The 58749-nt window shown below is 40.2% G+C and overlaps 2 protein-coding genes across 6 annotated transcripts; both read right to left on the bottom strand.

Annotated features, from left to right (window-relative positions):
* Positions 1-18870: 18870 nt before the first annotated feature.
* MEMO1 (mediator of cell motility 1) lies at positions 18871-56769 on the bottom strand. Of its 4 annotated transcripts, XM_062490277.1 has the most exons (11): positions 56690-56769; positions 51703-51800; positions 47792-47889; positions 34236-34317; positions 32073-32141; positions 30049-30161; positions 28630-28741; positions 27536-27678; positions 26341-26417; positions 20875-20979; positions 18871-19559 (listed from the first exon to the last, which is right to left on the bottom strand). In XM_062490277.1, the coding sequence occupies exons 3-11, from the start codon at positions 47850-47852 to the stop codon at positions 19428-19430; spliced, it is 894 nt and encodes a 297-aa protein (XP_062346261.1). In that variant the 5' UTR covers positions 47853-47889; positions 51703-51800; positions 56690-56769; the 3' UTR covers positions 18871-19427. The 4 variants fall into 4 exon arrangements, with proteins under 4 accessions (XP_062346261.1, XP_062346260.1, XP_062346262.1 ...); XM_062490276.1 differs by lacking the exons at positions 47792-47889; positions 51703-51800; positions 56690-56769 and adding an exon at positions 46366-46525; XM_062490278.1 differs by lacking the exons at positions 32073-32141; positions 47792-47889; positions 51703-51800; positions 56690-56769 and adding an exon at positions 46366-46525.
* DPY30 (dpy-30 histone methyltransferase complex regulatory subunit) lies at positions 53189-58544 on the bottom strand. Of its 2 annotated transcripts, none has more exons than XM_062490280.1 (5): positions 58360-58544; positions 58128-58201; positions 57996-58043; positions 56690-56832; positions 53189-53413 (listed from the first exon to the last, which is right to left on the bottom strand). In XM_062490280.1, the coding sequence occupies exons 1-5, from the start codon at positions 58511-58513 to the stop codon at positions 53341-53343; spliced, it is 492 nt and encodes a 163-aa protein (XP_062346264.1). In that variant the 5' UTR covers positions 58514-58544; the 3' UTR covers positions 53189-53340. The 2 variants fall into 2 exon arrangements, with proteins under 2 accessions (XP_062346264.1, XP_062346265.1); XM_062490281.1 differs by having other exon boundaries at positions 58468-58544.
* Between the last annotated feature and the right edge of the window lie 205 nt (positions 58545-58749).

Below are 58749 nucleotides of genomic sequence, written 5' to 3'. Positions count from 1 at the left end.
AAATACAACTTTGAAAGAAGATTGAAGGAACTCAGGTTCTCAGACTGAAGGAAAAAATATTTTAGAAGTCAGGAAGTTTTTATGCCCTGAAATATGCATAATGTTGCTTTTAAAAGGAAATAAATAACTTGTTTTCCATATTCACAATGAAAAATAGTAGATTTAATTTACTGGAAAGGACACTGAACATAAACATTAAGGAAAACATTACAATATTAAGGGATGCAAGGTGGAGCCTTTGGTTTCCCTAAGGCTGCAGATCTTCGAAACATGAGTCTGTCAGGAAAGGGTCACGTGCATGTCATTTAGGTTTAGGTCAATGGATTGACTGGTCTCAGAAGTCTCTTTACAGCCTTTATTTCTAAGAGCCTGTAATGCTGTTCAGCTTAAGCTAAGATAATATCTGATAGCAGATTTCAGCCAGCCCCTTTGGCCAGGTATCTCCAGTCAAAGAGACAGGATAATTTACAATAAGCAGGTTTTTATAACACCACTTTGTTGAAATATTTGACTTGAAAACTACATAGATGAGACTATAAATCCAGATTGTAGCTGCTATTGTATTTGCATTTGCGTTACATTCTGGTTATGTCTTAAACTTTTTGTAAATTTTTGTCCATTTTTACCATTACAGATCTGCTTGTAAATCATTACATGACTTGAAATCCTTGACTGAACTCAAATAAGCATAGTACAGATGAGCAGATGTTTTAGTGAACAAACTTTGTTGCCTCACTGTTCACACACATCTGATTGTTTATGTGCATGCTGAAGAGCACAGGCTCTACCACTGATTCCTTAGGGATTCCACTGAAGTCCTTTCTCCATTGAAAAAAATTTGTTTTCCATTATTCAACCAGTTATTGATACACAAATTATCTTCCTTCTAACCCCCTGTCAATTTAATTCTTTTTGAAAAGCTTCTAAGGAATCCAACAGGCATTGTGACTTTTCTCTACACGGTATGAGACCTTTCCCAACATACCACATTTATCTCTGTGACTACTAGCCTTAGTCTGTGCCGTGACCCTGAGTGGAAGTCAGGATTGCTGATCTGTTTCCTGGATTAAAAATTAGTGTCACATCTATCATCTGCCATTCCTGTGGCACCACAGCTGAGGTATTATGCCTAGATGGATTATATATCCAAGCAGTAGCTTCATGACTCAATATCTGAGTTACAGCTATATTCAGAAACCTGGTCTGGACAGCTTCTGGCCCTGCTAACCAGACATTATTCATATCAGCACTTCTGAAGTCTCATTTACTCATTCTTTAGTTAGAGGAAGTTGTTTTTTTGCCATAAAGGAAGGCTAAAGTCCAACAAAATGAACACCAAAACCTTCCTGCTAACCTTATTGCCAGGGCCCACTAACTGGCCTGCTTGCTCATTTTACACCCCATTATCATGTTACTCTCACAGACTTCTGGCTGGTTTGTTTGGGTAAAATATATCATGCTGGGTCTGACATCTCAAGAGAGGAGAGTCTGCCACAGCTCCATACTCCAGGTCAAGCCAGCAGTGAGACTGGAAATGCATTCCCAGTAGGTACAGGCACACAAGGCACTCCAAGTCACTGAAATCCCTGCTTTTACTCTCCTCCGGGTCCTCCTTTAAGCATATTGTCATAAGGCACGAGTAATTCCAAACTGTTTTTCCCATAAAGTGTCCTAGAGCCCAAGGCAGTGACCCCTGTGGATCAAAAGAAGCTCTGGAGAGCTTCTCCCAGTGACACTTCGTGATGGGTTTCAAGTCTGAGCACTAGGGCTGAAGTTCTCTGGGGGCAGCCCTGGGAGGAGCCTGGAGAAGTTCCTCCCTCATTCCCTGGGGATCCTTGATTTGGATTCCCACTTCCCTTGTGTTACCCCACCCCCCCAACCCCCCCCCCCCCCCCCCCCCCGTGCTCCTCTCTGGGTGTGCAAATAAGCTTTCATTACATAACCCAACCATTTCCCGCTTCTGATGTGTTTACAAACACATCCTGCTTTTGATGTGTTTAAAATCATTTAATATTAGCTTTTGCCTCTGGTGACTTGCTCTTGAAAATCTTTTATCTGGTCCAACCTTTTTGTGTTTGCACATTTACCTTGACAGACATCATCTTTATCCCTTGCTTGAAATAACTTTTTTTTTTTTGGTTGTTTGTAACCTTCTGTTAGCTTCCACTAATAAGACTTATTTTCCTTATCAGGGGTCTTTCAGAGTTTTTACTCATTTGAAAGATGCATACTAGCAATTTCTAAAATGGTGACCTTAAAGAAACTCTGGGATTCCATCAAGATATTATCCTCGTGTCCTTTTTAATTCCTTATCAAACAGCATCCAGCATCTTCATTTTGTCCATAAATGTCTTCTAAAAATACAAAGTAAGTCAATTTTGTGGGGTTTGTGTGTGTGTGTTTGTCTTTTTTGTTCTGCCAGAAGGCTGTATTTAATATACTGTGAGCCCTTGTGTGGAGCTCCATGTAAATAGTCACCCACTGAGCCACATGCCCTGCTGTGTCTTTGCTGCAGGTCCTCTAAGGTCGTGGATACAGCATGACTTTAATCACTTTAATTAGTCTGTGACACCACTGAAGAAGATGGTCTCTCCTTTTCTCCCTGCTGCTGTTCCTTCCCCTCTGGATCAGGAAAGAGAATTCAATAAAACTATGTGACACTTAAAAGTTAATTCGAAGCCTGCTGCCTTTCACTTTGGGAACAGCGTGTTAGGCAGGGAGCTGAGCTGCGTAAAGCTCCAGCTCAGCTTCCTTTCACATTTGGCTGGGGCTGAAAGCGCTGCCAAGAGCAGAACTTTAACAATTTGTCTTAGGCTCAGCTCCCATCCAGTTTCTTGTCCTAGCTTGCTGCAGACCCATTGGGCAGCACATCCTTTGATTCGTCACTAGCCATGCTTGAGCAAGAGGTCCTTTACTTGGCTCCTGAAAAAGCCAGTACAAAAGTAGAGGAGGTTTATCAGAAGTTCACCACCTGTTGGAGAAACAGCCTCTTGCACTCTTCCGCAGTTCCAGGGAAAAGGTTTTGGCCTCTGCAGCTGGTAAATTTTTTGCAAAGAGAAGGAGATTAAAAACATCACGCTTCTTACCACCTTTGCCAAAAGCACTTGAAAGCAACTTCAAAGAAGAACATCCCCCCTCCACGTTCAGAGTGCAAAACATCCCTTTGTAGGGAGTCAAACCAGACCAATGAAATGGGGGAGAGGCATCTTCTTTGATCATTTGTTGCTCAGACAAACTCCTGGGTTACAGTTTCTAGGTTAGCTAAATGTTACTTTGTACTGACAAGCTGAGCCCGGGCTAAAGCCTCCAGATTTGTTTGTGTGGCTGAAAGCTTCCACTCCCTCATTGTCACAGCATAAACCACAAACCCTCCAGCCTAGTAACACGCAAACATAATAGCAAACAGCAAGATACAAGACCCGACCTCTTGGCTTGAGTGCTGGCTTTGGGGAATGGGCTTCCTTGTCAAGAACTGGTTATCTTCTTGAAATCCATTTCTTTTCTTTCAGGAAAGGAGCATGCATTCAGTTTTTATAAATTTTCCCATTTTTGTTTTCTTTTTTCTTTTGTTTTCCAACTGCTCCCTGATCCGACTGGCTCAGTTAACTTGCTTTCTCTGCAAAAAGGAAGAAATGGGGAAGAAGAGGAAAACAAATCTTGCCTATTCCTTTTATGATTAGGGGTAAGAGGAACAGGCATGTTATAGATGGAAGGCTCTGGTTGTTCCGTGACTTTCCCACTGCTTTCCCATGCCTGTCTGCCAAGTCCTTCTTGCAAAGCTGACTGACAACACAAAAATCCCACTGTCATGGGAGAAGCATTATGTCCATATGGTGCTACTTATCTGCTACTTATCTTACCCTATCTGAAATAGCTCCTATCATAGCACAGCAATTAAAGCAGAAGTTCAGCAGTTTCTTGGGCAGCCCTTCTTTACCTGTACTTTCTTTTGGGCTGTTCTTCTAAAGATTTCAAAAGGCTTCAACTACAGGAAAGAACAGTGTTTGAAACAACCCTGTGGTGCTGTGGATGTCAGGTCCCTGGTGACAAGCTCAACTGTGAATGCTACCTCTGGAAAAGTGTTTTGTTTTTTTTTTTCTACAGGGACACCACAGACAGCACCAGATGCTGCAATGCAAATACTAACTAATGTTGGGCAGCATCTGCAGAACAGCTCCAAACAGCCAGGAATCTGGAGGTGCAGCTGGCACATGGACACCAGGGTCCTGATTTCTAACATGTGCATATGGCAGAGCACATGCAAAGTGACCTAGAAAATGCAGGGTAGTCCTACTCACAGAATTGCCAACTACACTGTATGAAAATCACACATCAGGCTCTTTCTTTATATAAAGGCATTTGTTTTAAAATACTTACATTTTAAAGATACCCATGACTTTTTGCTTGCTTGAACCCTTCAATAAAAAACAAGTAACAATTCCAAGTTTCTCTGTAGCTCATGACAGCTAGAATCTGAATTACTCATTTAAATCAATTCTGGGATTTTCCTGTGTTTGCTGGGCTGTGGGAGTCAGGGCTCTAAGAGACCCTCTGGTAGCATGATAATTACAATAAAATGCCTTGGTTCCACAGAGCACACCCTTGGCAGTGGAAGGGCAGATCTGTTTGTGAATTTCATTCTAAATAGCTTTTGGATTTAATTCTCTTCTGCTTCAGTTATTTACATTCAGGCAGTGTGTGCCTCTCCAGGGATGGGCTCAGGCCTCTCCCACCAGCACAGATAGTCTGGCTTCCAGCCTGACCAGCAAGGGCCATGGGAAACCCTGAGAGGGGTTTGGCCCCACTACAACACAAGATTTCTGTTGACTTTACACTTGGGAAGGTGCAAAAAGCTGACAGTGAGGCTTTCACACGGGACTTTTTCTGGCGGGGCCACTCTCTTTTGAAGCATCTGGGTGCTTTGGAACCCTTTTGAGCTGGCATTTCCAGAGACAAAAACTGCAAGTCAGCTTTTAATTCAGTGTGTGGGGAATGAAAGTCTGCCAATGCTGTGACCACCATGTGTGTTTTTGCATCGAGACACTTGATGAGCTCAGGACATGGGTTTCAGTGGAGATGAAGTGCTGGTAGTTTTTATCAAAAAGCTGATAAAGTTAAAATGTGGCCAACCTCAAAAACCAGCACTCAGTTACAAAGCATCTGTGCCCCGCCTCTGTGAGGTTTCTATCAGGTCAGTTTTATTCCAAGGTAATAATTTTAAAAATCTTTCACAGGTCCAGGACCCTTGGGCAGGGGCAGTAGAAATGCAGCTCTCTGGAGCACAGAAGAAGAGAGCAGGATAGGGGAAGTACAAGTCAGAAGGCCAGCAGAGTTCCAGTCTGTGTTCCCAGAATTATTCTTGCTTTCCATCCAAAGGCTAGACTGCAATGTGTAAGCAGACATGCCCTCTACCCTGAGAGCTCTCTCATCCCTCAGCTACAGGCTCTTTCTTGCTGGTTTTCTCTGATGTGGGTTTGAACATCCTCCAGCTGAGAAAAGCTTAAAAGGCATGTGTCACATTTCCTGAGCACGTGTTCAAACCACTAATATAAAAGTTAAGCATTACCACCAATGTCCTTTATTTTTTTTTTTTTTCTCCTTTTGAAGGATGCAAAGAACTAATTTCTTTCTGAAAGGCAACACGTTAGCACTAACCCTCAGACGAGGACCCAGGTTTGGGTGACCAGTCTGAAGGAAGGGATTAGGTCCTGACCTTTCTCAGTACGCCTCTTGAAGGCAAATTGTAGAGGCATCCCAACCCATGGTATGCCTGGTTTCCAATCCTCCTTAAAGGGTGCCAAACCTCATGTGTCTCCTGTATCAAAAGCAGGAGCTTCAGGTTCTCTTTTCCAGACTGCTGCAGCCTTGCAATCCCATAACACACTCAGGACCTTAGAGGCAGTTTGTGCAAGCAGAGTATGGTTGGACCAAGGATCCACTTACAGCTTCTCATGTTCACAGACCAGCACCCTGATGGCTTTCCCCCAGCATCCAATACAGACTAAAGCTTGGCTTTGAACTTTAGAAATATTACCTCTTGCTGCTAGGGAATCCTAACAAAGCATTTGAAAGGAAATAAAGAGTGATTTACAGCCTTCAAAATTATGCAATTGAAATTTAATAGAAATTATGCTTCTGGTGTCAGATATTTCATGATTATACCACCACCAGAAAAACACATGTTTAGTGAAATTACACATTTTAATGGATTGCTATTGCATAGCAAAATTCTGATTAGTTTCCTTTTTAATAAATAACCTAAGGATTTTCCACACAGATTGAAGAGGCTAACCTGACCTGGAAGTCATGAAAGACAAAGCAATGTTTTTAATGCAAAGCAGTCTTGTCTAAGGATTTACTTTCAGAACACTGTTTTTGTAGAGAAAAAAATTGCCATTGCTAAGAAAACCTTATGTATTGTCATTCTAAATATAAATCTGCTTTCTAGAGGAATGCTGAGTAATCTGTTCCAATCTTCAGGATGAAATATTTTGACTTCAGCACAAAACAATACTCAACCCTTTCATGGTCCAAGATAAGACAATCATCTTGCCTATTGCAGACAGAAAAAAACTTTTCTGAATCAACATTAGAAGCATTTTTTTTATTTCAGAAAAAATTTAAGAATTGTGTTTCTCTTCAAATTGAATATTCGATGATGTTAAAAGAAGTAAATATGACAAATGAATGTTTGTCTTGTCATAGTCAAAGTTTGCTTTGTTCTCTGAGTATGATGCCACATCCAAATAATCTTTCAGAATCCCTGAGTAGTGCAGCAAGCCAGTCAATGTCCAAAAAAATTCAAGTGTATTCACATAAACAGGTCACCATGGGAGTGGGATCATGATGTGAAGATGGTAAAATCTCTGTTTTATTATAAATTTCTGTGCAACCGTTAGCTGCAGGGCCTCTCCTGCCTTTTTAATTTTTCTGAAGGTGATGCCTGCCCAAGTAACACTGCTCCTTGATCAGCCAGACAGATAAAGCCTGGCTTCACGTGGAACCACCTCCCTGCTTGTGCCATGCTGCAGACTTTCTAAAGGGCCCCCATCTCCTCCTCCTCCTCCTCCTTCCTCTTCTCCCTTGCTGCAGACTTTGTGCTCAGCTTTCCCCCACTGCCTTCTCCTGGCAATGCCTTCAGCACCCCAAGCCACTGGGGCAGCCAGGAAGAGCTGCAGGCTTTTCAGCAAGCAGGGTGAGGAGAAAGTAGCTAGTCTGGTGGGAGAAGCAGAAATGCTATCCATCAACATCCCTTCAGGTGTTGTACTGAACCAGGCACACGCAAATCCAGAATCTCCAAGTCTGCCTTTCCACGAGGAATGCCCTCCCTCATACCAGAGAATGAGGGACAGGCTGATATCACACCTTCCTTCAGCATGAACCAGAACCTGTGTGAATTTGTCTGCGAGGGACACTGCACTTTGTTCACAAGATTTTTGTCCTTAGAAATATTTCACAACTAAGAAAGGAGAAAAAGTATTCATGCCATGAGTTCTGTCTGCAAGCTCTCTCCCACTTCTTGGCAGTAGAATTTATTAGTGGTGCTTTGGCACCATCATCCTCTCCCAGGATGAAAAGATCAGTTGTTTTAGTTGTTTCTAATTAATACACAATTTTAAATATATTTTCCACATAAATTAGATTTTTATGCTTTTCAGTAGTGCCAGATGGACAGAGCCATCTGTCAGAGATTAACACTCACTAAAGGACAACTAGCATTAAAAAAATAACAATAATGCAACATTCCAAAAAATTCTTGCTTTGTACATTGGTTGAACAAACAATTGCATGTAAAGTTGCTCTTATTTTTAAAGATAATAATTTATGTATGCTTGCATAATACTTTACTGAATTTGAAACAAGAGATTGTCAGATCATTAACCCATTTTTACAGCTTGGGGAGTTTTCTGAGGGTATCTGATCGGTGATGATGCTGCATAAATAATTGGAGAACTAGAAATTGTACAGCCATCGTCATGTCGTGGACTGCTGCAGGAAAGAGTGAGGCTCTGAATAAAGTGCCTTTTCCTTTGAACTCAGAAGAGGAACCTGTATAAAAGCTAGCAAAAGCATTGTTTGAATGATGGGCATTGCCATCACCCCAGGCTCCCTGCTGGAGTCCTTGTTTGTATTTTTTTCTCCTCTCTGTTGCACCACCAGCCAAAGCTTTGCACCAAGGGATCACAAGTCCAAGCCTTGCACTGGTCCCCCTCGGCACCAGGGAGAAGCCCTTTGGCTGCCACAGCCCACTCTGGGGCCACACTCCTTGGGCCACTGTAACCCTCTCCTGCCTTGGGAACTGTTCCCCCAGCCTCCCCTTCCAGCCTCAGCCCATTTTGCCAGCCCAGCAGTGGTGCTGCAGTCTTGCAGAAGCTCCCACCCACCCAGCAAGGCAGCAGCCACGGGCGCGCTGGTGCTGCAGCCAGGAGTAGGAACATCATCCTCTGTGAAGGGGAAAGGCAAAAGGCAAACTCCCAGCCTTCCAAAAGCCCAGCCTGCCTTTCCAGTGTTAGCAGCCCAGGGTAAGATCTTCCTGGGAGGAACGTGCTAAAGCAGGTTTGGCTTGTTAAATGCAGAGACTTGTGTAGTCTCTGCACGATGTCACATTTTATGGGCGCTGGAGATGGGACTTGCTGAACCAGGTTGTCCTTTCCTTCACACCTTTCTATCACTTAAATCTGTCAAATGCATCTAATTTTTTTTCTGTTTCCACTGGAAGGGTCAAGCTGTGATTGGACAGCTGACAGAACTTCCATCAAAAGTCTGAGATTTCAGGGTACTAAAAAACAGAAAGCTATCTAAACTGATTTTAAAATTTTGATAAAGTCAACATTTTCAAACTGGTTTTCTAGTGAAATTCCCCATAGGTATTTCCACCACTGGCAGAAAATACCTGAGAGCTGACTGGGGTTACCTGAGAATTTGGGGTGGGTGACCAAGGTCCCACAAAACTGATCAAGGGCAAATGGAGTGACTAGCTTAATAAAGGAGGGACAGAGAAGAAAGACAACTGCAGACCAGTTGGCTGAACTTTAGCACCCATAAAATCACTGTAAGAACAAACCAGGATATTTGCAAGTACATGAAAGGTGCCAAGCAGATGAGTGATGGCAAATACAGATTAATGAGGAACTAACATTTCAAACATTTGCAGGTTCCTTCAGTGAGAGAATAAAAATGGAAACTGTCATTCTTCATAAGCAATAGATGTGCTTTGACTACAGTAAAGCTTTAGCATTTTCCTACATAAATTAGAGGGGGAGGTGACTTGAGTCAACGTGACACCATTATAAGGACAGTTCAGAGTTGGTTAGAAAACTTTCTTCTAAGAGCCACTGTCAATACATTTCTTGTCAAACTAAAAGGGTGCATTAAATATGGACTTCACTGTAGCCAGTCTATGGTACTACACTCCATCTTCATTAACGGATACTGAGCTCCTGAAATACTATTGATAAATTTGAAGGTGATGCATAGGGTAGAAGGATTTCTAGTATACAAGAGACAGTCTAGAAATTCAAAATTATCTAGCCAAACTGGAGAAAGTATCTGAAAAACAGAAGGCAGTTTGATAAGGACAAGCAAAAGTGCAAACCTGACAGGGTTTCTAGAAGAGCAGACATTTAACAAGGCAACACTTGGCTATACAGTTGTTCTGTTGATTTTAGGTGTCAGTGTGTGCCACAGTGACTTGTTGCTAAGGAAGGGGGAGCATCATCCTGGGTCACACTGTGCAGTGGTGACATATGTGAAAACACGAAATTATACTCCCCCACAATTTGCACCAGTCTGGTCTCAGCATAAATGAGTCATTGTGAATGCTCCACTTTGAGACAGAGTTGACCAGCAGCCTGGAGGAAAGCAGCAAGAGCAACTAGTCACAGTGTATTGGAGAGATGGGGAGAACTGGGGCTGTTCCTGACAGGGAAGAGAAAAATGAGACGAGGTACAATAAGGTTTTCACAATCAAAACCAGCGGCTGCAAAGGAGGTAGAAGAGTTTAACAAGTCTTCTGGGAGAGGAAAGCAAATGGGATTGAATTACAGAGAGGAGAGCTCCACCCAAATGCCTCCCAGGAATGGCAGCAAAGCCCTGGCACCACCATGCTGGGGGGCTGGGGATGACCACACCAAAGGTTTTTCACAAACACAGTGGAGAAACATCTGCCACAGGCAATTTAAGATTGGGCATCCTGAATGAGAGAAGGGTGGTGGACCTCCCAAACGTCACATGATGTAACACTGCTATCTCTCCAAATGCCTGCAAGGGCAGCAAGGCTGGTGATGAGTCTGGAATACGAGTCCTGTGAAGAACAGCTGAGGGAGATGGAGGTGTTTAGCCTGGAAAAAAATGGAGGTTCAGGGGGGATTTTATCACTCTCCACAGCTGCCTGACAAGAGTTTGTAGTCAGGTGGGGGTCAGTCTGTTCTCCCAGGCAACCAGAGACAGAATGAGAGGACACAGTCTTAATCTGCACCAAGGGGAGTTTACTCTGGACATTAGGAAAAAATTCTTCACTGAAGAATAAAAGAGTGATTGTACACTGAAATGGGCTATCCAGAGAGGTGGTGGAGTCCCATCCCTGGAGATGTTTTAAAAAAGACTGGATGTGGCACTCAGTTCCATTGTTTAGTTGACAAGGTGGTGTTAGGTCATAGGTTGGACTTGATGATCTCAAAGATCTTTTCCAACTTAGTTAGTTCTGTGATTCTGTGTAAAGACCCAGACAGATATAGTAGAGGTCACTAACGTCTTTCTGCTATCAAAAGGAAGTCAAGTACCATGGTTTCTGTTACAAAGATGAGGAACCTCAGGCCTAGATCCTTGCTTGGATGAAAGCACAACATTTGGTCAAGCACAGAGCTGGGCAAGAAGGCCAGTGCACTCTCATACAGAACATCCAACCCCAGTATCAGTGATCTGGCAGAGCAATTGCCCAGCTAGCATAGACCTTTGGATAAAATTTTCAATATTAGAATCAGGACTTATTTTTGTGACAACATCATGTTGCTCAGGGAAATATTCGAGAAAAACATGGTGTTCCATTTATAGAACAGTTTAGAAAAAGTTCAATTCCTTTTATGAGGAGTAGACACAAGAGAAATTTGGAAGATTTCATCACCTTTCAGTTAAGTGCAAAATTGATGTACCCCTCTTACACTTTAAGGGGGTCTTTTTCCCCCAGTAAATTTAATCCTAGAGTTACACGTTGCAGAAGGTGAAATATTTGTCTGCCATGCCAAAAGGGAAGAGGGTGGCTAAAATAAGATTTAATTCTTATAATATGTTGATGAAGGCAGAAGATGCTTTGACATACTCTGGAAGATCTCAGGATGGCCAAAACTGAGAGCTACTCCCAAAACATCCTTACAAAGCATTTTGAAAGCTCGTGATTAAAAATACCTCATGGAAGTGACTGTACCAGTGCCTGACTCTGCTGTATCAGCAAGACTGAACCCAGCATTTCAAGGGTTCCTTCCTTATCCCATGTTACACCTGGACACTGTGCCCAGTATTACCCCCATGGTTCAAGAATAACATTAAAAAACCTGGGGTCAGCCCAGCAGGTTTAGGGGTGGGGAGGGGAGACAAGTGGCCCAGGATGGTTGTAGAACTGGAGACCTTGACACATGAAGAAAGCCTGGAGGGACTGGGTTCATTCAGCCTGGTGAAGTGATGGCTCAGGGGGATTCCATTCCTGCCTTCCAGAGTTAGACACTGAGAGACGATGAAAGCACTCTCTTCATAAGGATTCACTGTGATGGGCAGTTAGGATATTTCAGGGCAAATTTTGTCTCCAGACAAAAAAAAACCCTCCTCCTGTGAGACCTGCTAAAGGCTGGGACAGGCTGCCTGGAGGTGTGGTGGCATCTCCCTAGATGGACCACGCACGGCTTTTTTTGGCAATGCCCTACATCACCTAAGGCCCTGCTTCCAACTCATGCAGGTCCAACTGTGCTTTCTGGCCCTGGTCAAGCTGGATTTCCCCCCTCTGGTTTTGTTTTTCTCAGTACAGCAAGATGCTGGAGAGTCCAAGACACACTGTCTCTTACCTTTGTTTTACCTTTCCCCTCCTATGAGGATACAGCTCTGCACTAGCAACAGCCAGACTGAAAAGGGCATCTTTAGCATCCTGTCAGCTGTGCAAAAACAAAAAAATAAATATAAACACAGACACAGTAGCCACAGTGCCCATTTCAGCACACAGCTTCCTGCTCCTGGACAGAGAGCAACACCAGTCCTAGGGCTGCATTCCTTGGTAAGGACTAGTGATGGCACACTCCAGCACATCACTTGCCACGGCCCAGATATTCTCCAGTGATAAAAACGACACAGCATGGAAAAGGAAAAAAACTGAATTTCAAAATTTCTCCACTGGGCCAACTCTGTTCCACTTAGATACAGTTGGGGGGGAAAAGTGGATGTTCTCTTTTTTCTTTTCTATTTTTGTCTTTTCCAGTGTGACATTTTAGACCCTCACCTTTTGACTTCATTCTGGAATGCTGCTTAAGTATAAATTAAGCTGGATCTGGCCTGAGATTTCTTTCTCAGATAAAGACAAGATTAGCTAAAAGAAACTCTAGTCATGGAAAAACTCATATGTCAAGAAAATCTAAGCGTGTTTTAAAAAATTAAAAAACCCCAGCAGCTTGACTCCTATTCCTTTTTTAATGAACAGAATAATCTTGTAAAATTAACTGAAGATCAGATAAACAAAACTTCTGCTTAGGGCTAGACAGCATGGATATTTATCTCCAGATACAATTTGAGTACATCTTCTTCATCTCTGTTTTTGTTCCACTGCATAGGCTGCCAGCACCCTCCTCCCACAGTCCCTCCCCAGGTTACAATGGCTGAGACCTGGCTCCCTCACCACTTTCTTGAGCAGTTCCTAATCTTCTGAAGAATGTGAAGTTTGATATGTCTCCCATTGGCTTCAGTGAGAGCTCGGTCAGATGAAGAAGTATCTTTTTCAAGCTTTGAAAAAATAAATACCTGTGCGGAGGTAGGATGCTCAAAGATACGTGGCTCAATGGGTGTCCCCTACTTCCATGGAGAGAGCCCTCCACTTGCCAGGCTACACCAAACACGCAGGCCATGGCCTTGGGGGGCAGGGGTGGGGGATGCCACAGAGGATGCTCACACTCCTGTTGCCAAGACCTGCCGGACCTTCGCCGCCACCTTTTACAGCAGCAGGAGCACGTGTTGAACGCTTTCCAACTGCAGTGCCACTTGCAGCAGACCTTGAGAGAAACCCAAGAGCTAGTAAGCCAGGCTGCCACCTTGTCCTGAAGTGAAGAACACCCTTTCTGAAACACCACGAGACCAAGCGCAGCAGCTCGTGCGGGACTCACAAAACACGGACTGGTTACAGCAGAGCAGGAAGGCCTGGGCCCAGAGGAACAGCGGGAGCCGTGCCATTGCTTCTCTCGGAGCGTTTGGTTATGGGCTTTGTCAGCTGAAACATCTGTACATAACAGATGCTGTTTCCATTCTCCCTCTAGTTTGTGACAGAAGTAACTCAGCAGGTGGCGATCTCCAAACTAAGTAACAAATAAGGATTTGCGGTTACCACACGGAGGCTGTTGGAAAGGGGGCTATCGGAGGTGGGCAAGAAGCTCAGTAAGTACAGAGTAGGAAAGGCAGGGGTGTGTCGCTATTCCGGGGCCGTGGCGGTGCCGGGAGCCGCGCTCCCACACTGACACCTAGCGCCCGCCAGCCCGGCCCCGCTCCGCGCTCTCTCACCCGCGCGGCTTTCTCGTTCGGTCAAGCCTTGCTTGGGGAGTTCTTCGGGCTCCTGCGCTTTGGATTAATGTTTTTCTTTAAATGAACGTGAGACTACTCGCGTAGTCTCCATAAAGTAGGTTTACACCTGCCACAACATACCTGTTTTCCACTTAAATGGAATTATTTCCCCGCAGCAGCCCAATGCTTTGAAGTTGGCTTGGGAATACGCAGGGCACTTGGCAGTAGTGCATCTCGTTGCCCCGCTGCCCATCCGATGGATGCAACGCCGAGCCCGTTGCAGAGCTCTGTGCTTACATACAACAAACCAGTCAGTTTATTTCAGGACAGCTCGAAAGCAGCATTTGGTTACACCGCAGCTCTGCAAACAGAAGACCATTCCCTACAATGCAGAAATGTGCTTTCTCCCTGAAAGCAGTTGTGAGGCCAGGCTGCATTCCCAGAACTACCCATTTACAGCAGATATCTTAGTGACAGATTATTTGTAACACCAGCTCTTTGGACTTCGATCATAAAGAAAAATAAATTTTACTAGTAAAAAAATATGCATGTGTTCAACACTTATTAATCATAGCAGAGGTTAAAGGCTCACTCCTCGAAATCTTTATAACAATTTTGGAGACAAATTCCTAAAAAACCCAGGGGATGGTTTCCCCCACCTGCCCACAAAGATCAGGAGCACAACCTCTGCAGCCCAAGCACTAAGATGCCAACACTCCACTTCCTGCTGCAAGAGTTCAGCGAAAAATAAACACCTTTTACCAAAAAAGGGACTTCATCCAAGTTATCAGTCTTGTGAAGTTACAGTCACAGGCTCAGGAAAGTAATTTCTCACTTCTTAAAAACTCACTAGAGGAAAAAAGAAATCTGACAAGTTCGTGTTTGTAGAGTTCTTAAGTTTGATGTTTAACACAATGTTTTACTATTTCTGTCATTTAGGTCTTTGTCATATACAGAGGAAATATTAGAATATTCAAGCCTAAAGTTTCATTACTGACTTCAGTCACTGCAGAATTTGAGGCCCTGGCTAACTCTTTTAATGAGATTTAAATGCAACTACTACAATTAGAACATATTTTTGTTTGACATTAATAATAAAATAACCTGGGCTCCACAAGCTTTGAAAAAGTTATCTAGAAGTGTTTACAAGGACATTTTCATATCAATCAAGATGACAGGATTGAGAAAATTATTTAAATTCTCTTATCTCAAATCCACCAGGAACCTAACACATCACCTTAGAAACCTGGGGGGTATGGAGGCCCATCTGTCACCTTTGTGAAAAGGCAGAGACACCCGTATTTACCTTTATAACTTAAAGTTATTTCAGCATAGGATTCTCATCCCTGATTTTCAACAAACTGAGCTCCACTTGACAAGATAGCTCCAGCATGCCTTCTCTTTAAAGCAGCAGTAACAGGCTGCCCACCTGACTGACAGCTGCACTGGACAGTGCTTGGCAGCTTAGCTCCCAAATGGGATAGCAGAATAGTTGCTGACATCAAACTCAAAAAGCAACCATTTTCTTCCCCATCTTCTCCTCATTTCTCTACCCTTCCAAAGAGATCCAAGCCTTTACCAACACACCCTCCTACAACCTGCAAGAAAACAAACTGACATAATTGCTTTCTTAATTTGGATATATCAGTACCACAGCATTTTCATTCCTGGGGTATAAGCAATGGGAGACATGCCTCAGAACCCAGCAGTAGAGAATGCACACACTAAATAGGCACCAGAACAGACATGAAGAAACAAACATTGAGTTTTCAGCTAATCCTGGCACAAGACAACCCCCAAATGACATCAGGTATCTGGAAGTTGTCTGTAGAGACAAATTGTTTTCAGAATCAGGCAAAATCAACTAAGAAAAAAAATGAAATAAAACAAAATTTAGAGACAATAGATTGTGCATTACTGAGAGAATAAAATAATTTCAGCCCTACAGACTAATTCCAAGTCATGTTTTGCAACCACCTATTGAAAAGGCCATCTGGCTACACTGTGGGTCCCAACCCAAAACATCTCACAGCCTTGACATGCACTACACTGAACCCCTAAATTGGTACTTGGTCACACTAAAGATCTTTTCAAGGCTAACTTTCAGGAAGCTTTGCCACTGATGTAGGAAGGCAAAGGGATTTCAAACATTTCTCCAGAAACACAATAGCTCTGGCAATTTTTTGAGAGTGGATCAGATGTTAGTTAGCACAACTCAGCCTGAGGAAATAGCAACAGCAAATCATGGTAACTGATACCATTCCAGAACCAAGCATCCTTTGATGCAGAGAAGAGGTTTTTATTTTTTTTTTTCCCTGAGGGAATAAAGGGAAAATTAGAAACAGGAAATGGAAAAACCCTACAGCTACAGAAACAACATGCCTGAAGTACTGTGAGGCTGTGTAGAGGTGTCACACACCCTGTTCCCCCTCCCCCCATCTCACTACTTGACATGTCAATCCCATATCCCCAAGTAAAGCCCAAAGCAATATGCAAGGCTCCTCAGACACAGCACCAAGCCCCTGACTGGGAACCAGTGAGAACAAGAGCTGTCTAAAAAGGCGAGGGCAGACTCAATATTTCTGAAGGCATTGAGAAAGGAGTGCTGCACTGGAGTAGAGGTCCAGCTTCAATGAGAACACTGGATCAAAACCACCCAAGTGATCTTTAAAATAAGCAAACACAGCCAAACTGTTGTTATAACCTGACAAAGGCTGAGAGCTGGAGCAGCTACACCCAACTCACTCCATGTCACGAGGATTTCAAAGCAAGAGGTGGCTCTAAATGTCCACAGAGCCATTCACTGCCCCATAGAATGATGCTGTTTCTGCCTCTGTTTCCTCCTACTTCTGCTGATGCAAAGACAAAGCAGTGGAAGACCTATTGTGCCACTTCAGTGTCAAAAACATTGAACTGAAGAACTATGAACTCAGTAGATAGTGCTTGAGAGGAACTTTTTAAGGGAAGTATTTAAGGGAAATAAAATACATTAAGCTCCTTTGTGAACAACATGAGAACAGAAACACAGAGGAGTATTTCAATCAACATTTTCACAGAGTGAACATTTCTCTAAAATGCCAAAATTTTCAAATGGGAATCATGTCCCTGGCTGGATTTCATGCACCAAAAAGCTCAGGCATTCTGTGCATAGAAGGAAACTCCAGAAAAGTGAGGACTTAATATTCAGTATTGTCTAAACCAGACACTCTTTGTCCCAACATACTATATGCAAATGTATATTTAAATGAGAATAAAATGTGTGGTAAAGCTAAAATAATGAATTAATAATCTTGAGTGAACATTCTTCAGAAGATTCTGCTTTTCCTCCTGACACATCTGAAACACACCAGCAAATAGAGCACTGAAGTCAACTCCTTCCAAGCCCACGAAAGGGGAGAAAAACAAAATCTTGAGTTTTTGAAATCAGGTAGCTCCTGCTTAAAAAAACCCACAAAACCTTTTACAAGGGCTTTTTAAGTTAGAACAGATTTCACAAAGCTTTAAATTTCTCTCTGAGTGGATTTCTGAACTGTCATTGCTGGTTATTACTAGTAGGCACAGAAATTCCCATTTTAATTAGAAACTTTATTTTGAAATACATTGTACAGTTTACATGTGAAGTGCTTTCAATATAAGATATTTAATAACATTATGCTGGCAAAATGGCTGACCAATTTCCTCAAAGCTCTTCCAGTTATGGGCTTTTATCATTAAAACTATCTTACTGAACTAAGATGCAACTTAGTAATTAGCTTCTGAATAAAAATGCCTATGTTTACCTTAGGGAGAAAGTATATACTTAACTGTACGTTTCAATAGTGATAAGCATTTGGCATAAGACTGAAAGAATCCTAAGCCCTAATTAAACTTGTATTCACCAAATATTTTTAAAAACAACTTCATGATCAAACTACTTTGTTAATAAGGCACAGTCAGACAAGTATTTACAAAGACTGGCTACCAATTCAGTTTTACCTGCATAGCCTTCTTGCTGGTCTGTCAACAGTAATCTGAAAGTTGTTTTCCCTGTCTGCTGCTGAGACTTCCCAAGAACAAGGCAGAGCAGTAAGGCAACTAAAAGAACAGGCATGCACAGGAGTTTGGCATTTGGGATGGATTTTGAACATCTGCAAAGTAGTTCATTTTATAAATGGAGCATTCACCTGCTATTATTAAAATGGTGGCCAGCTGTGATAAGGTAAGTAGAAGTGATGCAAGCACAGGGTATTTTCAAAGGAATAAACCACATGTCTGGTATGCCTTCAGCTAAGACTTCGCATGAAGCAATTCCCACAGTTTTCAGAGATAATCTAAATTGAATTCTGAAATTCCTCTCTGCTGCTTAGAAAACCTGAATGTACCAGGAGGTTTCTTGATAGCAGGTGAAATATCAATGAATGAATCTCCATTTAGATAATGAGCCAATACTGCATCCTACTTTGCATTTCTTATTAGAATGAAAGGAAGTCTTTGGGAATGACAACGGAAATCATTACATCGTTATTTTGGCAGCAAGAAAGTTCAAGAACTTTTCACATGGGATGTTTAAGAAACATGAAACAGTTCCACCCACAGTCAAAAAGAATAAAAAATAAAAGTGGGAAAAAATGTGAAGCTTTACCTTCCCCTTCCAAATAATCTTTGAGGAATAATTGCTCAAGATTAGCACTGCATGGCTTCTGTGGCCTATGAATGCCAGATAGATACTCTAAGAATTATCATTTTCAAGCTACTGTTTGTTTTCAATTTTTAGTAACTTCAAACAAAAATACTTAGTCTATTTCACTTGAATAATCAAAATGATCATAAAAATCACTAAAAGTGTATTGCTGATACAAATTTGTATCACTTACTAAAAGATACTACTTCATAGATTAATTGTGCAACAAAAAAGATTAGACTATACAAAAGGTTTTCCAAATTCTTTTGCACAGCTGAACTCATAGTGCAGGTTTAAGATAAAAAAATCTGTAAATGATGTAGTCCAACAGATGTTGAATACAAAATACATTCTAAAGTATTTTAAAGAATGGCTGAATTATCAAGCATAAGAACTGAGAATAAAGAATGTTAATGACAAGCAGCCACATACAGAACACAAAGCAATAAGTTTAAATCAGACTATTTTGGTTTGTGTAGCCCTTTATTAGCAACTAAAATAGAAGATATCTGTTGTACATCACGGGTAGTAACTGACTATACTGGAGTTTTATTATATTCTAATACAGAATCATTTATAAATGCGTTGTTTTCCTTTTTTTTCTTTTATTAAAAAGCTTCCACCCCCTTTTCCCGCTTACAACTTGCAAAACTATTCTGAAAGCTGAATATATGTGCACAGGTCTGCAAAGAGTGCAAATTTAGGATATGGTAAATGCTTTACATGTTGTATTTTTAAGGACAGTCTACCACCATGCCTTTATAGCCATTATCTTTTCCAAAGAAAAAAAACCACTCTCACAAAAAGCTCTGATACCAGTCTTCCTTCCATTGTCCTAAACAAGAAAGCATTCTTAAATGAGTTGAAACTAAGGAAGGACTACACCTACTAGAAAAGAACAGAGTTCTATTAGTTTGAGGTTTCAGTATACCCAAAGACCAGGGACTGTATCTTTGTAAGGGCTAGGCTGGGACCCCGTATACAGAGTGTGTGCAGGTGCCATCCCTGAGCATTCAGCAGTTCAGTGGACCATAAGTGCTCCAGCTGCATAACTCACTGAGCTGTCTTGCCAGTTTCGACACTGACTTGACTGAGCATAATTCAAAAACGAAAAGCTCATATTCATTCCATTCTTCTGGAGCTCGTTGATAGCCTGAGGAGAGAAAAAGAGCTGTTTAAAAAAAGGTATCAGTGAAATTACATTCCCTAGATCTCAAAGGTCCTTGCACCATCTCTCATAAGCTCATTATATAAGCACCTCCCAGTAACTAGTGGACCTAGCCCATTTCTGTGCTGTTTCATTCGTTGATGCTTCCCCCACTGCACTGCGCACGTCCATGCAGTTCTCTAAAGCAACACTTAACCTTTCATGATACCTCCTTTAGAAACAGTGTTTTCAGTTCCATGGGGAATTTATACAGAAACACAGATGCAACAGAAAAAACCCAACACTAATAACACTTTCCAGATTCTCCTCATTAAGGAGAAAGAAGGCACAAGGACAACTTATTAAAGTGTGACAATTGGCAAAAGCGAATGAATAGAATTCAGCTGTGATTCACTGCAAAACTAATAATTATCTGAGGGCAAGTGTTGGGTACATTTGCAGAGTTATCATACTGAACTTTGCTATATGCATCCCCAACATTGATACTGTTCATACAAACTATTACAGACTCCACTTTACAAGGTTCCTCTCTATGTTCTCCATTCAGACTGTATTCCCAGTCAATTAAGTTTTCCCTTTTAACAAAGTTAACATGCTTCATGTTTCAGATTTGAATTACAGTAAAAATACAGTGAGAGCCACTCAAGTAGTATGACCAATCTTCAGCATTCCACCAGTGCTGTAAAGCAGCTGTGACCAAATTTAGATAACTAAGTTAAGCCAGGTTTACACCTGCCCTACATCACCAAAGCAGAATACAATAACCAGAAAGTAATCTGAATTCTAATTGCTCTTAATTTATGAGTTAATGGTGCTCTGCACTAATACTTACAGAGGCCATATTTGGCCTCTGTAATATCTCACCATATTTGCAAAATTCAAAAACACTGCCAGACATCACAAGGCACTCACAATAGCTAGCTAATAGCAATATACAGAAAATAAATACATGGTTCATAAGTACAGATTCAAAAGAGTAAGTACATGCTTCTTCAGGGAGATGGGTTTATTTGTTCATTTATTTAGGGCCAAGAGAAAGTGAATTATTGCATTTCATTGAAATTCAAAAGGATTGTGGTATCTCCTCTCCCTTAGGGAACTGAAAGCCCTCCGCTCTTTCAAGAGCTTACTTTTGTCTATATGCAAGACACAAAAATCAGAGACCAAATTGAGAACACTTTAAAAATTTAATTTAAGGTTTGATATTTCAGAACTAAGGAATATTGCAGCAATATTATGTCTTACAAATACAAGCATTTTTCCATAAGTTACATTCTTCAACAAATCAAAGGTTACTCACATTTAATAGCACTCCAATAGGATGTCTTCCACATATTGTATTATGGTATTTCTTCAAGTAATTGCTAAAAGATACAGGATCTAGCTGCTCTATAATGCTCATACCCTGAAAAAGAATTGATAGCAATAATTACATAACACATTTCACAAGCAGGTGTTTATACATCATCTATTTGTTACAACAGAGCAGGAGGAGAAGCCCTTTACTTTGCACAAAGGACATCAAGGGAATCTCAGCATGTGAGCTCTAGCTTGTAGTCATCTGGTTTCCATTCCTTGCCAAACTAGAAGTGCAGGAGCTCTTCCAAAGCTGTCAATAATCAACAGACCTGTGAAGTTATCTTTGCAAATACCAGTGAAGCTCATGTTAAAAAAGCTCCTCCTGCAGACTAGCTGACCCCCACCCTCCAAGACTGCCCTACTTCCGTACGATTTGGCTACAGCTATAACCAGACAAATTTACTAAAAGGGTAAAGCAGGAAGAAGTTGTGCCTCTATCTGCTCTCCCTGGTAACAAAGTTCAGGGCCAGGCACTTGTCTGGGACTTCTGGATGTCCAAAAACCCTAGATAAAACCAACACTATACACATGCAATTCACACGCATAACAAGTGCGATATAGCCTGGACAAATCAGGCATGCAAGGTAGTTGATCTGGGCATAGCCCGGCCACTTGCTCAGAGCATAAAAATCAGATCTAGAAAACCTCTAAAGAACTATCAAGTTGGTGCACAATGGAAATGTAAGAACCAGATGTTACTTCTACTTTACATTTGACAGTCACATGTATACATCCTTTCCTCCATTGAGAGCAAGACCCATGATCCCATGGAGTCATGCTAAGAATACCAGCACACGTATGGAAAACAAAACCTTTCACACATAAAAACATTTGCATTCTTAAAAGCAAAAAGAATCTTACAACTCCAGATAGAGCCTACTCTTACCCCATCCCATAAAGCAGACCAAACACCATGAAAGTAGTTTAAAAACAAGTCTGAATCAATTATTGTCTGTTTCATCATGAGTTTGCTCTTTTGCCTGTATTAGATTCCATCCCCTTCTTTTCCTTCTTCTGAAAATTATTAATTCCTTCATCAGGGAAATGAGCTCCAGACACTCACTAACTCAATAAAATACATAGTTATGCTGCTTCTGTTGGTGAAACAGTAAGTTCTTCTTTAGAGACTTAAAAAAAACCCATACTTTGCATGGGAATAACTGGAGGTTGATACCAGAAAGGGAGATAATTTCTTCTAAGATTTCTACATTTGTCCCAGCTCTTTCCCTACTTTTGGGTGATAGATGGATAAACCACAATGCAGGAAGCAGTCAGTGTGAAGTCTCCACCTCAAGAGTGAAATCTCCAGAACACTCTGCAAGGGTGTTGGCTGATCTGGCAGATATCTGCTAATTAATCAGGCTGGATCACAGCTTACAATGGAGGAGCAGAATATTCCCAGGAGAGCTGGGAGAATTATAAAACAGCAACGGTAACGACTACCCTTGTGTACTTTTAAAGAAACAGACATAAGATGAATTCATAAAGAAATATGTTTCATGGAAAAACAAAACCAAGCTAAGCTGGCCAATTGGTGGTAAGAGCTCAGTTCTTCTGGAGTCATGGAGAGGGTGTCTGGACCCCTCACCAGTAATCACAGCTATTAATCACTCCAGATCTACAGTGTAAATGAGTGCCAAAAAATAATGGTAGCTATCTTCTAACTAGCAGTGATTACACAGATACCCCTTTGCATTTCCAAAGCATATCTTCCAACCATCTATTTACTTGTAGATTGTACATGTCAATACACACCAAAAGAGAGAACTAAACTTGACTTCATACTCAAGTGAAACTATAGATGCATAAGGCACTTACTCAGCTACCGAACAGTTCATGAGAATATATTTTATCTGTTTCTAAAACCTTTTCATAACCTTTTAGAAAATGAAAATGGCTGATCAATTGAGAGACCCGTTTTACAGTTGTAAGTCACTGGAACATACTGGGCAGAGGCATTTGAGCATTTGTCTCAAATGAATGGACATGGCTTTATGAGAATGCCTAGTAAGCTTATTTCAATGCACAGTTCAGCACTGCAAAACATTTACAGCTATGCAGTTCATCCCAGAAAATGCTAACAGAGTTCCATACATCAGAGACTGGAGAAAATCTATAGGCAGTTGGTACAAACAGATGTCCTATAAGCATTAGGTTGTACTGAATTTTTCAGTCTTTTGGATTTAAAATTCCTTGTGGCAGAGGAGCAAAGACTATCAGGCTTGTTTCTCAGTCTAAAATGTTGTTGAGGAACAAAGGAAATACTTTTGCCATGTTGAGTTTTATAAAAAGCAGAGGTATGAACCTAATAACTTCCAGTATTTGAAATAACTCAGCCACGCATAGCTCAGAACAGAGTTAAAACACATAAAACCCACATGCTAAAACTGTAAGCTCAGTTCCACAGTTTATCACATGGTCATTACGGCATCACACAGAAATTGTATACCTCAGTTATCCAGATACAGCTAATGGCATCTACAACATCCTAGCACAGTGCACTTAATATGATTAAAAAGTTACATTTTAAAATATCACCCCTTAATACTATCTACAAGCCTACAAAAAAACTTCAAAAATAATCACCCCACACACATACCCCAAACAAACAAAAATGCCCTCCAACAACCTATAGGCTCATTTTATACCATATGCCAATAATGCTTTGGCTGGTCATGTTAAAATTTTGTCATCAGTTATTTCAGCTGTTTCTTCACACTTAAAGATCTAAACTAATAGCACTCCAATGGTAGTGGAAACAAACTTGGTCTTAGTACCATCCAGCCCAACTATTTTTGCATGTGTGAATCACTCAGACTGCACAACAAATAACCACCAGGAAAACTACTGTCTGGGCACAGAGAAAAGAACAGGGACCTGGGCATCCATGCAGAGACTCAATCTTACACTGTGTCCAGCCTAAGAAACTTTCCCAGGCTGGAGCACTGTGGAAGGTCCCGGCACACTGTAGCAGCCACCAGAATTCAGCAGGTTATTAGAAGTACCTGAGAAGCCCTTGGTGCTAAGTATTTTTCCTGGACAATAAGTACTGGCTATTCCTGCACAGCACTCCTCAGTGCCTGCATTTTTCCCCATCAGCATTCAGGGTAACACAATCCCCCCATACAGTATCCTATACCAAATATATGCTCATATAAAATGAGCAATGAGGCAGTGAAGATTGGAGTAGTCTTCATTTTCTGGCTAGTCAACCAAAAACAATTACTGTTCAGCAATGCCTTATAAAATACTTCCCCAACTTCTGTGTAAAATGACAATGTGTTGCAGGTTATGATACACAAACTATTGCACATCAGCTGCTCAGTTATAACTCTTTATTTGAGGATTTCCCCTTCTAACCACGAGGCTATTTCCTCCTTTTGCCATTACAGCACAGTGTGCTGTGGTGACAGTGCTCAGATCAACAATTCCTAAGGAGAAACTGATGTCTGCCTAGCAATATTCAGTACTCTGTATTTGCTTTATGCTGGAGTCTAATGGCTCTAAACTTCAATGCCCAAAGTGTTCAGCAGTTTTTATGCACTTAGGTGAGAAAATGCATCCATATGTAATGTCCAGTCCAATTAAGGAAAAGGCCATCATATTCCCACAAAGGTATTTCTAAGGAAAATTGATTTCATCTTGCCCCAGAACACCTTCCTGCTTATTAAGTGCTCAGCTGACTGCTTTCCTAGTTAGGGCCAATAAAACTAAGCCAGTTTTAGTATAGTTTTGTCTCTATCTTAATGCTGTTTTGTCTGTGTAGAGGCCTACTGATTACAACAGTACAAGTTTTGTTTAGCATGTCAAATCACATGAAAAAAATCCAATACTTATCTAAAGAAACCAAAAGTAGCCAAGTGGGACACAAATTGAACAAACTTCCAAAAATTGGAATAATGTGACCAGGAGATCTTTGTGATATTGCTAACAAGATATCTCTGAAAATCACCCAAAGCAAACCTTCCTCCATATAGTAACTGAATATGGAGTCATGTGTTCAGATATGGCATGATATAAACAAGCAAAAAATAACCACAGTATGCTGCTATACAGCATGTTTAGTTTTCCAGTTAAACTAGAGATTGAAAAAGCACTTTCATAGTTATTAAACAGTAGACATGATTTTCCATGTTACAAAAAATGTCACTTCCATTTAGCTGAGTAACTACCAAAAGGAAGAGTTGGTGCAGCAATATATTCCCTAAAAGTAATTAAATGCCAAAGTCCAGTCTTTCTTCAAGCTTTCACCACAGAAATTAACAAGGGGAAACTAATGTTGGCTAATGCACTATAATCTGCTCTGCTGCAAAAATACTCTAGGCTGCTGATTCTGGGATTCTGTAGGAAAACTTTTCTTGATAGAGAAACCTCTCAACTGATGACAAGAATTATTAAAAATGGGATAAACAGAATTAAGGGAAATTATTTACTGTTATTACTTCTATTCCAGTGATGAATAGTAGAAAAATGAAGAGGTTAATATGTATACCCAAAGCAAAAAAGTCTAGAGATCTCTCCAGCAGATAGGATTTATCCCTTCAAGACAAGGAAAAAATTAATGAATAAAATTAATGAATAAAAACAGCTCTCTTCTAACAGATTCTACAGAAGTTACATAAACAATGCAAACAGTTGTAAAACAAATTTTAAGGTTACATATTTCCCAAAGAATTACTTCGTTCTGTTCTTTTAGTGTTGAACATGAAGTTGTTTGGTTTGTTTTTTTTTTTTTTTTTTATTTTAAGAACTCTTTGGCTCCTGTGATGGCAAAAAAAAAAAAAAATGCAGGATAATTGGCATTGGACCTTTATGTATTTAGCATTCCTTTCAGCCTTTGGCCAAACCCAAAATGATATATGGTCTACTGCTTTTTCCCCACCACCTACTACAGAGTAAGGAGCAGGGGGAAGGTTATTCCCAAGGAAACACTGGCTTTCATTTTCCTGACCAGTGCAATGCCCTACAGCCTTTCCTCCTCCAAATGGATGTTGCGAAACCTTTGCATGATTACAATGCTGTTTCTACATTGAGGTATCACAGCTACCAAGCTGGAACTACTACAGTTCTCCATACATAATTTTTCTTGATTTTCATAAACATAAGAGGGTATGTGGACAGAAATCATGTTACATTTTAGGCCATTTTAGGTAGGTGAACATGCATTTATTCTCATTAATTATTCTTACTAGTTTATACCCGCCATATACTTGTGTGCAGTCAGAAAAAGGGAGGATACTAGCTAAAACCAGCAGCTAAATTCTTATTGTGGTAAACAAAGGAAAATTATACATTCGATAGAATAATTGATCTATAATATCTTGTTAGAGAAACTTCTCAAGTTTTCAAAGAAATGGAATGTACAGGAGAATTTTGTTAGTTAGTTCCACCAAATCTGAAAACTTACCATTTTATCTAGGTGCTCAATGGATCTATAAATTTCTCCTTGGGATTCATCATAGTAACTGTAACGGAACCTCTGACCTTGAAACAAAAATCATGTATAAAATAAAAAAGGGAAAAATTGTAGCTAAACCACTCCCTAATACTTACTAAATATTTGAAAGTATAATACTTATAAAGTAGTAATCTTCATTTATTTTAGACTTTTTAGCTCCACAGAGGAAATTCTAGGGCAACCATGAAGTAGCAGCCCAGAATTAAAGTAAAAAAAAAAAATACATGATGGATGGCTATATTCCTAAAGAGAAATCTACTACTTAGAACTGACACTGAAGTGTCACTCACTAATTGCCTCTTATTGCCTAGGAATCTGATTCTGTAACTGAAGAAGTAAAACAACATTTCATTTCTCTATCCCTCTTGATTAAGTCAGCCATGGAGTCAGGCTACTTCTGCCTGCATAATACCCACAGTAAATGAAGGTTAAAAGAAAAAATTCATGATAATTCAATGAGCAGTTCTGGATGGGTCATTAGCCACAAAAGGACCAGGTCATTCTTAAATACCACCTACTCCATAATTCAAAGATGAGTGAAACATGCACTTAATTAAGTTGACCAAAGATGACAATGTGTCACATATCTGTCTGAAGCACTCTCTTTTCCAGCTACTATCACACTTAGAAGAAAAATAAAATGATAAATCAGGACAGAAGTCAAGGCTTCTGGAGTCTTTATGGCTCTGCCACCAAGATGAACTGGGGTAGCACTGGTGAATTGGCATAAATAATGCATCTGCTGTCTTACCCAGTAGTAAAACATACAAAACTTATTTCTGCCAGAGGAATGTGGCTGTGCCCAGTGAATTTTTAGCTAATTAGTCTTGAAAGTTGTTTTGAGTGCTTAAAAGATGAGTAAAAAGAGCAAGCAACTTCAATTATTTCATTGTAACAGTAAAGCGATGTATATAAATCCATACACCTTGACCATTTATTTCCTCCACTACAATGAAAACAAATTACCACATTAATATTTTTACCTATTATCACAGATTTTAAAGACTTTTTAACTTCATGAAGGCATTTAAGTTGCAAAAATTAATTTATCAGAAGTTAAAATGTGCAATGTTTAATAAAATACATTATTTGAAAATAGCTACAAAATACTTAATATACTCTTATAATGAGATATGAAACTTACCCCAATGGCAAAAGTCAGAAGAAACCACAAAGAGATTACTAGGATCAGCTAGGTATTTACTGAAGAGTTTTCCAAATTCCTGCTCTTTTGACTCACTCAGTGCTCCGACCAACACAGGAATAATAGTAAACTCATCCTTATGGCTTATAAGCAAAAGAAAAAAGGTTGTAATTCAAGTAACATCTAAAGCTTTTTCAGGGCTTGCTAACTGAAACTGCAGAATGTTTTAAAAGGTTGTTATTGATTTGAGGATACTAATTTGGTAAGGTTATACTAGGGGGTTTTTTAGAACCTTAAGGTACTTCAGTTTCAGAAAACACACACCCCCAAAACCAGTATTTCTCTCTGCTGCAAAATAAAAATACCAAGCAAACAAAAACAAAAGACATAGTGAAATCAGCAGTGAAGTAAGAAGTAAATTTTCCCTGTATAGATGCTCTATGTTGGGTAATTCTCCAAAGTGCATGAAACGTATATGAAAGTGCTCATCACAGTACTCAGGTATATACTGATACTCTAGGGAAAATTCAAAACACAATGGAAATTTAAAAAAAAAAAAAAAAAAAAAAAAAAAAAAAAAAAAAAAAAAAAAAAAGGATGGGGCACATGTTAAGGAAGAAACCCCAACACAGATTGACAATTTTTACTTAAAGTAAACATCTGAAACAGAAGCTACAAACACACCCCTTATTTCAAAATTAGTATTAAGGCTCCAAACAAACTTAAAATCCCACACAAAACTATTTGAACTTCTTTCAGAGATGCCTTGAAAAGTGGGGGAAGAAAAATCAGCTATTAAAAAAAGTTCAGGAAAGCATATCTAATACTAAGTCTATTAAGTCAACCTGTTTATAAGAGGTGTTACAACTTCATCATTTAGGTGTTCTGCTCACAGTTGCAATTACAGAAACTTATCCTAGTCTCTGACTCTCTCCTTACCAAAATTTTTATTGGGGGATAGGGGAATATGAGCATTATATACACCATAAGGTCTTCTATGCCATAAAATGTGTTATTTCCTACTGCACTTAACAGCAGCTCGAACATTTAATGCACATAATGTTCATTCTTGCAGAAGTAATGAGCCCTAGTACCTTTCCATGGCTTTAGCAGTATAAGGCAAATGCATTTCAATACTGTGTTCATCTTCATCTGTCTGTAGGGACATGCGCTCAAACATTCCAGTCTTCCACAATTCTCCATAAACTGAAATGAAATAAAGATCAGTTTTTACTACTTTTCTTGGCTTATTTTTGAAAACTACTTCAAGTGCAGAAGGCAAGCTACAGTGTACCTTTATCAGAACATACCCACTATAAAAAATTACTTGCCTCCGAGGGCTATTATCATAAACCATTTGTTTCTAAATAAATTCAGAACTAAAGTTATGTTCAAGTCATTACAATATAAACAGAATTGATTCAGTTTAGGAAACATGTTAAATCAGTGACCTTATTAGTATATTAAAAAATATTTTCAGTTATGATACAAAATTTAATTACACAAACAAAACACGTTTGAAAAGACACATGCATTTGCCCAGTCAGCGAATTTTAGTTTTCATAAACTGCCCATTATATGTTTTAAAAAAATAACAATTAATCAGATGAGATATTGCTTGATTTTTTACTGTGTAAATGAATTTATTATTGACTGAATTATGAAATCTAGAAACAGCCACAACTGATTAAGTAATCCACATTTGTAAGTTATCTTTTCTGCTCTCAAGTATGCTTGAGAGTACACAGAGTTATGTCCATATTTTGATAATTCTCCACTGGATCAAGGATTTGATATAGGGCTGTGCCACCTTCTTGACTCCATAAAGGAGTGCTACAGAAAGCAAAACTTGGCTTACCCAAGGAAATTTCCACAGGCACTACATAGAAAGCCTGACTAGCTTGGTTAATCACTGTTACAATGAAACACATTTGTGCTAATTAGCCTTTCTGAATAAAGATACTGTTATCACTTAGGCATACCTCAAAATACATAAAAGCCAAAATATGAAATTCATCTTCATTGCACTTAGTTCAAAAGGCTGGCATTTCACAGACTAACAGTTTCTAAGTTTGCAAGTTAAAGAGTCACATGCAATCCAAATAAAAGCAATTTTTGGTTTCTCTGTTATTCTTTGTCCAGAAATCCAACTCAAGTCCACTAAAGAATCTTTCTTTCCAGCCAGAACATTTCACATGAGAACGGAGATGATGTTTAGTGAGTTATTGTAACACACTTTTTACTTTTAAAACCTTGAGGCACGCACTCAAAATTGAATAGATAAGCAAAAATTTAGAATTCTTGCCAGAAGGAAGGGAGATGCTATGGTTATAGTGTGACCATGTCTGAAACAACCAGGATCACTCAGAAGTTAGTTTTTGTTGCACTAGAACCAGATTTGCACTTGTATGCCACTTACAGCAAGGAAGTGCCCAACAAGAACGTCCTCAGCACTGTAGTACCACAGTCAATACTCAAGCCTCAGTGAAGTCCAAGCTTTATAATGCACTTACTCTTTTGGTCAATTCGAAGATCATACAGAGGTGTTCTGTAAATGTCCACACTGGAAAGTGCACATCGGGAGAGGGGCACGTGATGGGAAGGCCCAAGAATGAAAATTTTTCGGCTACAACAATTAACACAAAAGGCCACAATTTAGACAACTGCAATTGTACAGCACCTCAGCTTAGAGTAACAAGTTTCATAAAAGCATACAAAGTAATAATACTTTCTCATGGCTGCAATAGTTTTACTCTGTTGCCAGTAAGACCCCAGATCAATCCATGGCCCCACCTTGTTTGGTATCTCAGGAATTATCACGAGATCCATTCAAATAATGTTGTAGCCTTAATTTTCTTAAGCAGGTTACATATCAGAGGGCATTCAGTTAGAAATTTGTCTGACTTCATTCATTTGGAGGCTGAATGTTGCATTACAGCCACTTAGATTTCTGAATTCTCTCGTTGAATCAACACAACCTTCAGCCACTCACCACCTTCAATGCATACAGGATCAAATAATTATGGCTTTATCATCTAGTCACAGTTTTTCACTTATTTACTTGATTAGCCTTACTTAGGTTTCACTAAATTAAAATTTCAGTCCTTTTCAAATGCTGGGTTTATGTTGTTATATGTTATGGTTTTTTTGCTGTTGCATCAACAACAGAGACTTGGACCTGCACATTCATAGCTTTAGCTGATACTGCAACCTTTACATGTCATCATGACATCTTTATTTCATCAAGTCCTCAGTTCCTGGCTCTTGATTAGATGTTAAGGGTCTCCTGCCACAAGACTAACAAGAAAAAAGAAAAAGAAAATACAGGCAATTCAGCTTTTCAGATTCAGGATTACATAATCTTGTTTCTGGCACTGAATTAAAGGGGTGGGAGACATGTATAGTCCTAAGGGGTTTTTTCTTAAACCCTTACACAGGGAGTGCTATAACAAGGTATACTAAAACACAAATTTCCTGCAAAGCTAATAAAAAGAAATATCCAAATATGCAATAGTTTAGCTCTAAGATCAATTCTAAACATCTCATGCAAGAAAAAGGAAATGATCCAGCAAGTTCGACCAATTCATTATCAGGGAACCTAGAGAATGCAGCTTGTTCTGGAAATTTTAGAGAAATTAGCTATCTGTCATACCTTTTTCACATAATTTGAAATAGTTTAGAAAGAAATAAAACCATTGCCTTTAAAGAGTATTACAGTGTGTTATCTTATGAACAACTAGTAAGTTTAGCCAGTTTTTATTTAGCATTGCAAAATACATACTTTGAGTAAATACCAGAGTTCTTTTATACTTTTTGTCATTAAACAAAAAGTTGCAGTCAGCAGAACATAAGAATTATATTCCTTTACCCAAAAATAACTGGATTCATATCTTCAGAGGCAGGCACAGGGTACGCATTTTTGTTGGGTTTTTTTGTGTTTTTTTAAAGTTTTTCTTTTTAAAAATTTGTTAGAAACAAAAGCCCATTTAAAATTATTGGAACAATTAATTTTCATTGGCTTCACATATTATATAAACACACTGGTCATTGCCTCCACAGCAGAAGGGAATCCTGGCAGTATTCAACCCATAATCCTGCACTACAAGACCGATGTAGAATCATGGTCAAGTATTTTAATAGACTTAATAAAACAAACAAAACCTCCCAACAATAACAAAAACCCAAAACAAGCAAATAAGCAAAACAACAAAATCCAAAAAAACCCAACACAAACAGCTTGGGCTTTTATAAAAGCAGTGGAAAATAAGTAATAAACTGCAAAAATCTTTAATCCCTCCTTTGTAAAAAGTTTGTTACCAGTTATTTTAACAATATTCCTTTTTTTCCCCTTTTGTAACATCCAATTTGAACATCTACGATGTTAAAACAAAAGTTATGCATAGAAGGCTAAAAAGAATACAAAATTAAAATGTGAGTACTTCAATATATAAGAATGTAACAAGAACATTCCACTTATCAGAGGAATTTATTGCAACCTCAGGGTCTTAGGCTTTGTAAAGAAAGCTGTAATACTCACGTGATATTTGGATCCACTTGTTTGTAAGCATGGGCTGCACAAGACCCACAATAGGTATATCCTGCATGCCTGCAAACCAAAGTGTACAAAACGTTAAGATTTAAATATTGCTCAAAGTCTTAAATATGTTGATACTCAGTGTTAATCTCTCAGCATTTATTTTTTGTCCCCGGTGAACTAGAAATTGTAAGAGTGATCCAAAACTGAAAAAGCAGGAAAGCACTGCTGCAGTATTGATCACACAAGACAAGTATTTATTGAAGAACTGGCAGTGACCATTTACTGACCAGTTAATAAACTATCAGTGACCATTGAACAATCAGGAAACCCCCAGACCAGAGGACCTTCCCTTGTCTGTAAGGGATGTATGTGGACCACACAACTGCTGTTATCAGAAGCTCATGGTAATGCTAACAGTGCAGCCAGGGAACAAGGGAGTGGCAAATTCCTGGAGAAAGCTCTTCTAACCACACTCCAGCAACCGAATATAACTACAGTAGAGAGGTCTTGGCAAAGAAAGAACTACCTGTCAGAGTAGATAAAGAGAATAAAAATGCTCTGTCATTGAAGAATAACTTAGTGACAGAAAAAAGGAGCACATGGAAAGGAGTGGAAGGCAGCATGCTAGTTTTTTCTGCAGGTGATGAGCTGCATGCTTTACCATCTCTTATCAGTCTGGCCTGGTCCTTTCTCAATCTCTCTTTCTCTGTGGCCAAAGCAACTTCTAATTATTTTGACTAGTAGCTTCAAATATTGCCTTCAAATATGAAGACACATATTGTCCTCTTCAAGACACATAATGGTCTCTTCAAGACCCTTAAAACAGGTGAAAATTCACTTTACACTGCTAAAACCATTAATTTCAGAGAACATTTGTTCCTAGAGTCCCAGGTCAAGTGGCTTCTGGTCACTCAGCAGTACGCCCACACCACAGCTTTACACAACGACACTGAGAATGATGCATGCTGCAAGCAAGCCCTGAGGTATACAGGATGTTTGAAGATACAAATTGCCATTGAAAGCACTGAAGGATTTTATATATATTTATATGTATGTATGCTCAGATGCATCTATATTAATCCACAGATTGATACCCGGAGCAAGTTACCTTCAAAATGACCCTGGGATTTTAGTTCACTTACCCCCCTCATTCTAAAGACTTCAGAAAGGTAATAACATACATACTAAGGGAAGAAACAGGAGACTGAGACCTCACAAATGAGCAAGGTATGTTATTAGGCAATGTCAAAAAAGCCTGCTGAAATATTCCCTCTACAGGGAACAAGAAGCTACAGGCTTCTTCCATATTCCATGAAAATATTAGACACATTCCTCTTCCCAGGTGGCAAAAAAAAGGAACACAGTTAACAAAAAAATGTGGTGAGACCACAGGAAGACCCCCATGAGTTCTGGAAAAAGAACCAAACTACACAATCTGTAGCTGAGAGGTCTCTTTCCCAACATTCCTGCAAGAAAGACTAAGGTAGATGTGGGACAATTTCTTCAGCATACTCAATACTATATGCAATACTTCAGACATTATGACAATGCTATGCTAGCACAGGAAAAACATCACAGTTAATATGCTTCTTCTAGTGTTTCCTTCCAACTCATAATTACTTGGAATGACCAACATATTTTGTCATTACGTATCCCAGCTATCTTCAGGAAATAGAATTCTACCTAAATAGTTCAGATGATTCCTATTTCAGCTGTGGACAAATAGCTCAAACAAAACCAAACTAAAATAACAAAGTAAACTATGTTGGACAGTTGAATAGTGTTTAATTACTTCTTCCTTTCAAGCTTTGCTAAATTTTATTTAGGGGGTGTGAGGGATGAAGGAGTTTTGCTTATTTTGTTTTTGACTTTTTTTTTTCCCTGTTATTGGAGGGGTTATGCTGTTTTACTCATTAATAGACCCATCTTACTGGGTCACAGAGAAACATTATGTGTGCAGTCCATCTGCAAAAGCAAGCTAATCATACATCCAAACATGCACAGATTTCTGCCATTCTATGCTATATCCAAAATATTTATTTAGAAACCACTAAACACTCCTTTCAGCTAAATACTAGGTTTTGTCAGTTTTCACAATCATTCAGGAAAAAAAAAAAAAACAAACCAAAAACATTTAAACAATCAACTATCAGCTAAACTTACGGTGCAATAATGGCTCTTGCAGGCCTTTTCGTGGACTGTACTTGAGAAAGCCAACCTTCTAGCTGTGCATTCAGCTGGGGTCCTGTGAAGAGACATGGAAATACTGAAGCCATAAAAGAACTTAATACATCTCAAAAATTTACAAATAAAGCTTGAAAGTCCAGCAGATTTAAAAGTAATCTTAAACATTAAAAGCTGGGTTTAAATCTAAAAAAAAAAAAAAAAAAACACAAAAAACAAAAGAAATATCCCCCCAAAATACCCAATGTAACAACAAAAAGAAACTCCAATCCTGTAATGTTGAAGGTTACAATAGGAAAGTTTCAACCTCCTGGTCTGGGAAGTTCATCTATTGCACATCCAAACACACATTTATTGTTTCTTGCTCTGTGAGGACTAACAAATGCATCACTTCACCATTTGAAAGAATGGCTGCTGATTTCAAAAGAACTGCTAACAGATGATTGCTTCCTCTCATAACCATATTTGCAGAATTTAGAAGCAAAAAGTTATTATCTTTATCAAGAGAGCCCAATATAAGAAGATAGCATAATACAAAGGGCTGACACTTGCATGATAGCCAAAGACTATGGTAATAAATCCTTTATTAAGCAAGTGCAAGATCATAATACACAGCACTGTAACCTGGAAAATCTGTAAATGCACAGGAATAAACCAAAAGCAAGAAGACATTATGCTTATCCTAACACCTTAACAACATCTCAATTAATCAACATACACTACAAGTACATAATCACTTAATTGACATTAACTTCGCTAACTGGCCAATCCAGAACTAACATCTTGTTAAACTAAGTTCTGTACTTCAACAAAGTAGCAAATATTCTTCAATCACCTGACAGATGATAAAAAAGCCTTCTAGAAATACAACATTATAAAAATCAAAACCAAACAAGCCACATTTCGATTATTTCCCATCACAAGAAAACTTTCTTATGTTAAGCTATCCTTCAGGAAGCAAGTCCAGTAAATACAGTACAAAATCCTTTCACATTAAAGAACACTAAACAAGCTTTTAAGTGAAACTCATTCAGCTGCTATTGTAACAAGTAATATAACACCAACAAAGAAAATAGATGCACTTTTTTTAGATGATACTATGACTTTGACAGAGCTCTATGCCAGCAGAGTTTATCTATAAAGTACAGTACAGCACACTGCTTTTCTTCTTCCATGCATTTTGTACATCTTTGTATCTTCCCCATGCAGGTGTTGAACTACCAACTGCCAGTGTAAGTCAAAACCAAATTAGGTATCTGAAGTCATCTCACAGATATGTTCCAAACAGCCCTGGCAAGGGCTGACAGCTCACCAAAAGGCTGACAAGAACCACAGAGAACAAGAGAAAATATGTCAACTCTCATAGAATTCAATCAGTCCCTGACCAGGGATAGTCAAAAAGCTCTCCCTAGAAAATGCTGGGGTGAAGGGTAAAGGTGTTGAAGCCATTAGTTTTTATACAAAACTTAAATCCATGTGTTTCTTGAAAAAAAGAATTTCTGTAGTTGTGAAAAGCCCTACCTTCTTATATGAAAGAAGTGACCAAGGGCAGCACCATTTTCCTAAGCCTGCTATTACACCTTGAAAGCCTTAGTTACTGTCTACAACTCTAACTAGATGAAAGAGTGACATAGATTAGCTTCCATCACTCAAGTAATACAGTGATTCTGAGAAATGATGAAATTGTTATAAAAATTCCACCACATAGCAATTTTGTCCTGCTGCTCCTGTTGCTTGGGGAAATTACAAGCAGCCGATGTGCAACAGATATAAGCATACTGACATCTGGAAAATGGGCTATTGGGGAAGCTAAGTAAAACAAAATCTGTCTCTATTTCTACCCCCCATCTAAGATAATATGAGACTAACAAAGCAGCACTCTTTTACAATATTACCACTTTTATTTGTTACATATTTGAGTGAAGAAACAAATCACCTATAAATTTTTTTCCGAATTCTCACAAAGTACGTAGAAAGATAAAATATTTCTTGAATAAAGCTCTTTAGGAGGACACTTCTTTTCCCAACACTGACTACCTAGACTTAAAGATTACTGTGCCCCACCTGACCCATTCTCAAAGAAGAAGATCCAAAGGCAGCACAACTGGAGAAGAGACAGAATTTGTTAAACCAAGGGGAACTCTTCCCCTGCAAGGCACTGTGCTTAGCCCTCCTCCATCCCTTCTTTAACTAGGATTTTTCACTAAGGATGCGGTTAAGGCAGTTTGCCCTTGGTTGAGATAAATCAGGTAACCTGCTGAACAGTTTAAAGACAAATGTCAGAACATCTGGTAATATCCTAAAGCTTCATGATTTCTCAAATCTGACTAGAACTTGCAATCTCACAGTGCAGTACTAGAGTAAAATGACCAGGGTTGGTTAGTGTGCTATTACAGATACACACTCTAACAAAGTAACATTTTCTTCTTAGAGGCAGTAAAATAACAAACATGTATGACCCAAGGGATGAAACTTCTGTCAGTGTTTATTTAAGGACTAAATAACACATCTGCTTTCAGATTTTTTTCCCTTTAATTCCAAGTATAAGGTGCCTGTTTAAAACAATTAATTTTGACCTAATGTAAACTTTCATTTCAGCTTATATTTATCTGCACTATTTTAATAAAATATGCAATCAAATTTGTTTCTCCAGAGGACTAACAGAGAGAATGGAGAGTACAACATACCCGTGACCTTTTAGCTAAAGAAAAAAAAAAAAAAAAAAATCAAACAGCACCCACATAAACTGACAAAAGTATAGCCTACCTGCAGCTTCCTATGCTTACAAATACTTTCAGGAGGATACTCTAGAATTGTAATTTTCTTGTTACCAAATTAGCACCAACTTTTTCTTGATCTGTTCAGAGAACTTTTTCTCCCAGTTTCTCAAACATGAGGATGCTTAAGGCTAAAGTCAAAATATTTGTATTGGTTATATAAAATATAAATAAACCCACACTATCACAGTAGCTATGCTCTGCCATACGGAATTGTATTATAGTAGATGAGTAACTTCTTCATAAGCAAGTAAGTTTTGTTCATATTTAAATGAAGCTTAACTAGAAAAACAGTCATCAAGTGAACATGCAGTGAACATGCATCTCCTTAGCTGACCAGCATGGACAGCAAGCAGCACTGCCACCTGTGTATTCTCTTGCTGTTGTGGTGGGAGGTAAAAGAGGTCCTGGCTCCTTGGGCCTCAGGTGGAAAGCTCATCTTGAGAAAGCTGGCAGGATGAGAGCAACAGGGGTTTTAAAGCTAACAGAAAACCTTATAGGTGCAATTTTTGGATGCAACAATCAATATACTTTAGCATTAATGCTGTAAGTAATACCTTACATCGATCAAAAGAAGATTAAGCTGCAAAATATGAGCTTCACTGAAGTATATAACATTAGGACCCGCATTTCAATCCTATGAAGTCGGATATAAACATAGGTGTGTAATGAAAGATTTCTGACGTTATCTGTGGATGTTTCACTTCCTGTTTTGTTTCAAAAACCAGGAGAAGTTATGCCAAGGTTTAAAATAATTGCAAGCACAGACCAAGTCTCCACTAGGCAAATTTATGGAAACAACTACAGACAGCATTTATTCAATTATCGTGCCTAAAAGGACAACTTATTTTAACAATCAACATTATCCCATCACAAGGCTCTAGAGTAAGTAAGAAAGAATCCTTCCACATGACTTACATGCCATTGTCACCCAGGGAGTAATAACACAAAGACATCTGGTAGTGAGTCAGCTAAGTTCATCACCTCAATTTACAGCTGTCATGGCCCAAATTTGTAGGTTAAGCCAAACCAGCACATTCTTTCCACAGCCAACCTCACCTTGTCGATGAGGCTGAAGTGCTTTCATGCCAAGTGTCAACACAATGTAATGGCATTTCGCTCCTTTTCCTGCAGCCACCATTACACATACAAAACATACTTTTCCAGATTGGTAGGGAAGACTTCGTGTTTGCTCTGAAACCTCAGTCTCAGTGAATGCTTTTTTTTACTGGAAGAGCATAAACCTCAATCAAAATTTAGAGCAGCACCAGGGAAAACTGCTCAAGTTCCCCTTGGCTGCACATGAACAGCACTTGCAGCAAGTCAAGTAATGCTGGAGTACAGTGACAGTAACACTGCAGTCCCCAGCCTTGACAGCTTTTACTTGTCCAAGAATGTCTCCTACCTATAGGAGCCACCACCCTTCTTTGAGTCCCCCACTTCTTAACTTTTCCCATTGATGAAAAAGTCTACACCTTAAAAAAGTGTCTAATAAATACTACAACACGTGTGGTAAGAAGTGAGTAGGTCTTTATTCCTGTAGAGTGTTATAAAAAAATCAAAGTAATAGTGAAACCCTGGGGGCTGGAATACAATTAGCTTAGTAACCGGAACTTAGGGAACTCCTTCATAATTCTGGAGGTGAATCTGAAACAATGAAATTGTTAGGCAAACTCAAATCTGAAACATGAAAGAGGACTAACAGTTAAAATTGCCTTAAATGTAAGGATTTTTCAAAAAACACAGACCACACTTGGGAAAAAGAAAAACAAAAAAACAACCAAACCAATTTCTCAATGCAACAAAAGCCAAATTCTTGAATGAAGAACAAGATTCAGCTATGCAAAGACTAAGATTTGTCAGAAATAGAAGACTATTTCCAACAACTCATGTTAATGGGCACATTCTCCACTGCTAGCATGTTCTCTCCAATATTGATTACATGGTGAAATCAGACTACAAGCAATGCAGAAATTTACCTATGCAAACAAGAGCCAGGGGAAAATCAAGATGTAAACAGAGATTACACCAATGCCACATTAATTCCTTTTTATATGTATCATAAGATGGAACTAAAACTCCAAATAGTGCTTGAATAGGGGAAAATAAAACTGAGGCCACAACAGAAAGATTGAAACAGACATTGAAATCTGCTTTGGTGGCAGTTCTTATTTGTATGCCCCAGTTCTCCAGTATTCCACTAGTTTGTGATTTTCCTTTACTGAGAGTTGGCAGGAATTAAAAAAAAAAAAAAAAAACACAAATCCCAAGCTATAACACCACTCATTAAGAATAGCAACCAACATGTACCTACCTAGCTTCATAAAAACCTTCATACTCAGGTCATTCAGAGATCCAAACAAATGATGCTCTGTTCCGTGCCTCTGAGAATGATTTCTGCTTTAATACACACTAAATGTAAATGAAATTTGTGAAAGTATTCACAGACTCTTGCAGGCCTATTTTAATGATACCAGAACTACACCAAATACAAAACTCTTTTTCAATTCCAGCTGTACAGTGAAAGTTGAATCTACATTCTTTTCTTGAATTATGTTGATTTTGACAGTATTTAAGTGATTCAGCTAGAAATAATAGCCTAGAAATTATATTTCAAATTATTCCAGTACACTTTTTTGGTATACAATGCTGAATTATACTGTTTGCATATTAATACTGTGTTCCATGTTTAATTCATAAAAGAGTCAGTAATGACACATCCAGTTTCCCCATAAAAAGCCTAAAAAAAGATAAACAACCAAAGGGAGAGAGATATTACATTTGGTGTTTAACATTGCAAAGCAAATACTTGATGAATTCGTAAGACGCTATGATTAGTTGTTCATAGATTGCAAGGTAAGAACTTAAGTTAACAGCTGTATTTTTAATGCTTCAGCTAATGTCACAACATTAAGATTGCATGATCAGTACATTAATTATCCTGCTATTGCAGAAAGCTCTGTTCACTACAAGAGATCATAGAATTATTGAAGCTGGAAAAGACCTTTAAGATCAGAGAGTCCAACCATAAGCCTAACACTGCCAAGTCCACCACTAAAATACATCTGATTTCAGTGATTCCCCCCACATACTTTTTCCATGTTTTCCTGGATCCATTTGTCTATGAGCATCTACAAACAACACGATGATTCATTACTTCTACATTACATTTATGAACAAGCTGTGCAATGAGTTATTCCAATTTTGGGGAGTATGCCAGGGTTCTTGGCACACCACAGTAAACCACTTTTATAGACTCTTTTATGACATAGAGAACATCTTCCTCAACCCCTCATCTGCATTCCTAGTCTAAACCACAGAGTCACACATATGATTCCCTTCTGAGCACTTCAGCTGCATCAGAGACCCATACCCAACATGCTACAGAGAAGAAAGAGATCCTGCCCTAAGTTAAGGTGGGATACGGCCACTCAGGGTCAGCGAACCCAGTAGCAGCATCTGCCCTTAGAAAGTGTGGGCAGCAGGCCTGGGGAATGGATTACACATGTACAGGAACATCACAGCAAAGCAGAAACAGCTGTAACTGATGTACACACTTTCTCTAATGCTGATGAGAAGTTCCAGCCCATGCCAACAAGCATACAAATGCTGGGATTACAGCACTATTTGTTAAAAGGAACAGTCATTCTCACATCACTCCTCAGTGCCTCCAACCCCAGAAGGCACAAATGAGAACAGTTTTATTATCTCAGAATCACACTGCTATTGCATCTTGAAGCTGCCTACCTCAAAGAACTACTAACAGAGCAAGTAGGTTTCGACATCAGAAAAAACAGTATTTGGTACAAAGGCACTAAAAAAGCACTAAGCCTATCTTACTGGGGATTACAAAGGAAGAGGAGGGGCTGCAAATGTGCAAAAATAACGGCCAACTTTGAGGGAAATGCAACTTCTAAACTGATCATTCATGGCACACAATTGCCTTTTAATTTATTTTCTGATCTCCTGAAATTCTTCAAGGCACTATACTTTTCTGCTGATCTACACACCATGTCTCCCACCCAAAAGACAAGGTCGAAATATCGCTGGCTGTATGACAGCCAGTTATTTGAGAGTTCTGGCACTTCTTGTCCAAACAAGTTAGAAGCTTAATTCCTATAAATGGTAGCAACAAGATGTCAGTGCCTACCTCCTTTGGGGTTCTTTGGCTGACAAGCTAGGGCAGCAGAAAACTCTAAACACAAATGCACCATTAAGTTGAAAGTATCTTCAAATATTTACTGGCCATTTACTTGGCCCATCATAAAAAAAAAGGACTTTGAAGACAATGAGCGCAATGGTGTTTCAAGTCAACACAGCAATTACTCCACCAACTCACATTTGCATTAATAAGCTTATGGAAATTAAAGGTCTCCTTAGTTGAGACAAGCTGGCACAGGCTAACAGCACACTTCTGGCCACTATGGTTTGGTCAAGGAAAGAAGAGAAATAAGCCCTAACTAATACAACAACACACTTATTTTGTAGGGCAAGTTTCACATCATTTAGCATTGTTATTAACACACACTCTCTATTTGATTTTTATTTCCTGTGACCTGGAAGAGCCTACTAAAAAGCTTCATGTTTTACCAGTATCATCATGCCACTGAATGGGGAAAAGTTGAAACAAGAACTCTTATCACACACATTAATAAGGAACAGCACAGTATTCCATTAGCACTTCCAGGGGCCAGACAAGAGAGGCCAGCTGTGAGCCAATAAGCCATGTTCAACACGGTAATGTGACATCCCACTTGTCATGACATGCTATAGAGGAAAAAAAATATGTGCATAGCTGATGTTAATTTCCATTTCAGGACCATATGGATTGATTTCCCACAGCAGTAATTGCCCACCACTTGCTGAATCTACTCACATCTAAGAAAAGACTCCTCCATCCTGCATACAGTCCATGCTTAGGATAGCATGTCATTTCCATTGCATTTCATCTGCTCCTCTTGTATCTAGGAATGTGTCTGTCTGCATTCAAAGACACTGAAAATTGGGCCATTTTTGTTTCAAGTTGTCCTTAATCTTCTTCTTCCACTTGCTGGTTAAAAATCAATTTCTCAAGAGGTCTGGATACTAGGTGGCTGAATTAACACAGCAGGCCTGGGACTTTCTTCCAAAAATAAATGTGAGTGTAGTATTTTTCACCACACAACAGTGATATTTTCTTTTTTTTTTTTTAACAATTTACATGACAGCAGTGCTGTGTGATATTTCTATTAACATTGTATGCTTTTATCTAAATTTTGCAAATGTTTTCAGTGGACAGCATACACCAAGCTGCTAGTCCACAAGAGCAATGGCATGTCATATACTATTAACTTATTTTAAAAGCAGACATGCAGATCAAGCTCTGCAAGTACAGAACAAGGCTGTTTAGACCAGTGGCCTACTATCAGCAATGGGCATAGCACAGTTGCAGTTTGGAAGCCCTGCTGTAAAGTTTCCCATGCTCAGCAGTGCTGCTAAGTAGGAGGAGGAACAACTGACCAGATTTCACTGTTCTCCTTGCTGCCCATCAAATGCTCCAGAGGTGTACACCTGAAATTCATTAAGATGCTGCACTGACTGATGTGGAATGAACATGAAATTCCCCACACCAAGAATTCTAGAGGAAAAGAGATGGCAGTGCTTTTGGTTAAAATTTTAGAATTAAAATTTACCTGCTGCAACTTCCTAAAGAACTTAATATTTAGATTTTTTGTTTCTATTGTTACAACAGCACACAATGAAGAACACATGGGAAGTCAAATGCTGCAACATCCTGGCAAAGTTCATCTCCCACTTCTTTCCCCCTTCTCAGCTTTACTGAGTAAGAAGCAATGAGCTTTCCCCCGGGACCTAACTTTCCCTCTAATACAAAGTTGTTTACTTAGATGAAACACTGTAACATGTGAACATGCCTGGATGTGCATAATTGCACAGCCAGTCACACCTGCTCTACAGCATTCATCAGCATCGAACAAATAGGTAGCATATTCATACTAGAATGGAGTGCATGTTTGTATTTTCCAAGGCAGAACCTAAGCAGTACATAACCCATAGCTGAAGAAAATCATGGAGCAACGGTCTATTTTCAGGTGAAGTAATTGCTGTCCCTTGGAAATGAGGTATCTCTAAACACAAGAAGTGGCATTTCTTCCAAACCCTGTTATACAAACTGCATTGACCATCCATGAAGAGTAGTAGCTCCTTAGTGGTTGTGGCTTCACTTCTGATATTGTTTCCACTCCTGGAGTGCAGAGGAGACAGCTAACCCAGTTTAACCTCTGACCACATTCTGGATCCATCCTTTGTCTTCTTGCCCCTCAGCTGGCTTTGGCCCTTCTTTCCCAGAGCTGACTTCTATAGCCAGATCTTAGAGAATTCTTTTTTTATTTTTTTAATAGCAATGGATGCTTCACTTTTGCAGTAAACCCCCTGTCAAGCCCAGGATGCCATGCATCATCCTGGATTGTGTGTTAATGTTTTAGCCCTAGGTACCAAGCACCTCAGGATAAACTACCACTTAAAAACCTTATCCTCACTCAGTCCCTTTAAAAATTCTTTAAGATTAAAAGATTTTGAACATACCTGTCAAAAATCACATTTCTCATCTTAACTACAGAGCAGGATGAGGGGGTCGCCAGGGCATCCACTCACCCTGTGTAATCAAACTCAGCTCTGTAGAAAGAGAGCAGTTTGGAGGAAACGGGAAGCTTAAATGCTCACCAGTTTTATATACAACACAGCACATTGCTTCTGGGCCGAGACAGTAGCACAAAGAACAGAGGAGGTAGGAGGACTTGAAAAGACAATCCCTAGAGAACCATGGGAACACATGGAAGAACTACCACAATTCAAACTAATCCCTGCATCAGCTCCAGCCTTGAAGCTATGCAGGCTGTAAACATACGGTAAAATCCATTTTCTTCAAGTAGTACAATTGAGGAGCCTATGTTACAAGTTTGATGTAGCAGCTGACATGTGAGTCTAGCCTGAAATACAAGAAGATTTTAAGTTAAATCTGTGATGAACACATAGCCTCTTTGTCCCCATTTGTTTTCTCCTGAGTTTTGATGGGCCTTCTTAAACAGCACACAAAAATTACCTTTCACGCAACTAATAATAGGTAGTCCTTGTCTTGCTGAACAGGCACAATTCCTGCACTCGCATACCCAGTGCAAGTAGCAGAAGAGAGTTCTATAGCAAGACACATACTATTGCAAGATGCAATACTTCTTGCTCATTTAAGGAAAAATATATTTCCAAAATCCCCAGATTATGCAACATGAACCATCTACCCCCACCAAACACACTGTAACAATTTAACTTGTCACAAGCACAGCTGTCATAATTCATGATTACAACATGATTCAGTTTGGGCTTTTTTTTGTTTTTCATGCACTGTGTCTGTACAACCATCCCTCATCTCCTCAACAAGCAATTGCCACAGGGCTGCCCAAAAGCAATGGGAGTAACATGGTTTTGGATATCCTACTACAAACAACTAGTACCGGCCAAACTAGTCACACATACTTACTAGTGTACAGTTTAACTAAAATATGCAGTGGATTTTTATAGAAAATAAAACAGTCAAACACAGTATCCATGCCTCTTAAATGATTTTTCTTAAATCAAAATTCCTCTTTGCAAGTATCCAGTAATAACTCGATTTTGAAGTCCAATACCAAAAAAACTACATAATTTGCATGTAAGGTCATGTATCTGTTCCATATCATAGATCAGTTTTCCACATTACTCATAAATGAAAATATAAATTGCAGGACCAAGGTGCTTACCACAAAGCTCTGATGTTTTGATGTCTTTGCACATGGTTAAATCTATACCTTTAATATGATTTTGTATACTTCCTGTAAATGTACTACCTACCCTTCTAGATAATTAGAAATAAACGTAGTTGCAAGCTGCACGAAGATTTGAGGCCAGTTTTGTAATGGATGCAAGAATTATGTTTAGAGTATTAAGCTCAGAAGGAAAATAATCATCCTCTATTGTTATCTTGAAAATGCCTACCCAACCATTTGAAGCCCAGCTACCTATCACACAATCCGCCTCTTCCTGTGTTACCCTCCTCCCTGTATTTCTTTTCTTCCCTTGCATTTATTGCCTCATACCTCGTTCATCAGTTTATGGAGGAGAGGGGAAGACATCTATTTTAGCCAAGAGAAGTGTATGAATTTTCATATGCAATTCTTCTCAGATGTTAATTTAGGATCCTGAATGCAACACTTCATTGTTTGGTTTGGTTTATTTCCAATTGTACTCCTTATCCCTCTGAACTGCTCATTACGACAGCCTCTTGTTCATCTAAGCTCGTTCACCTGCAGTTTTGTAATCATCTTTACTCCCGGGGCCAGTAAAAGAACATCCCTTACAAATCTTATTAACAGCTCTGAAAAGACAAATATGTATATCCTTATCACAAAAGCGGTTCTGCCCCAAAAGCGAACAAAACTTATCTCCAAACACATGTGCTATCAAGCCGTCATGCATTTCTGCCTTTTTTTTCGGCGTGGGCGCAGGGATCTGTAGCTTGCTTTCCAATGCACCACGCTTTTCTTCTATTCTTCTGCAAGTACCACATGCTCAGCTTAAATGGACAGAGAGCCACTCTGCACTATTGCTTAGAAACTTTTCACTCCTACTAAAGAAAGTGCTCGGGAAGGAAAAATAGGCTCTCTTGGACTACAAAAAGAGAAATAAATCTCCCTATTTTCACACCTCGACAAGAAGTAAGATAAACCTCCTTATGTTCACACCTTTCCCCCTGCTTTCTAACCCCAGACAGCCGGTGTTTTGTCATGGAATTAACGAAAAAAAAAAAAACAACAACCAAAAAAAAAAAAAAAACCAAAAGAAACCCACAGGAGCAGCAGCAGCAAATACTGAAATTCGTCCAGTGGGCTCTGACGGAGAGCAACACTCGGTACGAAGCACAGCCCCGAGCTGGCTGCAGCCCCGCCGCCGCGACACGGGGAGCTGCGGCGAGGCGCTGCTGCCGGGCAGGGCAGGCACACGAGGTGCATCCGGGGGGGCCCGGTCCATCCTCGGCGACGACCGAACGCCGGTTTCCGCCGAGAGGCGCCGCTGCCGGAGGAGAGGGACAGCGGCGGCCGGCAGGTGCGTTCGGGGTGTGCTCCGCGGCACCACCTCCCCGGCTCTGCCCGCTCCCCGCCGGCGGCAGCCCCCAGCCCCCCCCGCCCGCCATGTGCCCGCGGGGGCGGAGCCGGCGGCCCCTCCCCGCGCCCGGTACCGGCCCCGGCGGCCGCAAAGTGCTGATTCAGCCCCCGCCGCCCGCTCCCCGCTCCCGGCGGCGGTACCTGAGGCCGTGTACCAGCTGCCGGCGTGGCTGGCCTCCCGGCAGAGCACCCGGTTGGACATCTTGGAGCCGGAGCCGCCTATGGTGTTCGGGGGGGGCGCTGGGGGACGGGCCCGCCCGCGGCGGCGGCGGCGGCGGCGCTGCTCCCCCTCCTCCCCCGGCACGGCCCGGGCCCCGCGGGCGGAGGCGGCGCTGCCGGGGCGGCGCGAGCCGGGGGCGCGGGGCCGGGCGGGGTCGCGGAGGGGGGACGCGGGGACAGAGCCCGAGGCCGCCGCCGCCAACTCCGCGCCGGCGGGTGGTGGGGGGGGGAGGGGGGGGGCACGGAGAGAAGGAGGCCGCGGCCGCAGCTGGGTTTGGCCCCGCTCGGCTCCCGTGGACTAAGGGCCGCGCGGGCGCCGCGCCCCCATTGGGCACCAAAGCAAAAGCCTCACGGTGATTGGCCGCTCGCCCTTCGCCGGCCCCGCCTACCTCTTTGACAAGTGCGGCACCGCCCCGCGGGGGAGGGGGGAAGGGGCGGGGCCAGGCGGGAGAGCCCGCCGCGGATTGGCCGGCGCGTTGCCGTGGCGATGGGAGCCGTGCGCGCTGATTGGCCGGGCCGTGTCTCCGTGGTGGCGGGGCAGATTCCGGGCGCGGGTCAGGTGAGGGGAGCGGCGTGGGGGGGCCTGGGGACCCCCGGGGTGACCCGCGAGAGCGCCCCCTTATCCGCTGCCTCCACTGCCTCCCGCGCCCGGCACGGCCGGGGGGAGCGGTTGGGATGCTGAGGGCTCGAGGGACGGGGCACTGTTTCCCAAAGGCCTCTTTGGGAACATGGATTTTGCTGCGCCGGGTCTCCGTGTTTCCGAACTAGGATCCTTCCCTAAGCCTTCCTGCCCGTGCCCTGACGCCCGTGGCAGCACGCCATGGAGCGAGGGCCGTGGGAGTATAGCTGTGTGGAAGTCTCCGCTTCTTCTCAGCTTAATACTTCCCCACCCCTTTAATTTTTTTTTCCTTTTTTAATTATCTGGGTGAATGGACTGCTGCCATGGAGACATCAAGCGTGGCTCAAAATAGCTAACGAGGCAGGACTGAAAAGGGGAGTATAGCCGGTACAAAAGGGGGGAAGGGAGAAAGCAATTTCAGCCGCTGACGTGAGAGATGCAACCAGCAGAGAGAAACCACAACAGGAGAGACGAGTGGCTGCAGCCATTAAGGCCATAAAGGCAGTCTGGGGCTTTGTGAGGTGGAGCACGCGTGGGCCAGGTCCGGAAACACATTATCCTCCTCCCCCCTTTGTCATCTAATTCTTCGAGAAGTCCTCCAGACAGTTATAAACGCGTGCAAAATACAGAGGTTTGGGGGGTTGCTTTGTTTTTGTTTGGTTGGTTTTGATTTTTTTTTTTTTGCAATAAAACGAAGCGAGGGGGAAAAGCCATGATTCGCCAGTATACCTTGAAGATCAAAAAGGCTCATGCTGCAGGCATGGCTGGTCTCCTTTTTATCAGTGAGCATCCTCCTCTGTACTCGTGTCACTGCCTTGCCAGTGCACCTGAGGAAAGGACAGTAAGGACTGGGGTCTCCAGTTAATAATATTTCTGGTAGTACCCATGAGGAAATGGGGCCTGATTATCCCAGCAAATGTCTAATGTTTTATGAAGCCTTCACTGCTCTACATATTCTTACAGTATCCTATTTTTATTTTACAGTGTCTTCAAAAAGGTTAATGCAGATTATAACTGCTACCTACACTGGAAGAACTACCCTACCTGACTGTTTTAATATAAAACTACATTGGTAGTTGTGATAGCTCTCAAATCCTTTACATAAACTTCAGTACTAAGAGTAGTTCCTGACATGATCCTTCAGTAAAGTTAACTAAATGCAGCAGAGGATAAATTTTACTGCACGGAGAAAAATACACGTTGTGACTACATGCTATAAAAATGGGTCACACCAGGGTATATTCAAGTTATTGATACACCATTGTCCCACAGTCCATCGCCAACAGTTAGAAGAGGATGCTAGGAGGAACATTTTTATTATAAAACATAATTTTTAATTATCTGGTATTCTATCACTTAAAGGAACAGCTTTCATTTTCTATAAGCATTTCCCTTTCAATTAAATTAAAATATAAGAACTGTGTAGTAATCCAGATGGTTTAGTAACTAAAAAAATTTTATAAGTATTTTCTTCTAGGTGCACTATCTTTCTTTAGTGTTTTTTTTTTTCTCTTCTGCTTGCCTTTTAGAATTCCTTAAATATATTTCTTCTTGTTTTTGCTATACAACAGGCTGGGTTCCTTTTCTTCTTGTGCTTTTTTTTAAGCTTTCTTCTCCCTTGCTTTCCTCATTAACCTTTCTTTCCTTGTGTGTAGTTTTATCTCTCCTAGACTAGGTGCAGGTTAGGATGAAGTTTTACCGGGTGTAACATGAACATGGCATCCATGCAGATGCAGAGGAACATTACAGCTCAGTGTTAGGAGGTCACAGAAAGCACAGGCTTTCTTTTTCTAATCCTTAAATTGTGGTGACAGGTGAATCTCTGCCCTTCTCTGTTATCAGTGAGCACTGTCAATCCAGAGCCCATGGAAGCTGGAGAACATCCTCCAGTTTTTGCTTGCTCCTGACAGAGCTTGTCAGCCATAACACTACAAAAGGAACTTCTACCATTTCCACTGCTAATGCTGACAATAGGATATTAATTTATACCCTATCACAAGTAGTCATAATACTACTGAGCAATGTTTAGTGATTTGTGGGTTCCTGTTGGTAACTATCCTCTCCTGATCATGAACTGTTTGTGCTCCTTCAGTACCACCTGGAAATGGAAGAGGCAGAAACAGAAAAGCAGTCAGTTCTTCAAGGAGTGCCTGGAAAACGCTCTCAGGCACGTGGTGCGAGTCTTGGGGTGTCCCGTGCAGAGCCAGGAGTTGGACTTGATCCTTGTGGGTCCCTTCCCAAAGGGTGGGATCCCACCGATGGTAGCGCTGCGCTTCCTGGCGCTCAGGACATGGAGTATGGAAATGTTCTAGCCACAAACAGAGAAGGCGTGGCTTTCAGTGGAATGATGTGAAGCATGGGTTAGGTTGGGAGATGCTCCTGATTCCTTTACAATTCTTCCAAGCACTGTATGGGGTGCAGTAACAGGAGCACTTAACAGTTCCGAGCTGTTATCCCAGTCATTTTCCTCCGATATGCAGGAGAGAGCTGACACAATGCATGGACAATCCCCAAGTCTGCACACCCTTAAAGCACAGACCTCTGCTGCACATGTGTCTGTTAGCAGTTTGTTCCTTAACTGGAAGAAAAGAGTGAAGGCACTGGCAAGGGTCCTTAGCATGCAGGGTTTTCTTTCGGTAACACCCTGTGACCAGCTGGGATGGGATATTTCCAGCTGGCCCAGCTTTCATAGTTTGTTGCTTTCTTGGTTTTTTGCTCTCATTGTCCTCTTGCACGTGGTTCTTTCCTAAGTGTTCTTCACAATGCCTGCTTCCTGTCCCCTCCCTTCTTAGGAAGCTGTTCACTGTTACTTTATGTTTTTCTATTTACAAACTGTTGTTCTGCATCTGAGGAACCTGCTGTTCCTACCAGTCCTTCCTTCTGCTGTCAAAAGCAGACGCCCCCAACGCCCCCACCTCACCCAGAGCTTCACAGTCCTTACAAGGGAAATATCTCCACTTCCTGTGTAACATAAGAGCATCTGAGATAATATCAGTGGGCAATTATCCATCTTGTAAATACTTCTCACCCACCCAGCAGTCTTTTATCAATTTAAGCTCCTCTTGGAAAACAGGTTTGTTACACACAATTGCAAAGCAAACATCAAGAAGAGAGCTAAAAAGCACATTTGGAATAGGAATATGACACATTCCTAGTCAGTGTTGCACTAGCACTGATGTAAACTGCCCCATAATTATTCATGGTACATTTACATTTGAAGTCCTCGCTTACAACTGTATTTGAATGGGAACACTGGCAGAAATGGTGCTGATAGACTTTCCATCGTGGTAATATGCCTCTTTCTGTAACAGCTGGCATTCTGTATTTCTGTGATCTAGGCTATATAGTCACTCTTAAAATGAATCCTGACTATGAAATGGAATAGGGAACACAAGCTAAGGCTTGGCTAAGAATAATTTGTTATGTAATTAGTACAATGATAAGAATATATGAAAACCTCCACTCTATGAAGCATGGTAGGCATAGGAATCTTTCTCACATTTCCTTTCCAGCTTATGGGTTTCAACTGCTTGTATCTTTCAGAGTTTTTCAGATTTTTCATTTGTTTGAAAGCAGGTCTTTTATTTGTGGAAAGTCTGATGGGGAGAGAAAAGTTCTTTTGATCAGACTGCTTTACAATGGTGACAGTGCCGCAGGAAATTAAATTGATTGCTCACAGAATTACTGATTTTAGAGAAAGTCCTTGATAAATCAGAGGAGGAAAAAAAAAAATACTTGGCAAGTCAAACTGTAATTTTAGGTAGTAACAAGGCTTCAGAACAGAAGGATTTAGAATACTTTGATCAGAATTGCTTTTAGTGGGAAATTCTTTTTTCTATCATCGTTCCCTTCCAGGTAAAAGAGTGTTCTCACTGGAAGCAGTTAAAACACACTTCAAAATAGTACATATGACTCATATATAATTCTTTCATAGTTACTGAAGAGTAACTTCTGGATATTTGAGATCTAAAATAGTCATATTTAAAGGCACGTTGTCAAGTAAACTAGGTATTCCATTTTATTTTCTACTCAACTTTACTACTCCACTTGGAGCATATATTCAGTTACCTGGAGTAGTGAACACTTAAAAGAAATTTAAAAAGAGAAAGTGGCTTTCAGCTAAGTTAGCAGTGGCCTGTCATACATCTAAAGTTGCCATTTTCAAGTACTTCTTCAAGCTTTTACTCTAAATGTATTTGTGTTTCAAAATTAAATACAATTTATCTTTATGCTTTCCTGTGGAGAAAGAGTACTTCTAAATTACATTGGGATGGCAAGCATCTGTCAAGTCTCTTGACAGAATTTCCATTGTTTTGTAGTGAAGAGTATTAACATTTAGACTTGATCGTTACTTTTGTAACTGAGAACTAGATAATACAGATAACTAACTTGCTACTTATTCCTGTTATAGAGGAAATACATCTGCTATTATATTCTCATCTAGGCTAGGGATTTAGTTCTGAGAGCTGGTGAGTTCACTGCTGCTAGTCACATTTCAGTTTATGTCTTAGAAGAGGCTGCCCAGAAAAACTGCAGTAGTAAATCTTCAAACATCATCACTGAGCGAATATGGCTTTTTCATTCTCTTAAATTACATCCCTAGGCTAGATGAGAAAATAATAGCAGATGACACCACATACCTGTGACGCCAGCAACTGAGTAGATGGCACACTGCTGGCAGGGACAGCTTCCCTTGGCACTGGGACTGATGCTTGGAGATTCCAGGTTGATGCAAGAGCTGTGCAGAAAGCCACAGTGTTTCATGTTTTGTGCAGCTGCTTGACAGGTGTTACTGTGAGGTAAGAAACCTGATTGTATTCTGAATTCAGGTACAACAATCGAAGAAAATTGCTTTGTCTGGGAAGGATTAAAAGCGAAAACTGCTTATTTTTGTTCAGTCTTGCACAAATTCTCAGCATAGAAGCTAGAAAGTAGCATAGATTCCCTTCGCATTTAACAGTTCTTACAGTCTTGCAAAGCTGTTTCTTATGAAATATTGGAATGTTATTTTAGCAATAAAAATAGCAGAACCAAGTCCTTATGGTGTTTCCTTGTCTTCACTTAAATGTTATTACTCATTCCAGAAAGTCAAAACACTGTTGCTAAAATCCTTTCAGTACCTTTTTAGTGTCACTGTTTGATGGAGACTGTGTTCACCACAATGCAATAGAATTAGTAATCACCTTCTGATTTTTAGTACATTTCCCAAAAGACAGCTTTTAGGCTTGATTGGGGGTTTGCAGGCTTCTTTCAATTTTTGTTCCCCACTTGTACTGCTCTTCGACTGTACTAATGCAATGTTTAAGATAGTAAGACATAGGTAAAATAGTGAGAACCTTCCTACTAACAGCAAGACCTCAGTCCCTTCAAGTTTTTAGACAATTCAACAAAGGGTAGCAGTACAGAGAACTGAATTACAGGACTCCTATACTGTTGCAGTTAATATGTCAAGACAGACACAGCTGGTACCACCACCAGCCCTTTAACTGGCAAACTACATGCCTTCTTCTCTTAACTCTTACTCCTTCTTTCATAGACCTCTCTCAGGAAACTGACTCCTTTTCTTACAGGCAGCTTCACACAGTACTGATGCTTTGTCTTACAGGCATCTCCACATTGCACTGACTCCTTCTCTCATCTGCAAGTTTCCCTCTTCCTACTACATGACTGGCTGAGCCCAAGCTGTCCCTTACCCAACCCTGTCTGTCCCTCACACAGCATCTTCTTACCTTATCTGTCCCTTGCATGACCACACGTCACTTCCTCCTCACAGCACAGCCACCAGATTCTGAGTCTCCAACTCCAACTGCCTGTAACTTGTGGCCAGCTAACCCACTCTTTCCTGATGTTCTGAAGCAAGTTCTCTACTTAAGCAATAAATTTTAACTATTGTGCATTTGTTTGCTTTCTGTTTAGTCATGTTGCACTGGAGGGTGCTATATAAAACCCACTTAAGCTACATAATATTAGCCATGTGATTCTTACAATAAATTGTTCCCCTTTATGTCACACATGCAGAGGATGTAGCCCCATGGAATTATTCAGACTTTCATCCAGTAGTGCAGTTTCAGTACTTTATTCTGAAAGTCTCTTAATAACTAGTTTAAAACAAGAGAACAATTAAATGTAAAGTGTTCTTTATTAAAATAAACTCAAAAGATAAAGCAAACTGTGCAGTTAAAGACAACAAGGTGGCCAAAGGATTTTTACAGCAGAAAACAAATTGCGGCAAATGAGCGTTTCAGTCTAGCAGCCAAACTGTCCTCATTTTTATGGAGTTAATTTCGGTCCTCAAATTGTGACTTGTTTTTTAAAAGATATGCTGCTAGAAATTCAATGGGATTGGGTGGTCTGCAAAGAAAAAAAGTAGATCAAAAGCAATTATTTTTTATTATATTAAATTAGGTAGCTGAAGGACCAATCACCTTCCCTTAAAAGCAAGGTAACTCCTCCCAAACATTTCTAAACATCAATGTAGGGAGGACCAACTACCAAGAGTGACTGTAAATTTCCAGTATTATGTCTAAAGAGAAAGTTTTTAAAAAGGGGTCTTAGTCACTGCTGGTTTAATGTTACTAAATTTCTAGAACAACTACATACCTAAAACCACAGTCTGTAAGCATAAATACTGTATGCACATCATTGGATATGACATGCATTTGCCTATTTCTTTAACTCATGCTATTTAAAGTAAAACTGAATCTCTTTTTTCCTTATTTTTTTTTCAATTGGTTATTGTGTATCACAGTGTATTAAGAGTTGTTTTCTCAGTTTCTGGCAACTGAAATGAACATAACAGATCTTAAAGTTTAAGAAGTGCTGTAACTTGCAAGTAGTAAATAATAAACACTTTAGATCACTGGCCTTAGTCTGTAATTTTTTTTAAGAACTCCTCCAGCTATACCATGTGAATCCTGCTAACCTGAATTCTGTCCACAGAAAAAATGGCGTATGTATTCCACAGCAGGTCAAACCAAAAGTCTGACAGTGAGCAAACATGCATATAAAGAGCACAAAAAAACCAACAACAAAAATATGCAGAAATACTTCTCAGGACCATCCTTTTGGCTTACACGCATGCACCAATTTCTGAGCTAGCACCCTGAATAGTGCTGGGTAGATTCCTCTACAGCTTTGACTAGTTGTCTCTTGAACACAAATAAAATTTTAATGTCCTCAACTGAAAGCAAAAAAAAAAATAGCTCAATTCTGTGACTTGTGAAGGGTCAGCCCTTTTGTTCATTATAAATTTGCTACCAGCTTTGTTTAATTTGATTACTGTATCAGAAGAGATAATAAACACTCTATCCCAATCTATTATCTCTGTGCTGCTGTGATTTAACAGGTTCCTAATATATTAGTCCACAGAAACCTCTTTTCTAGGTATCATCTATTTAGTCACTCTGTATACAGATAGCATTCCATATTTCTGACCACCCTGTCTCTCTCACTTTTTCACATTCTACCAGAATACAGGGGAATGACACAAAATACTAAAAATACAAGAACATCACAAATTTAAATAGTGACATTATGCTTGTTTTTTACCCCTTTATTTAATTTTTAAGTTGGTTTTACCCCTTCAATTTCCAAGCACTACCATTCAGAATTTATTTTTATTAAAGCGGTGCATTGACATATACATGTAACAGTTTAACGACATTTTTCCACAAGGATAGTTTTCAGCTCAGAATCTAACATTTTGTCAGTGGTGTTTTTCACTACCCTCAGAGGTCCACAATTTTATGTTTATTTGGATTCAATGTCACTTTCTGTCAGTTTAAATTTTTCATGGCAGTCTACACAGTTTTATGAAGTTCCTGCATAACTGCTTACAATTTATCAACTTAACAAACAGAAACTGAAACACAAAACTCCCTAATCTATTCTGTAAAACTCAGTCTCATTAACAACTTTTGTCAGCCACTTCTTCAAAGTGTTGTAAGTAATCTTTTCCATGATTGTAGTGTTGAGCTTGTTTCACCATGAAAATTCAACATTTGCTTCTACTCTCTATCTCATATCTTCCTTCCCATCAGTCCCTCATCCATATTAAGGTGTTTCCTTTAATATCCAATTAACTCTCTTTAAAAGCTGTTAGTGAATAACTCTGTGAAAAACTTAGAAATTTAAACAGACTGCATCATCTGCATTCCTCTTGATGTATGCTTGTGGACTCCTTCAGTAAACTCCAAGACATTTAAAAGACCTGACAAAACTTGGGTTGACCTCCTCCCAGACATGTCATTTATCCATACGCTCACTCTCCTGGACGGTAATTTCTACTGAATTCCAGGCATGATCATCAGATGTACTGGGCTGTTCCCTGAACATTTCTATATTTCTTTGAAAAGTAATTTAGCATCCACTAGTAACTTTCCTGTTCAATTTTAAGCAGTAGATTATACAGCAGAGCTGGCAGTTCAGCTTTCTCACTCCTGAGGGCTTATTATGCTCGAGCATAATAACTGCCAGCTTGACCTGGCAGGTTCTTACTATTCAGATTTTTACCTGTATGTTATCCCAACCCCTCCTATCAATGATCCAATTTCACTCCTGTGATGAGTGTCCATAAATAAGATGGAAAAAAGGCAAGGCAAGGCAAAGGGAAGGGAAAGAGAAAGGCAAGGAGAAAGGAAAGGAAGGTGAATAGTTTGCCTGTCATACAAATATCCAGAGTGTAAGGGTGGGGTATTAACCTTGGGCTGTGTTTTATATTGAGTCTGCAGCAGAATTCCCACAGATGTCAGCTGAAGATCTGCACATCCCGCAGGCGTGCACATGGGGTGGACCTCCCTAGGTGCCTAAATTTTGCTTAATTAGCTGTCTGTACACTGCAGCTTAAATTCCCAACTCCTTTTGAAGTTCATACACTGTTGATAGTTTTTCTGACTGAGATGCAATTATGTGATGGAATTATGGCCATCTATACCAGCTTCTGATTGTATTATTTTAGTCTGAGAGATGGGTTACACAGAGTACAATTTGCCACTAGTAAGGATACACCAAAAGGCTAGAAATTAGTTTTGTTAAGATGAAGACCTGTTCGCTCTCAGTGAAGGATACCCTTCTACACTGACTGGTAAAGAGAGTGGGGCACCTCAACTGCATAATCTTTACTCAGAAGGATAAACCATTAGTCTGCTTTCTACTGTGTTGACAGTGCAGGCTCAGCCACACCCTTAGAAAGTATTTAATCTCTGTCAAAGATGCATGTCATGCCTGATTTGTCTTTCCTTCTCTTAAATGTCAAGCAGAACTCTTTATAATTCCACACTACAAAAACCTTCAGAACTAGAACATCCTCTTGCCTTGCTTCTCTAAGGCGACTTACTTGATAAAATTAACAGAATCCCTCACATTTTTCTCTCTAAGACTTTGGCAGTAGCATACCTCATTGGGAGATCATGAATTGAGTAAGTAACTCCTATCATGCCGTGTGTGCCTAAGTGAGGAACCCATCCTTCATGGTCAATCACAGTAATTCATAGGTTCATAAACCTGTTGTAATGACGATCTTACAAAGAGCAAAACCATATTCAGTGTGTGAGGCCTGAAAGGTGCTGCACTGCCCAAGTTTGAGACCTACATTTTCCTAGGGACAAAAGGAATCTGAAAGTATCTTACCTCTCTTTTGCAAGAACAGCAAGTCCCTGTAACAAGATAGGTACAACTGTCTGATCCAAGTAGGCACGTGTGGGTAATGACTGAAGATCCACCTTTTGCTTTGACGCTTTCTCGGCATTTAGTTTCTCATTTTCTACTATCCTCTGAATTAAAAAAAAAAAAAGAAAAGTTAAGTGAACATTAGTAATAGCAGCCACACCTACTTTGAAGAATGTGTGCAAAGTACCCATCTCTGCAATTCGATGGCAATAATTTCTTTACATCTTTTAAAAATATTTAACTGCACATTCTTCCTTTCTCAAAAACCTAATCCAGAGGAACCTTCTGTTAAATTCCTATGTTTTGGAGAAAAACATTGTTTAGAAGTTGTAAGTTTCCTACGAGAGAAGACATCCAATACCCATAATTTTTACTTCTGTTTTTGTATTCACTGATTTGGACTCTACATCACTAAGACAGGAATGAGTACTAGAAAGAGTCTCAGTTACATAGCTCCTATACATGTGCTTCTAACACAAAATGCTAAAAGCACATGGAATTCAGGTGAAACCTGACAAAGGGGACTTTGCTAAAGGCAAGTCCTTTGTGACTGTGCTCTACTCAAGTATAGATGGACACTTTAAAGAAAACATATGCAAAATGCTTCCAGGTACTTCTTGATCAAAAACTGCTGAATCATCTTACACCATTAACTGTAGTTGAAAAGTGATACCCTCCCACTGCCAGTAAACCAAGTGTATTCAATGCAATGTACATGAATCTACTGACAAGGGACCAGTGTGTTATGGTTCTGTAGGAACCATGGAAGCTGAGGCAGAGAGACAAGCAGTTATCAGAGAGATGAGTCTTAGAAGATTTAAGAATAGTTTCTACAAAACCTTAGCACAGAATAAGAACTTACAATAAAGGGAGACTGAAGGTTTCTCTTTAATAAGAAGAGTAAATAAATGCCATAGAGTTAGGAAGTGACAGTCCCCATCTACCCAGCACAGGTTAAGTGTAATATGGATGGCTTTTTCTGTGCCATAATATGTATGTCTCACAGATAGCAATAAAACAGATAATAATCATAAGATACTTAATAAAAAAAACCCAAACAACTCATTAAAAGGCTCATTATTTACTACAGTATCATTTAATACAATAGAAGCAGCACAACAGAAAATATATTTACAACCATTTCCACGAGGGACAGGTATTGCTTAGCACCACTAATAATACTACATTTTCTGAAGTTAGACTCAGGATTCAGCTTTTTTTTTCCTAATCACAAATATGACTTCCACTGCAACAAAATCTTTGTTACCTCTACATTTTCAGTGAGGCCATATTCTGCATGAGGATTTTCCGGAACCTGTAAAATAACACACGGTTAGCAAAGCTAAAACGCTCCTTTTATGCATACAACATAAAGCACATAAAGCATTTCTTATAATACCTGTGGCTGTCCCTCCATAATCTGTTCTCCCTCCATGATTCGAAAAGTGAAATTTGATGGACGTACAGAAAGGTCTTGGAAAGCAAAAAAAAAAAAAAAAAAACAACAAACAAACAAAAAAAAAACCAAAAACAAACAAAAACAGGTCAGAACAGGTCAGTAGGCTGAGCTGAAGCCCATGTGAGTTAACATTGCATCACTAGGTTACTAATGGTTACCAAGGCACAATTACAAGAAAGCAGAGAGAGTAGAGAGTTGCTCCGTGCTCCCCCCCCGCGCCAAACTTGAACTGGTTTCTCCCGCACGCAGAACCGAGAAGCGCCTTTAAGTTTCGCGTTACGTCCGCTGAAGAGAGCAGTACGGGGATTAGAAAATACAGCACTCATCCCCCCGGGAAGTCGGGAGTCATCCCTTTCTTTCTTTCCTTCCGTCCCTCCCTCCCTCCCTCCGTCCGTCCGTCCGTCCGTCCGTCCGTGCCCACCCCGGGCAGGGCCGGGCTGGGGCCGCGCCGCAACCGCGGGCCACGTGCGGGCGCCGCCCCCGGCCGTGCCCCGGGCACCCCGCGGGGGCGAGGCGGCCCCGCCGCAGGGCTCTCACCGCCGGTCGGTCCGGGATCGGCAGG

This window comes from Cinclus cinclus, chromosome 3, assembly GCF_963662255.1.
Source record: "Cinclus cinclus chromosome 3, bCinCin1.1, whole genome shotgun sequence".
In the NCBI taxonomy this organism is placed as follows: domain Eukaryota; kingdom Metazoa; phylum Chordata; class Aves; order Passeriformes; family Cinclidae; genus Cinclus; species Cinclus cinclus.
Note: the sequence above shows the minus strand (reverse complement) of the source record. Positions and strands in the feature narration are given on the sequence as shown.

Bases quoted from the DNA above. Each gene is read 5' to 3' on its own strand.
- DPY30 (XM_062490280.1), bottom strand. From the start codon at position 58,513: ATGAGTGCTGTATTTTCTAATCCCCGTACTGCTCTCTTCAGCGGACGT. The intron at 58,202-58,359 runs GTAATTGTGCCT...TTGCTTTCCAAG, and splicing joins TCTACTCTCTCTGCTTTCTT to ACCTTTCTGTACGTCCATCA. The intron at 58,044-58,127 runs GTATTATAAGAA...GTTATTTTACAG, and splicing joins TTATGGAGGGACAGCCACAG to GTTCCGGAAAATCCTCATGC.
- MEMO1 (XM_062490277.1), bottom strand. From the start codon at position 47,852: ATGCTCACTGATAAAAAGGAGACCAGCCATGCCTGCAGCATGAGCCTT. The intron at 32,142-34,235 runs GTAAGTTTAGCT...TTTGGTTTGCAG, and splicing joins GCAAGAGCCATTATTGCACC to GCATGCAGGATATACCTATT. The intron at 26,418-27,535 runs GTAAGTTTCATA...TTTTGTTTCAAG, and splicing joins TTCTGACTTTTGCCATTGGG to GTCAGAGGTTCCGTTACAGT.